We start from the raw sequence: 72,089 nt of genomic DNA on the forward strand, positions 1-72,089 counted from the left end.
GCAAGTCAGCCCAAATAAACAGTTTCTTTAGTGCAATCATCGACCCTTTCAATTGTGTCGTCGACCTCGTCACCACTACGTGACATCTGGTGGAGGTGCTGCCTTTGATCCTTCAAGCGAAGACCCAAGCCGTGTTCCTGTCGCCCCGGAAGACCAGCCTACAGGTCACCGAGCCAGCCGCCGACTTCAAGGCCTACAACCCGAACACGGTCTGCTGCTTGACCCCAGTCGATCTCGGAAGGCATCTACGTTGACAATGGCCCAGCCTACAGCACCGGTTATTTTCGTCCAACCCCGGGAGCCCCCCTGCTTCCATGGACTACCGGATGAAGATGCGGGAGATTGGATGGACCTTTTCGACCGTGTGGCAGAATTCAACGGCTGGAATGACGCCGCGAAACTTAGGCAAGTCTACTTTGTTCTTCAAGGACATGCCCGAGTTTGGTTCGAAAATCATGAGGCAACTGTGAAGGATTGGGAGACTTTCAAGGAAGCCTTTCTGACTGCCTTTTCAAGCATCGTCCGAAAGGAAAGAGCCCAGGCCCTCCTTCAGTCAAGACTGCAACTTCCTAACCAGTCTGTCCTGGCGTACGTTGAGGAGATGAAGCGCCTCTTTCACCGCGCCGACCCTAACATGACTGAAGGTGAGAGAGTCAAACTTTTAATGCGAGGCGTCAAGGAATCGCTTTTTGGAAATCTTGTCCGAAATCCGCCAAAAACAGTGGCGGAATTTGAAACGGAAGCGTCTGCCATCGAGAAGACGTTGTACACCCGGATGCGCCACTACGAGCGGCCACTTCAGCCAGACTACTCAAGCCACTACCCCAGCCCATCTAAAAGTGGAGAGAACCTTCGGGACCTCATCCGGGAGATCGTGCGAGAGGAGCTCCACCAAATGCAGCCATCATCGCAACAACCCCAGGTGGCGACGCTCGCGGACGTCGTCCGTGTTTACTGCACTGTGTTTACAAAAAGTTTTATTACACATTATACATGGACATGCGTTATGACAAATGACCAAAACTGAAAACGTACACTGTTAGGAACAGGATGCACTGCACATAAAATACCTCGTATCGAGGGAAATATTGCCTGCTCGGAATCATGTTCAATTTTGAATGACAATGTAACATAAATTATGCAGAGTGTACAATTATTTCTCAAAGAAAAAGACTACACACATACATGAGCCACGCACGAACCACTGAATCGTTCCATTCTCTCTACTAAGGCATCGCAGTGACATGGCTAAAAACGGACACGGTTATGTTAGGTCTCGAAATAATGCATCTATACCTTGACAACCTCTTTTTGAGATGGAATGACCAGTTTAAACCATTTATACTGCATTTCTCTTTGTCCGTGAAATTGTATTCCAGTCATCCTCATCAGCTAAACAAGTATTTTTCAATCGCGAAGTCTATTTCAATTGATTGAGAACACATGGGTTCTAAGGCTGCTTGCGTCTTGGTACGCCGATTCCTTATCATTACACTGATTACACTATGACTTCAAAAACGCATTATAATGTTCGCGTCCCATAGCACGTATCAGCTCTCTCCTTTCATTATTATGCGAAAATAAAACATACATATCCTTGTCAAGGCTGTGTCATAGCTGAAACCAAATTAATAAAAAATATGGGGACGCTCAGGCATCGACTTAAGGGTAGGCGCAATACCGCCTTCAACAAACAAAAAATTCCGAGTATTGTGGAACCTTCACTTTAGAAATGCGAATGCCTGAGCGTCGTTGGTGCACACGGTGCATCCCGTTTTCTCTCATCATTATCAACTAAATTCCCCGTCATTATCATCACTAATGTCATTGTTGTCATTATCCTTTATACTCGGCGTCATTGTCATCGCTACTATCATCCTCACTTACGGAAAGAAGAAGTATGATGTGCGTTTCATGATCCCGGGCGTGGAGCAGTTGCGCTCGGCTGGGGATAAGAGGGACAGAGGTTCGATTCCCGGTGCTGATAAGATCTTAAAACGAAAGCCTTTAATGCCTCCTACTGTCGGTCACGATTCTGTCACACACTTTCATCACACTACCGCTGTCAATCACCCTGATAGCCACGCCGGGCACGTGAGAAACGTTTTGTTCTTGTCTAGTCATGCCAACCCGGTTGCAATGGAGACCACCACCGCTCTTTACCTTTAAAGCTATCAATGAAGAGCTTTAATTAGTGTTAGATAGTTACCGATAGTGAAAGTGAAAGTTAGTGATAGTGATGACGACAAGACAAAGATGACTATGATGTCATCGGCCATGACGTGACGTCATGACCAGATGTGCCGCCATCATGACGTCCCATTCAGTCGTGTTGTTGTTGTGGCTGTAGGAAGAAGGAAAAGAAAATGCATAGGCCTGCTACTGGCTCTGTAGCTGAGCCACCGCCGCTGCCTCGTGCTGACAGAAGAGAAAATAAAGGAAAAAAGAAGAGGGAGAGAAAGACGCGCGCCGCAACAACCGTCGTCCACAACAGAAGTGGTGGAGAGTGCAATGACGGCCTACAACAGATAAAAATTTGGTGGCAGGATAAGGCTGGGACAGGTATGTCACCGCCGCTTACGGCGGCGGCTAAAATATAAATATATTTTTATTTTATATATTTATATTTTAGCCGCCGCCTTAAGCGGCGCTGACATACCTGTCCCAGCCTTATCAGTGTCAGGATCAGCCACCCTCCTCCGGTCGTGTCTAACAACCAAAACTGACAACATCATGACGTCACATCTGTCGTGACGTCATATCTGGTGATGGGCGATTCAGTCATATACGAAGTTGACCCCACCTGGCCTCCGATTCAAGTGTCCGTGTTGCGTCTTGCATTTCACGCTTCCTCGAACGCCGCACAAAACAGCATACAGAAGATGCAGTAAAGCAGAAATCAGCGGCGTTTCAAGATGGTTCGATCTTGACTGGACTACCGGCGGCAGCGTTTTGATGGATGCGAAACGAAGTGGCGTCCATGTGTAGTGCGATGTCAGTGCACGTTAAACATCACCAGGTGGTCGAAATTACTCCGGAACCCTCCACTATGGCATCCCATTCTCTCCTTTCGTTTTCACTCCCACCTTCCTCCCTTTCCTTACAACGCGGTTCAGGTGTTCACAGAACAAGTGTGACAGATACTGCGCATTTCCTTACCTGCGAACTAACTATAATAAATTGGTTTACAGGAATGAAAAGGCGCTGTATCTGTCACGTTTTTACGCGGACTGATTTATTTATAGGAAGGGAAAGGAGCGCTAACTGTCTCACTTGTTTTCTGTGGACACCGCAACCGCGCCATAAAGGAAGGGAGGAGGTGGGAGTGAATGTGGAAAGAGGAGCCGTACTGGAGGGCTACGGTGTAATTTCGACACCTGAACCGACCCATAAGGAAAGAGAGGAAGGTGGGAGTGAAAGAGAAAGAGGTGCTGTGTTGAAAGGCTGCGGACCACTGCGCAATAAAGGCTTTCGCCAACCGCATTTAATCAATAAAGAAAAAAAAAGCCAACCACATGTAATGGTCCAAAGTTCCCCCTACAATTTTTAATAATGCGAAAGCATTACTTCACTATGTTCACAGATTTGTGTTTGCAGATCATGTCCGCAACAGTTGTAACTGAGAAGTAGTAGAGGTTAATGATTGGTGTCAATCAATAGAGGGTGACGTAATGTTGTCTCCTGAAAATAATTATACCGATAAGTTAATTAGGAAAATAAATAGAATAACTCGTTCACAGGAAAGGCAAGGCACTGTATCTGTCACATTTGTCCTGTGGACACCTGACCCACGCCGTAAGAGAAGGGAGGAAGGTGGGAGTGAAAGCGAAAAGAGAGAAAGGGGTGCCGTAGTGGAGACGTTAAGGATATGACGTCACGCAACCGGAAGTAGAGCCGAAAAAGGGCATAGGAAGGGACTGGAATGCCATTTGAAAATACCAAAGACAGTAATTAAGAAGTGAATTAAGCAACTAGAAGCAACCAGAAGAAAACAACAGCAGCATCCGTGCTTTCGCATTACTCCAAGCAGATTCTTCAGTACTCTTTAATTTTCAATTACCAATTAATTTCTAATTAACGACAAATAATGCTATGATATCATAACTACTAAATTACTGAGTTACATCGGTGACATCACCAATTTGATTGGCCAGACTCCTGCCGACAAAAGTTTCGAAATTACCGCCTAACCAGACGTGACGTCCCATTAGCTATAGTGTGACGGAAGTTTATGGCAGAATCGTGACCGACAGTATGAGCAGTTAAAGGCTTTCGCCTTTTACCTCCTGTTCATTCCGCGGTTTTTCGAGCGAAACTCCACTTTTCGCATGCAGCGCTGAAGGCCAAATCACGCTTGGAAATTACATCCACAGAGAGAGAGACGTTTAATGGTTCAACAAAGTGACTAGCTGTTCTGCGTTATGGGCGTTAGACCTGCAAGGTGGGACTGTCGCCTTAGTTGCAGGCCGGTGGCTCTTGGACCCCGGCAGCGTTTTCGGCCAATCGAACTATTTATCGTTGGGCTCTTGGGTCTGAGCTTTGCAGAAGTGTTTCCCAGGTGTGTTGTTATATTTTTAGCCTTGAGACCTCGTGACTTCGCACATTCTCCTATTCTGTGATATAGTGATGCCCTTTCCTTACATAATGTATATCGGCCTGATCTGATCCTTGCCTGGGGCTGTATTCTTGACAAATGATCTGGCCGCTGCATGTACCTCATGCGTTGTTATTTGGCCGTCTAGCTTCTGGTTGTCCTCTCATGTGTATTGTATCGGGCATGATGATGGGTGTGTTTCCCACGTATCTTTGCCAAAGGTGGTCGATAAGTTGCTCATTTGTTTCTCGGAAATGATGCGTAGCCCTTTCTAGTGTCTTGCTGTGTTCTCTCTTTGTTTTTTTTTTTTGGTTAATAAGATGTCTTAGCAGTGCCCAGCTTTTGGAACTGCTAAGAGTTTCATTTAAACTTTCGCAGATCTGGTTACAATTATTCCACGTAAGTTTAAGGGCATATTCGTTGATTTCTTTATTGATTTGTGCAATTCTCTGTTTGAGTTTTCTGTTATGATTGTGCTTTCCCCATCGTTTGGTCATCCCCCTGCGTGCGTCCCACAGATGGAGTAAGTGTGCTCTACAATTCGCAAGTATTCCGTGGACGTGACTTCCGTTGTGTTCTTCTTATGGGCTTTTTTAATCGCCTCTGCCTATCTTTGTAAGCTGATTATCTCTTGGTGCTCCGTTGTTAGTTCTCTGAACTTGTGTCAGTTGGTGATTTTAGCGTTACGGGGCAGTCTTCTGTACTCCGTTAAGTTTGCCTGTGTTTGGATAGAAGAACGGTTACAACTGGCTGCGCAAGAACTTGAGGATTTCAATCCTTCTAGCGGAATGCAGTGCTCACCGGAGAAATCGCCATACATAACATTACAATCTTCCAGGTACAAACCAATGGACATCGACATAATCATGAACGCACACCCGATTCGTCAGATGGTCAAAATGAGAGTACTAGGGCGGTGGCTACAAGAAGAAAGCAAGCGTGATCACATGATCAAATCTCTTACCACTGTGAGCAACCAAATCTCTAGAATTATAAGCAGGATAACAAACAAAAGAAGGGGATCAAGGAACAAGACGCAATATACGGATAGTGACAGCCCCGTCCTCCGGCGCCTCACCCACAGTCTCTCCTATGGGAGACTGGCTCTGGGATTGGCACCATACGCCTCCAACAGCAAGTTTCACGATCTGGACATGCACTGTACCTTCAAAAAACATAGCGAAGCTATGCTCGACTCCCAGATCAGAAGACTTAAATAGACCGAGACGGGTAGGCCTCTCCTTGGGAAACTCGAATATATCTTTAAAGACGACAATATCGCAAAAAACCACAAATATTGCACTAGACATCAGGGACACTTTCACGGTTCAGGTGGCTGCCCAGAAATACAAACCCTATCAATCATAACGGCAGAAGGAATGTGTCACGAAATCGGCGCACATTTTCATCAAGCCGGTACGGCGCGAGGCCCGCGTGGCGTCGCGTGCAAAAGCATGGAGAGAAAAGCCTCCTTCCCCGCGCGGGAGAGCGCGTAACTTTGTACGCGTTGCCGTCACCTTCTTTCCCATTGCCCGGACTTCCGCTAGGGGGCCAACGGAGGCGCATGTGCTTCGTGTGGGCTCCGCGTTTCGAGCACCTGCTACAAGCGACAACACCCGGATACGTCGACTGCGACACACGGACAAGAACCGTGAGTGTACAAGGCACATTTCAAGACCTTTTTTACGCAAATCGGAGCTCGGGAGACCGAGCTCCGACTGTCTAAATTCAGCGTCGCTCCGGCGCCCTTGCTTACCCGAACGCCAGGCCTAGTGCGGCGCGAACGCCACGGCGGCAGTCATGGAATACGCCGTAGTTGGGACGAACGCTTCTCCAGCCGAATTCGAAACACCAGACTGGAAGACAATTGTTTCTTACCGTACCAAGAACCCCAAATCTGAGTCAATAACACCTCAGAGGAAAAATGAGCAGTCCGAGAAACCGAAGGCGAAACCTCTCCCTCCGCTACATCCGAAGAAACCGCTACCCCGACTCCCGGAAAAGGACTATAAAATCATCTACAGACCAACGGGTGGCGTAGACATCACGCGCTACACCGAGAAATCTATCAGACAAGCGATCGCAACAGCGAGCGGCGTCACCGCGTCCGCGGCCGAAAACGACCAATCTAGAACCAACTCTGCAAAAAATGTGATCACCATATCGACGCCGGTGCAGGCAAACGCACTACGCTACGTCGCAGTCAAGCAAATCAAAATAGAAGGCAAAGACATTGTTATGACGTCGTACATCGCCCCTCCGGACAGGGCCCTGCAAGGCATTATCTATAGGGCTTACGATGGCGAAACGCACCAAGAAATGATGACCGAATTCCGAAAAAGAAACCCGGACATCGTTCAAGCACGCACCATGGGAAGAACATCAAAGTCCCTCCTGCTTCACTTCGACGCGGACGAACTCCCAGATAGCATCGTCTACTTCGGAGTCCTGTACCCAGTTTACCCCTTCATTCCTAAAGTAGAGGCGTGCACAAACTGCAGAAGAGTCGGTCACAGAAGAGACGTATGTCCGGAGCCACCGCAACAACGGTGCCCGTACTGCGGAAATCAACACCTGAAAGAAGAAGTCTGCGACCCGGTCTGCATTATCTGCGGAGGAGGGCACCGCACAGGCGATAACAGCTGCAAGAAGCGATTTCAACGACACCAAAAGAAAATGTCGGAGCACCAATCAAGACCCAAATCACGGACATGTGACGACCCAACATCTACCGAAAGGAAGGACCGCTCGAGCTCCTTCCCGTCCTTGGACAGCGGACGCAGCAGCAGCCGTAGCGGACGGAGCAGCAGCGGCGGACGAAACGGAAGCAGCAGCAATGGAGGAGGCGCCAGCACTAGCAGCCGGACTCAGAGCCCCGGGCCGAAACAGGTGAGCTGGGCAGGAGTGGCCTCTCATGGGAAGGGGATGGAGCTGCAGACATTACAGTCTAAACTAGATCAGGCACTCCATCACATTAAAATTCTCACGGATAGAATCAAACACTTGGAGGAGGAAAATAGTAAACTAAAAGCACCCGCCATATCTAAGGACCCACCTCCGAAACCACTCCCATTGCCGGAAGTCACAGAAATGGAAACTACTGTGACCGCCTCAGTCGAAACCCCAGTAAGCGTAGTTAGCAAGGAAGAAACACCTCGCAAAAAACGAGCAGTAGCAGCTGACGTAAGAAATACCTCAGTGGAGGATAGAGTCCCAAAACTCGAACAAAAAGTGGAGGAGCACAGCCAGAAACTCGATAGTCTAACCCAAAGAGTTGATAATTTAACACAAAGACTCGAACAACACATACAGGATGTAAATCACAAATTCGGAGTAATTGACACCGTTTTACAGGAAATTTTACACCGGCTTCCCCCTTTAGCTCAAGGGGCGCCAATCGATCTATCCCAGCAAAATGGCCAATCCTAAAACCGTAACAATTTGGCAGTGGAACTGCAGGTCTATGCGCAACAAAAAAAAACAGATCTGCAGTTACACATTCAATCGCAATCCGAAAAACCTGACATTATAGCGATTCAAGAACCCAGAATGTCTCGACTAAAACTGCCAGGGTACCGGGTGGTTCTGCCATGTCACATCAAAGAAAAGCCTTTAACCACTATGTTGGTACATAGAAATCTTACCGTGGTTAACCACGAGATTGAAAACGTAGAGATCGATTGTATATTAATTGAAATTCTGCCTAGCAGAAGAAACTCCTCTTCTCTGTTCGTACTAAACGCATACAGCCACCCCAGGGCACCGGCTGGACCAGCGAAAGCCGCTATACTCAAAACCCTCCAAATCGCAGGCCAAAACCCAACCCTAATTGTGGGCGACTTCAACGCTCAACACGTGCAATGGGGACACGCAACCATGTCCAGGAAAGGAACGGCCCTAATGGATTTTATCCAGCAAAGAGGGCTCACCCAATACACGGACCCCATGCAACCTACTAGGATAGGAAACAGCGTGACCAGGGACACGTGCCCGGACCTAACGATAGGCAAAAATCTCCCATACTTAAGCTGGAGCAACACCAGACAAAATCTGGGAAGTGACCATTATATCATAATGTCTAAAATCACCATTGCCAATCTCAAACCCCAACCCAGAAAAAACAAAATCACCGACTGGGACAAACTTAGGACTATCCGCGACCAAAACAACGAACCAATCATAGACTTAGAACACTGGACACAGGCCCTCCTATCGGATGTGGGAAAGGCCACTAAGGAACTGGTACATGACTTAGGCGTAAATACGGTTGACAGCCGACTTACGCACATGTGGGAGGCAAGGCAGAGCCTAGAAAAAAGATGGCTTAAGCAAAAATATAACAAAAAGCTTAGAAACAGGATCGTCACACTCACGAAAGAAATTCAACACCACACCGCAGAACTAGCGAGACAGCAGTGGAGCCATATTTGTGAAAATGTGAATGGCAATCTAGGCACGAGGCAGACGTGGAATCTTCTGCGGCATCTCCTTGATCCGGAATCCAACAAAGCTACCACTCAAAAGGAAATCACCAAAATTTTAAACATAGACCCAGGCACGGATCAAGATTTATAGACACGCTACAGCAGAAATACTTCTGCACAACCCGTGAGACGAAGTCCCTGCCCAATTATAAAGGAGAGCCTAACTCCATCCTGGATGCTGACATAACATTGGCGGAAATAAGAGCAGCCCTCTTTAAGGTACGTACAACATCCGCCCCAGGAGAGGACGGCATTAACAATAAGACACTCAGAAATCTAGACGACGCTTCTATCACAGCCCTCGCGGACTTTGCGAACGAGTGCTGGAGGGAGGGAAAACTCCCAGCGTCTTGGAAACATGCCATCGTTAAATTTATCCCAAAACCTGGCAAAAAGCTCGCGCTCGAAAACCTCAGACCTATTTCGCTTACTTCTTGCATAGGAAAACTGATAGAGCACGTCATACTAGACAGACTCCAGTCCCACATGCAAAAAGAGAATTTATATCCAAACACTATGGTCGGCTTTAGACCACATTTATCAACACAGGATACGATGCTAAGACTAGCAAACGAAGTCCTATCTCATGAGCAAGAAAGGAGTACCAGGGCAATCCTAGCCCTAGATTTAACCAAAGCCTTTGATAACGTTAAACACAAAGCAATCCTAGAATCTCTTTCACTGCTGAATGTAGGCGCAAGAACGTTTAACTACATCAAAGACTTTCTCTCCGATAGGACGGCTAAAATTCAAATTGGCACTATCAAATCCGACACCTTCACTTTAGGAGATAGAGGAACTCCGCAAGGATCGGTCCTCTCCCCCTTTTTATTCAACATAACCCTAATCAAAACGGCACACGAACTCGCAAGAATCCCAGACCTAGAACACTCTTTGTACGCGGACGATATCACCCTTTGGACCACCAAGGGGAGTATTGGCACGATACAAGATACGCTACAACAAGCCGTAGACGTAGTCGTAGAGGAGACGCAAGCCGCGGGACTCGCGTGTTCCCCCCAGAAATCTGAGTTACTCATTCTACACCCAAAGCGTCAAAGAAAGAATAAAGCGCCTGCGATAAAAATCTACGCGGAAGGTGCAGCCATCCAAGAAGTGGAAACACTAAGAATCTTGGGAATGCTCATACAGTCAAACCAAAAAAACGACACACTAATTAAGAAACTGAAAAACACCGTGAACCAAATTTCCCTCCTCCTCAGACGAATCGCGAATAGGCGTGGAGGAGTTAAAGAAGCTGAGACCAGGAAACTAGTAGAAGCCTTCGTTCTTAGCAGAGTTATCTACTCTACACCATACGTCACCCTCACAGTTAGAGAAAGAGACGACCTGGATTCACTAATTAGGCAGTCCTATAAAATTGCGCTAAACCTCCCTCGTCATACCCCAAATGAAACACTACTAAAGTTAGGAATTCATAACACCTTAGCGGAAATGGTGGAAGCACACCTCACCGCACAGTACGAACGACTGTCAAGCACTGAAACGGGACGTTTCATCCTAAAAAAAGCAGGAATACAATATGAAGGGACCCGGGCCCACACTTTGCCGATTCCAAGACACGTGCACGAGCAATTAATAGTCCGTCCTCTGCCTAAAAACATGCATCCAGAATACGATACGGACAGAAGAAGGGCTAGAGCACAAAAATTACACGAAAGATTTTCAGTACAGAAAGACACGGCGCACGTGGACGTGGCAGAACATGCGGACAGAGATGCCTTTTCCCTGGCAGTTGTCGATCATCGAGGTTCTCCCCTCGCATCGGCGACAATCAATAAAACAAAATTTCCGGAGGAGGCCGAAGAGGCTGCCATAGCTTTAGCCATTACCTCCACCACTGCCAAATACATCCTTAGCGACTCTAAAACTGCAATTCGAAATTTTGCAAAAGGAAGGGCCCACTCCGCAGCCATCAAAATCTTACAAAAAATCTCCCATACCCGCCTTATCACATTGATCTGGGTCCCTGCCCATTCGGACCATCCTGGGAACGAGGCAGCGCACCAATTTGCCCGAGGATTCGTAGTTAACCGGGAGGTGCGCTGCCCTGAGCTCAGGTCGGCTAGGGAGCGGATGACAACCTACAAAGAAATTACTACCCACTTCAAGAAAGAAAGACAAATCTTCCCAGAACCACATCGATCACTAAGTAAAACACAACAAGTCACCTGGCGCCAGCTTCAAACAGACACTTTCTTTAATCCGTGCATGTACTCCATATGGTTCCCAGAGCAGTTCAGCCCTGTCTGTTCTCTCTGTGGACATCAAAAGGCACACACACCACACATCCTATACTCATGTAATCAAGACAAGCCATCACAGAGTCTGCAGCTCTCTACCCAATCTCAGTGGGGGGCCCCGCTGCTCAGCTCCGACCCGGAGGTTCAACTCCGAGTCACGGAGCGAGCCGAAGAGGTCGCCGAACGACATCGTCGGTCGGCCACCTGGCGTCCGGCCTAGAAGAGGAGCCCACCGGGGGGAGGGGAACGCCAACCCACCCCGCGCCTACGACCTCTTCTTTAATAAAGTTTACCTCCTCCTCCTCCTCCCATTGCCCGGGGAGGACGGTGGTTCATCGGATTGGAATACGCCAGAAAAAATCCAGAATTTTCTATGGGACCTAGCTAATGACGACGCGCGGCTCGACGGGAGGAGAAGAGAGCGCATAAGCAGCGAAGCTAAGTGTGTGTGCGCGCGCTAGCTTTGACGCGTGCTAACAAACAGACGCGGCGCGCCCTATTTAAAGCGACCGCGCCGCTTGTTGAATCAGTCAGTCAGTCAGTCAGACAGTTCGTCTGTGTTTGCGACGTGTTCGCCTGTGCTTCGGCTGGACTCCCGGGGATCACCCACTGCTGGCGAGCCCACGGACCCATAAGGGAGCGGCGCTCGTCTCGTATGGCGGCCACATCGTGACTCTTGAGGCGTCGGACTGCAACAGTGCCCGGTGAACAATTTGGTGTTTGTTTATGTAACTCTCTCGTGTTTCATCTGCTGTAAAGCCTCTATGTTATTGAATACCTGTGTAATTGTATGCTTAGCGTTTGTTATTCTGTGAACCTCTCGTCTGTGCATTTCAAGTGATCTTGTGTGTTCCTTTGTATCGTCTCTTGCTGTGCATAAATTGTGCTTTGTTTGTTACTTCTGACTCCGATCCTGTCTCTGGTTTGAACCGGCGACCGCTGGGCACCAAACGACCACCCCCTTCTGTCACTACAAGGTAGTTGAATTCCGGCTGAGCTTGCCACGCAGGTCGAGGGCATCTCCTTTGCGACCGGGACAGCTACCCCCACTCACTCAAAGGGTGTCTGGGAGTGTGCGCACCGTTAAGGGCGCATCGTTAATAATACCCCCTAATTATTAACGGGTGACAGAAAGCCAGAACCAAAACCCTTGACAAAACACCTGAACAGAAAACATTTTGTAATGTACGTCGACGCAGCGAGGTACAAAGGCACAGAGGTGACCGCAGCCGCGGTCACTGACTCACGAGGCACGCTCATATACGAAACTATATACGAACCAAATGCATCCGCACAGCGGAACAGGCGGCAATAGCCCCAGAAATCTCGGAAGCAAACCAAAGACAACACAGTTACTGGATAGTCTCGGACTCGCAAGCCGCCTGTCGAGCCTTCCAAAACAAGATTTATCGCATAGCAAACAAGTTTCTAGCCGACCGGCCAGATGAAACAGCCCCAAGTAGGCAACACACGATTGTTTGGGTCCCCGACGCTGGGGTGGAGAGTAGCATTAGAGTAGATGCCATTGTCCAAGGTTTCACTAGACGGGCGGCAGAGCCATTGGTAGAGTCTTTCACAACACCAGAAACATACGGGGAAACAATACGAGCGTGCAGGGAGAGGCGTAAAAAGTACGCACTTCCACATGACACACTAAGCCGAGAACAAGCCACTACACTTAGGCGCCTACAAACAAACACATATCCAAATAGAGCCCAACCAACACAATACAAACCAACACAATACAAAAGCGAATGTGTCTGGTGCAGAGGCACTGCTACACTATACCACACAGCATGGGGATGTAGGGCGAGCCCCATAATGCCTAAATTAGATAGCCCTAGTCCTGAGCAGTGGGAGGACCTTCTAGCAGACTCGGACGCGCAGCATCAGCTCATGCTGGTGCAGCGAGCCAGAACCGCTGCTGAGGCCAACGGACTCCTGTACAGAACACAGCCGACCACTGCTCTTTCCTATCCCACAACCCCTAACCCCCAGTTTTCTCCAATAAAGTTCGTCAATTAATAAAAACTTTTATTACCTGCCATATATGGTTGACCAAAACTGATTTTGGGTATGTATTTGTTTGTATAGCTTTCTCCACGCTATTGCTTCTTTTTTTCCTAGCGTGGGATCTGATGGTGGTTGGACCTTCCTGCTTAGTCTGTAGTGCGTTGTGTTTTCGCTATAGTTTTTCAGATCATCTTGTTTGTCTTGTTCCGATGGCACACCTCCAGCTTGGTGTGTGGGAGCTCGGGCTAGCTTGTGCGCCGCCTTGTTTACGGACACGCCTGCGTGGGCTGGCGTCCAAACAAGGGGGACGTCTCTTTCTATTTACTTTTGATCAAAGATTCTACCCGCGGCCGTCGCAATGACTCCTGTGGTGTATCTCCTGATTCTGCTTTTTCTGTCACTGACTATGTATGTCGCCTTGGTCCGAGTCAGAGCCATTGCTATGGTAGCCTCTTCCGACCTCTGTACCAAGCTTGTTTTTATGGAGATTGCTGTTAGTATTTCTCGCTTCCTATTCACAATGACTGCATTCGTTTTTCCTTTGCAGCAGTATGCAGCGTTTACATATGCAATGCTTTCTGGATTATCTGTCTCGCATCTCCGTATCTGTCTTTCTTCCCTGTTCTCTTGGTTTTGATTATATTTTGGGTGCATATTCTTCGGTATTCGAGGAATATGGAACGTTTCCGGTCTTACCCACTCATTTCCTCTGGATACCTATTTTTATGATTATGTTCCTTCCAACCTCAGTTTTCTCTACCCTTTGTTGTGTAGCTTATGTTGCCTCAATTATTTCGTCTAATGTGTTGTATTCCGAGCATCATTAGCCTGTCCGTGGAAGTACTGGCCAAGGTCTATAGGGTTCTTTTAATGCATTTTCTGATCATATTATCGAACCTATGTTTGCTGCCTTCTTCAGGTCTATGTATGGTATGGCACAGCTGACCCTGCTTATTACTAAAGCTTTTATGAGCCTTAATAGGGTACTTTCCTTAAGGTCTCCTTTTTTGTTGGCTATTTATTCTCCTTGTAAGATTTGAAGTTTGAATGACCTGTCCTATTTCCTTTATTACTTTGCCGTATGTACACGCTTGTTTAGAGAGCCGCTCCTAGCACCCTCATTTGCTCGACTTTCGGGACCGCTTGCCCCCATTTCAATATTTGCGTCCACTTGTTTTTTTTTTTCTTGTTTATTTTTTGCCTTAGACCACTTGGAGAAAATGCAACAAATATTGCGCCTTTCCTTTCATAAATCATTCGGTTAGAAGCCATTTCCGAGCCTTCTTTGATACTGACATGGTCCAATCCTTGTATTCGTACTGCGCTGATCGTGAGCGCGTGCCTCCAGAAGAAGAAATCGAAAATATGATGTTGAGATGGTTGAGATCTAACGAACTTCAGTCTGTGACAATATTCAGCTATGTGCTTAAAATGAACTCTAACAGAGTGTTTTATAGGAAGGAAAGGCGCTATACCTGTCACGCTTTCTGTGTGGACGCATCAATATGGAACATGGTGGTGGTGGTGACAAACGTTTAATGATTTAAAGGGGTAGAGGTATGCATGAGCCGGATCTTTGAAGATCCGGCCCTTACAGTAAATACTAGGTGGGACCCTAGTACGGGACCCCAGTGGCGTTGGCCGCTGCCCGGGCGCGCTCGACCAAGGCCTTTTGTGCCTGCAGGTCATAGCAGCCGAGCAGGGTCGCTTCCCAGTCCTCCCGATTGGGGTTGGGGTGAGGAGGAATAGGTGGATTAGATGGACAAGCCCACACCATATGGTAGATGTCCGAAAACTTCTCCGCACAGTGCGGACAACTGCCCGTGAAGGACGGATTAAAATGTTTAGTGCTGCCGAGCACAGCAGAGTGTTGGTATACATGCGGAGTAGAAGCTGCTCCTCCGTCTTAGATAGACCCGAGCAAAGGCTATGGCAAGATTGATAAGAAAGAACAATGTCTTTAAAAGAATACGCGGGTTCGAATTCGAGATCTTGGTCTAGAGGGTCGAGATAGAAAGCCCGGAAAGAAAGCGCGCGGGCGGCGACGTCGGCTGCCTCATTCCAATATGAGCAGGGGCCCATCAGTGTTGCCAACTCAAAAATAAAAACCCCGCAACAGGAACTCCCAAAACCCGCTAAGAACCGCGAAATGTATTTTTTTTGCCAAAAAGTTCATTTTTATACATTTTATTAAGTTTGTAAATAAATATAACTAATAATATAAAAAAGAAAGAAAGAACTTTTTCGACTAAAAACCGTCGACTATATTATTTACCGACTAGAGACTGCGTACTTTACGCTAAAGTTCAAACAAACTATTTTTTTTTAAGTTTCAGAAATGGAAAGTACTGACTAGACACTGCTGAGTCCTGACTGACTGCAGGCACAATCACAGAAAGATGTCTGCTTCATCTACAAGCGACTGTCCACTCGTACCGCTGGTCCCAGGTCCAGGTGGGCTTCCAGCGCTGTTGGCAGCGTACGCCTCCATTGTGCCGATCTTTTGAACTACATTTGGTGGCAGTTCGTAGTCTGAGCAGCATTTACCCTGCCTCCGGAGTCCGGCTCGAATAGTCAAGATGGCATTCCTCATATCTGTTGACAATCTGTTCCTCTGTTTACATTTGATAACGTTCAGCCGACTGAACACGCGTTCAACTTCTGCGTTGGACCAGGGCAGAACCAGCATGGCAAGAGCAAACTCGGTCAATTCGGAGAAGGGATTTTTGTCGGAAGCGTCCCTGTATTTGTTGACTTCGTCTCAGAATGCAACTGTGCTCGCACGGTTATTCCAACTGACTAGAGTGAGCTTCTCCCATTGCAGTTTAATGGCAGCGATTTTTTCTTGTGGCAGATCCAGGAATTCCATAAGAGGCACCAACGAGTCTTTAACTACACGAAGTGCATTCCCAACTGAGAGCAGGGAAACTTGTCTGAGTATTCGCACGTTGTCAGGTAATATTTGCTGGAGCTGTTTCAGCAGATGAGACAAAAATCCGACACACCGCTGTGTAAATACGAGCTCGGCCTTTCTCGAAAAACCACCCTTTCTCAGCTCTTCCAGCTTTTTTTCAGTCTCGTAGCCGAGGTTCGACGTCATATTAACATAGCCGTCGACGCTTGAACTGAGTGGGTCTGCACGGCACGTAGGCACGACGAGCTTTTTTGGCAGCCCTTCAATTAGTAATGTTAGGTCACTTAGCAGCTTTAGACTGTCAGCCGAGCTGGACTCAAACGCCTTGTTCACACTTTGTACTTCTGCAAGAATCGGCTTTACAAAAACAAGGTAAAGCAAGTTCGTCGTGTCGCACATCATCGAATGCAGGAGTTCTGCTGTGTAACACTTCTCAGTTATCCTTGCAGCTGCAAAGTGTGACAACAATTCCTCCCATTGCTCCAACACTCTACCGACCGCTGTTTCAACCGACAGCCATCTGGTTTGGCAAGACTGCACTATCTTAAGCGAATCGTGTCCGTCGTTGAGTCTTCGAGAGAGTTCCCGGTAAGACAGCTGTCTTGATGGTGACCGAGAAAACCAGTTGTAAATTTCGCTTACCAAATATTCCAGATTTCTCGGAAGTGCTTCCGCCACGGCACTCGAAACCGCCAAGTGCAGCGAATGGCAAACGCACCTGACCAACAAGAGGTGAGGAACATCCATCTTAAGCTTCTGATACACTCCGTTATTGACACCTACCATCACACTGGCGTTGTCTGTCCCTATTCCCATCATTCTACGCAAGTCAATTCCAAAATGAGCCAGGCATTTTTTCACTGCATCAACGACTGACTGAGCTTTCGAGTCGTCGAGCTCGACTAAACTTAGAAAGGTCGACACTACTTTGCCCATCGTTTCGCTGTAGTACACAATGACGACTCCCAATTGCTTGGTCACAGAAATATCCGTTGATTCATCAAGAATCAGGCTGTATCGCCCAGATCCTAAGTCGGGCAGCAAATCTTGAATGAAGTGAGGGTATAAGACATTCTTGATCAAAGCGCTGCACTTTGATCGGTGAAGCTGGAGATGCTTAGCTCCCTCGCTGTCGCGAAACTGGCTACGGCACAGCTCACCAAGGTGATCTGAAGCCATAACTGCGGAGTGCGCGCATACGAATAAAGCAAGGGACCCTGCGGCGGTGCGTGACTTGTCACACTTGCGACTTACAACTTCTAGAGTCATCTGCCTTCCGGACGAGAACGGCGCTGTAGCCGAGAGGTGCTTCTTCGTTGTGGTGTGCGCGACCAAATCCACATGTTTGGCAGAAAGCTCAGTCTTGCAGTAACGGCATCGCGCTCGTCTGGCATCATTTGGAACTTCCAGTAACCAGTCTCTAAGCTTAGGGTCCTGCAGCCACTCTTTCCTGAACTTGTGTGCATACTTTACAGGTCCAATTTCTCCTGGCAGGTTCGAAGATAAGGTTCAAAAGTGCCGCAGAAATCGATTCAAAGCTTGTTTCGATGTTCCCCACGGCATTTCAGCGACGTCATGCGCTCACAGCGACATGGTGACGTTTTCTCGCAGACGAGACTAGAATTTTAAGACACGTTTACTGTTCAGAAATAAAATACATTAACTACCAAAAACCGCCAAAAAAACAGCCAGAAATTCTTAAAAACCGCTAAAAATTCCGCCTCCCGCAATACATTTTTGCCCGCTAAATAGTGTAAAAACCTGCTACATTTAGCCGGAAAACCGCTAAATTGGCAACACTGGGGCCTATTCTATTTTACGGTAAGCGGAGTCCTGGGTATAGGTGCAATTTTGAAGTAGTCGATAGGCTAAGTATGGCGCCCAGCCTTGCTCGACGTTCCGACAGTCCCCTCGCGAGTCGGAGATAATTGTTTTGGAATCAGTTTGGGCAGCTGCCAGCGCAATGGCGACCTCTTCCGCGTGAGTTATGTCACGTGCACGAAATGTAAGCCCGTTAAAAATTTTGGACTGGCGGACCACTGCAGCCGTGTACCATCCCCCATGGTGGAGGCCGGAGGCGTCCAGATAATAAATGCCGATATTTGACCCATAGTGGCGGCCCAGGGCTTCCGCCCGCGCCAGGCGCCGGCCATTGTGGTCTTCACGTGTCATGTTTTTAGGAAGAGGGCGTGCGCGGAGGGCGCATTTCCACTCGAAAGGGAGACTTACACGATCTTCCATAAGGGTGGTATGTTGTATGTGTAGCCGGGCAAGGAGACAGCTACCCGACAGTGTCTTAAAAAGACTTATGTATTGGTTGGTTACGTGAGCCTCTCGGATCTCTCGGAACGTATTCACCATGCCCAGGCCCAGTAGACGCTAATTGGAGGTGTTCACAGGGAGATCGAGGGCTCTCTTAAAACTTTTGCGCAGGATGACTTCGAGTGTATCCTCGTCTTGTTTCCGAAGGTGGAGGTAAGGAGTCGGATACAGAATTCGGCTTGTCACGAATGTACGCGCCAGCCGCAAGGCGTCTTTGCACCGCAACCCCACACGTTTGTTAGAAACCCGGCGGACCATGCGGCCCACCTGGTCCCCCACCTTACGGAGTTTCGCCAAGGTAATGTCCGACCGTCTATGTTGATAAATGAAGAGCCCCAGTACCCGGACTTCTGTGCTTTCAGGAATTGGTCATGTCTCCAAAGAGAGCTCCATTTTGGCCGTACACTTCGGTGAGGGGCATATGTGTACAAATTTAGATTTTTTAGGGGGGTATTGAAGGCCGCAGCGGCGAGCATAACGGTCCACTATGGTTGCCGCTTGCTGCAGGTTGACCTCCATATCTCCAAGGGAACCCTGCGTGGCCCACAGGATGATGTCATCGGCATACAGCGCATGCTGCACACCAGCGACAGCCCTCAACTGGGCCGGCAGGTGCATCATATCCAGATTAAATAAGAGGAGACAGCACTGCCTCCTGTGGTGTTCCTCTGGTTCCAAGTTGGAACGGGCCATGTTCGGCGTCCTGGGTTTTAATGTAAGATTGGCGATCTGAAAAAAATTGCCGAATGTATCTGAACGCGTTGCGTCCGCAGCCAGTTTGTGAAAGATGAGTACTATTACCTCATGAGCAACGTTGTCGAAAGCTCGTTTTAAGTCTAAGGCGAGTATGACCCTGTCGTTGTGGGAGCATTCGACTGGGTCAAGAACGTCCCGATTAAGTTGTAGCAAAACATCCTGTGCGAACCTGTATGGGCGAAAGCCGAACATGGAGTCTGCGAAGATGTGTTGATTTTCCATGAAATCGGAGAGCCTGTAAGGCACTATCGTCTCCATTAGTTTACCCGCACACGAGGTTAGAGAGATGGGGCGAAAGTTGTCCGTGTTGATAGCCGTGCCAACTTTTGGAATGAAAGTGACCAGAGCAGTCTTCCAATCGATGAGGAGTGGTGCGTCCCCAAGCCAAATTGAATTTATGTAATCCAATAAGGACTGGTAGACCGGGTCGGGTAAGTTAGCTAGTAACTTGACTGTAATTGTGTCCCGACCCGGAGCTATGCCCCGTTTCATTCTCGCCAGGGCCGCCCGCAGATCATGGAGCTGGAACGGCTAATCCAGCTCAGTGTTCTCCGAACCTGCATAAGAGTGCGCCGGCCCGCGGGGGTCCTGGGTAGTGCACAAGTATTGGTCCCGCAACTTGTGCGCTAGCTGAGTTGTGTTGCCCTGAAAGCTGTGCATGGCATGTTTTAGATGTTTCTGAGTTTCTGTGTTTGTCTACGTTGGGTCGATAAGAGCGCGGAAGAGCCGCCAGGTATTCCCGCTGGACATCTCCCGCGCCGCCGCGTTGCAATGATCCACCCAGTTGACGTCTGTGAGCTGGGCCGCATACTTCGCCGCCTGCTGGGTGAACTCAGAAATTCGAGCCTTCAGCTTACAGTTATGCTTTTGTCGGCACCCCCGGCGGACAAGGCAATGCCGCGCTTCCCAGAGGTGGAGGAGGTGGTTATCCACTTCTGATACTGCCTCGGAAAGCTGAATTTTGGTTTCGGCGGAGCGAATGCTAGAAACCAATTGTTCGGATCATGACTGGTAGCCTTGCTCGAATATAGATGTAGCTGTGTTGTATTTTTTCCTAAATTTGGACCAGTATGGGAGTCGAGCCTGTGTTGTGGGTTTTGCTAATGGTCTGGTCCGAATTGTAGTGTTTAGTATGCAGTGGTCGCTACCGAGGGTTTCCTCAGTGTTGACCGAGTCAGCATACTGAATGTTGTGGGTAAAGGTTAAATCCGGACACGTATCCCGAGTCACGGAGTTACCTATACGTGTTGGGTGGACGGGGTCTGTGTGAAGAGTGAGGCCCAACGTTGACGCAAGCTCCGCCAACTTGCGTCCCCGTTTCTCTTCATGGCGGTAGCCCCAGACTCGACTGGGGACATTGAAATCACCCACAATAACGAGGGGGTCCCGACCCGCAGCTTTCAGCGCACGGCTGAAAAGGTCTGAGAATTATACATTCGGCAGTTTGGGTGGGCAGCAGACATTTACAATGTGCAGTGGTGGGTCCTGCTTGCGGAGGCGGAAGAGAGCCACCATTACACGGGAATAGCCAAGTTGGGGGTTCAAGTCGACCACATTTGCTGTGTAATTTTTATGAACGTATAGACAAGACGAGGGGTCCTGCTGAAACGGCGTATAGTTTGTTAGGGTGGCGCCTCTTCCTGGCTCCTGAAGGGCCACCATCGCGGGCATATACTCAAAAGTTGAGAGGAAAAGCCGAAGGTCGTCCCGCTTAGTACGAGACCGTAGCCCTCGGCAGTTCCATTGAGATACAGTGATGGGGGAGGTCAATTTAGATAAGGGGGAACACCTACACCGAGGTTTTCCCGCCATGTTCAGATTTTGGGGTTAGATGAGGGAAGGTAGATGCCCCGGAGCCATCAACCCGGGGCTGGAATTCAGCTCCCGGGAGGAGGCAACTATCTTCCTCATCTTCGATGTCTTCTCGACGCGAAATTTCGAGGGCCGACTGGATACGTTTTTAAGAGGAGCGGCCCGGCGAGACATGCGGGGGAGAATTCGTGACATGTTGAGCGATCATGGTAGGAAGGGCCTCCATGACTTTGGTAATGATACGCTCCATTGCCGTCCCGATAAGGGTTTCGAATTTGGCGTTAAGGCGGGCCTCAAGAAATGATGGCCACGGAGGAGTCCGAGGTCACCGGTGCCACCGCATCGCTCTCCATGGCTTCTGCTTGAGGGGCAGATTACGAAGGAAGAGCAGTTTTAACTTCAAGGGCTTCAATTTTAGCAATCGGCATCAGGTTTTGAACCCGGAGAGAAGCTACCAGGTTATGAAGCTCGGCGTCGGCCGCCGAGCGAGCGGGTGGAGAAGGGGGGGGGCGGGAGGAGGAGGCAACCCTACCCGAACCGCTCACCTGTTTTCCTTTTTTGACTGCATTTGCCCAGGCACCGCTTTCGCCTTGCTTGAGTTAGGAGCGGGCTTGCTTCCCCGATCCGCCGTGTGGGGGCGGTGGTGGCGCTTGGTCGCTTTTGATGTCATGCCCGCTTGAAGGCGCTGGCTTGAGATGAGCCTGGTGTCCAGGTGGTCGAGGAGCGGACGTGCCTTTCATGGGCTCCGCCAATTTCGGTTATTTTGGGCAATTCATCGGCTCGGCGTTTTTGAATTTTGTGTCGAATCGACGGAAAGCATCAAGAGGACCACAGGAATACCAGTTTTTCCGAGGTGGGACTTTGTTTCCGATTTTTTCGGACTTTGTTCGGTGGACTACGTGCTGAAGCTAGGCCTAACGTGGCCTAGCGTCTCGCGGCGCCCTGGGATCGCGGCGGCCCCGTCGGGGACCCACCCCTAGCCTCGTGAAGCTTACTAAAGCTTAAAAAAAATGGAAATTGTCGAAGGAACGCCGGTAGATCCGGAGGAATTTCAAGTGCCTGGCCAATGGTATACCACCAAGAAGAAGAAATATGTGCCGCTCGAGAAGACCGTGCAACAAGTTGAGAAGCAGCGAGCTGCTGAGAAGAATGTTGGAAGAAAAATGGCTGCGAAATCGGTGGAAAAGCAGCATGCTCGCCTACCCGATGGCGCCGAGAAAATCATTTTGAGGCCACGTGGCGGCCTCGTGCGTCTGCTCAAGTTTGGCAACGCAATCTTGGCTGACGCAATAATCGTGGCAGCTGGTATCCACCCAGGCGAGGCCGGGGAGGACGTCATTTCGACGAATATTAAGCAGCACTCGATCCTCGTGGCAACTACAAGCGCCGAAAGGAAGAGACGCTACGCGAGCCTAACCCACCTCGTGTTCGAGGGGGAGCAGATTGAATTGACTGCCTACGTGGCGACGCCGGAAGATTGCGGCAAGGGCGTGGTACATGACGTGCCACTTACTTATACTGACGAGATCATCATGGAGAGGCTGAGAATCCACGGCAACCCGCCAGTTTTGGGTGTGCGGAGACTCGGCAAAAATTCCAGAACTGTACTAATTCTCTTTGAAGAGAGAGAAGTACCACGATGGGTTCGCCTGACTCCGATGGCTCAGCGGTGTCAACTTTACCGCAAAAAATATGAGGTTTGCAATGCCTGCGGAAGACTCGGTCACAGGGAGGACGTCTGTCCGGACCCGAGCAACCTCAAGTGCAGAAGCTGCGGAATGGAGAGGCCACCGCAAGGTCACCAATGCGAGACAAAATGCCAGCTATGCGGCAAGGGCCACCTGCTTGGTGACCGAAAATGTAAGGAAATGTTCAGGACTCCGTACGAGGTGAAGAAGAAGCAATGGGAGCGAAAAGTCAAGGATAAGCCAGCGCACGACGACAACAGAGGGCGACCGAAAGTCAAGCAAGAAGGAGGAGGAGACTTCCGTGTTAGAGAAGACTCCTTCCCAAGTTTGGAATCCACCGCTAACGAGACGCCACCGCAGCAGCGAGGGCGTTCCAGTTCTCGGTCTATGGGACGCTCCAGGTCTGGGTCCAGGAGACGGTCGAGTTCGAGGGACGCGGCCAACCCATGGACCAAGCGGAACGCCAGTGGAGACCAGAAAAATGTAAGCTTCAACAGCGGGGCCTCCCAGGCTAAACCTAGGAAAGATAAGAAAGGCGAGGAAGTCGAAATTCTTAAAAAAGAAATTGAGGAGCTTAAGGGGGTGATTAAAAAGCTAACGCAAAATCAAAATTCGAAACAGCATGAGGAAAAGCAAGGGCCTCCCACTCCCGCGAAGCAGCTGCCACCTGCTCAGCCAGTCGCCCCGCCACAAGCGGCGCCACCGGCGAAAGGGGATGAGCAAATGGCGACTGAGGCGTCTCGCCCGCCCCCGGTGAAGCGCAAAATTAATGAAACCGACCCGTTTCAAGCCCTCGAAAATAGGCTTGACGAAAAATTGAATTCATTCATGAGCCAAATGACCCAATTCATGAACCAAATTCAGAGCCAGGTACAGGCACTTGCAGGGGAAGTGCAAAGAGTTCGAACTGAACTCGTAGCCGTCAACACGTGGCAGCAGAATGTCGAGCAAACGCTAACCCAGCTGCAAAATGGCCAGGCGCGTAAATGAAAACCAAATTTGGCAGTGGAACTGTCGCGGCTTCCAGCGCAAGAGAGCGCTACTGCAGCAATACCTTCCACTCATAACTGAGACCCCCCTCGCAATCGCCCTTCAGGAAACAGGGAAGGGAGCCAAACTAATGGGATACCAGGTGTTCAACAGCGATAGAGGCGTGAAATCTACGGTGGCGACCTTTGTCAAGCGCAATGTAGCGGTGATAGAACACGATTTGAATTCGAGAGATATCGAGAACGTATTTCTCGAGATATTAACGGGACGAAAGAAGGATCCCAGTCTATTCCTTCTTAACCTTTATAGCTCACCCAAGCAAAAGAAAATTAGATTTAGGGCCCTTATGCGCAAAGCCATCAAGGCGGCCGGGAATAATCCCTTGCTGATTGTTGGTGACTTTAACGCCAGACATCAAGAATGGGGCTATGCTTTACAGGACACCAAAGGTAGGCAGCTATGGGAGGACACGCACGAGCTAGGTCTCACCCTCCATACGGATCCCGATCACCCAACGAGGACGGGTAACAGCGTATGTGCGGACACATCCCCAGACCTGACATTTTCAAAAAACTTACAGGGTTTAGACTGGCAAAATTCTGAGCAAAATTTTGGCAGTGACCATTTCATTATCGTTTCGGTCCTCAAAGAGGGCGTCAAGACGCGCAGGGCGTGCCAACCGGCCGTTACAGAATGGGATCAATTTAGAGAAATCAGGGCAACCGCGCAATTAGAACGAATTGAGAACATTGAGGAATGGACGGAGGCACTCAAACGCCACGTTGGTGAGGCGACAAAGACGCTGGTAGGAGAGGACGCTCCTGGTATAGCAGATAGCCGACTGCTCCACATGTGGGACGCTAAACAAAGCATGAAACGCAGGCTGAAGAAACAAAAGTGGAACAAGAATCTTAGAAGACGAATCGCGAGGCATAACAAGGAAATTGAAAGCTACGCGATCAAATTGTGCGAACAAAACTGGCTCAGCAGATGCGACGAAATGGAGGGAGGCATGAATCTCTCCAAAACATGGGGCATGCTCCGGCATCTGCTGGACCCAACAAATTCAAAAACTCAATCGGGAATAAGATTGGCAAAAGTCAGGCACGCCTTTGAAGGTGACGATGCGGCGTTTATGAATAAGTTAGTAAAAACGTACGTTGCAGACAACCAGCGTTCCCCACTCCCGAGCTACGGTGGCACGCCCAATGAGGCGCTTGACGCCCCCATCACGGAGGCAGAGGTAAGGGCGGAAATTGTAAGACTAAAAACTAAATCAGCCCCGGGCCCCGATGGGATCACCAATAAAATGCTAAGGAATCTAGACGATGACTCTATTAGTCTACTAACGGAATTCATTGGAAAAGTTTGGGAAACGAGCCAGTTGCCAGATCAGTGGAAAACGGCAAACATAATACTAATACCCAAACCGGGAAAACCCCCTCAATTGGAAAATTTGAGACCGATTTCCCTAACCTCATGCGTAGGGAAGTTGCTGGAGCACGTAATACAGACGAGATTAACGTGCTTCATGGAGCAAAACAACCTGTGGCCGCATGAAATGGTCGGTTTCCGACCACACTTGTGCACGCAGGACGTAATGCTCCGACTAAAGCATGATATCATAGACTCGCGATCGAGAGACGCCAAAGTGATCCTGGGCCTAGACCTCACCAAGGCCTTCGACAATGTCAGGCACGAGGCTATTCTCGAAGGGCTCGAAGTGCTCGGAGTAGGGGAGAGAACGTACAACTACATAAAAGACTTCTTATCGGGCAGAAAAGCCTGCAGGATATTTCAAAATTTAGAATCTCCTACGATAGAGTTAGGAAGCAAAGGCACACCGCAGGGCTCAGTGCTATCACCTTTTCTATTCAACGTGGCAATGAGAGGCCTCCCGGGTAAACTTAACAAAATCAAGGGGCTAAATTTTAGCATGTATGCGGACGATATTAACCTCTGGATTAACCATGGGAGCGATGCGAGTACGGAGGAACGCCTGCAAGCAGCGACCGACATCATTGTCGATTACGCGGCTAAAAGAGGACTTTCGTGCTCCCCGCATAAATCTGAGTTGTTCGTTTATAACCCAAAGTACCTCCGCTGCAAGAATAGCGGGGAGTTTCATATTCAGGTGGAGGGCAAACCGGTGCCAAAAGTAGATCAGATCAGGATTTTGGGGATGGTTATTCAATCCCACGGTCACAACGGAGAGGTCCTGAAAAAATTAGAAAGTTACGCGATGCAAACCCTCGGGCTCTTGAGGAGGGTCGCCACTAAAGGAAGAGGCCTCAAGGAGAGAAATTTGCTAAAGCTAATCCAGGCATATGTAATAAGCAGAATCAGTTACGCCACGCCCTACCTGGACATCAAGGCCGGCGAAAAAGAGAAGTAAGACTGCCTGATTCGAAGATGCGTTAAGAAGGCGCTAGGACTGCCCATGGGTACCTCGAGCGAACGACTGCTTGAACTCGGGGTGCATAACACGTGGGCAGAATTGGCGGAAGCAGTGCGAGTCTCCCAATTAGAGAGACTAAGCATGACCGAGACGGGCAGGGTAATCCTTGCAAAAGTAGGCCTCAACCCAGACAGGGGAGTTCAAAAAAAAGTCACAATTAATAGTGAAATCAGGAATGCCTTGGTAGTCCCCCCCTTCCCTAGGAATATGCATCCAGAATTTAATGTCGAAAGAAGGGCCAAACGAGCTGAAGCTCTAGAGCGACGGTTCAAAAACATGGGAACAAAGGAAGTAGTCTATGTTGATGCGGCAAGTGGCAGAACAGGTGCGGCGGTAGCTTCGGTAGTCGATGGCCGAGGGGCACCGGTATCCGCGGCAGCCATCAGAGGCCGCAACATAGAGACTGCGGAGGAAGTTGCGATAGCGATAGCTTGCGTAGGAACAGAAGCCAAGTTCATAATTAGCGACAGCAAAACTGCCATTCAAAATTTTGGGAAGGGGAGGATATCGCCGGAGGCGGCCAAAATCCTCACCCAAAGAACAATAAATAGGAAAATTCAGTTAGTTTGGACACCCGCTCACGCTGCCGTCCCTGGTAACGAGGCGGCTCACGAGCTAGCCCGAGCTCTCTACTTCCGGGTAGCCGTCGAGCCCCCCGAACACTGGGCATACGACGAGCGTCTGCAAAATTATGGGGAAATCATCGACCATTATAAATTGGGACGTAGACTGGTACCCCCGCCAGATGTTAGACTAAATAATAGAGAAGCTGTCGCGTGGAGGCGGCTACAAACTAATACGTTCATGAACCCGGTCTGGGCGTTCCACGCGCTACCAGACTTTAGGGACAATGATCTCTGCAAACACTGTGGGGCGAGAGGGACCCTCGACCACATAATTTGGGAGTGCCCACAATCTCCAGGGATAGGGCAAAATATTACAAGTAGAGAAGCCTGGGATACCCTGCTGCGAAGCGCGGACCCTGCGATCCAGCACCGCACCGTCCATCTGGCGGAAGAGGCCGCAAGAAGCCAAGGGCTACCTGCCAGCCTCTAATCCGCGGGCGCACGACTCCCCGTTTCCGATGGAAATAAAAGTTGTACAACCAACCAACCAAGGCGCTGGCTTCTTGGAATTGGTGGCGTCACCGCCGGTGACGGGTTCCTGTAGATGTGGCTTCTTGCGCGTTGCGCCAATTTTGACGCCCTTTTGGGCAATCATATTTGTGTCGAGGCGGTACTTGGCGGCACAGTCTCATGGAGTTTGTGGCATGGCCGCCACCACAAACAGCTTACAGTCATGAGGGGCCTGCACTCCCTCGACGAAAGGAGCCTGTAGTCCACACAGGCCGCACTTATCTTGCAATGGATTTGGGCATGTGTCTGCCTAGCTGTGGCCCACGGTGCCACACACACCACAGGCTGATATAGTGCGCAGGTAGGGCTGCGCTTGGACAATTTCAGAGTTGTAGGTCACCATCCGTGGCTTCACTTTTCCGGCAAAAGTCAGACGAGCCTTATTGGAGGTTCCAAATTTATGAATTTCCAAGATAGTGCCATATGCCTCCACTGGACACCATCTCTCAGGGTTTCCGCTGTGTCGTGGTTTGCCACAGTGATGGCGCCGTAGTAAATTTCTTCGCCATTTTGCTTGAGATGGCCTCGCAGTGGCCCATCTCCCTGAGCTGATTTGATCGCGAAATCACCAAGCAGACGGTCCGCCACGTATTCGTTTTTGGTGCTCGCAATGAGTAGATTTTGCTCGAGGGAAACGACGAAGCTGAGTTCGGACGCCATTTTCACGCCGAGATAGGCACGCAAGGCTAAGCCCAGCTCACCACATTGGAAGACAGTCCCGATGGCCACAGCGGTACGAGGCTTGATGATCATGACGAAATCGTCGGGGCGGAATTTGTGAAGTCTGGCCTCCACGATAACTTGGGTTGGCGGTCCTTGGCAGCGTGCGAGACGCGGTCGCGCTGAAGTGGGGTTCCGTTCAGACCTTAGAAGCTACCCCCACACACTCAAAGGGTGCCTGGGAGCGTGCGCACCAACACTGGCGCATCGTTAATAAATTATATTTATTAATGGGTGACAGCGGCAAGGGCAGAGCTCGCTAGCACAATTTTAGACAAGCTTTGCCCAGACCCCTTCCCTTGCTTTAATTTTTTCCATTGATAGCCATATATATAACCACCAGTGCATTTTATGCAGTCGCATAATTTGGTGGCTCCTCAACAATAGTCTAGCACGTGCGCTGTTTCGCACTTGGCATAAACAGGTAATGTATTCTGAATCCATATGGCACGCGTTTGGGGTGCGGCCACTTCTCAGGTAGATGACGGGTCGCAGAAACACCAGGTAAATAGTCTTTATCCGTGCATTTTGAAACTTGTAAAAGCGTGGTCAGAAAACGATAAGTTATTCGCGTAAAATGAAACTTGGATAGGGAGGTTTTGGGACAGAGAGAGAACGCACAGGGTGAGAGAGAAGGCACGTGAGGGGAAGGAAGAGAAAGCGATGGCGATGGTGATGGGGCCGCATCCTTTGGAACGGGCGATCACAGCGTCACTGTCCGAGCTGAATCTGGCACGCCTTTGAAGCGCGTGAAGCGCGTCGAGAGGAGTCCAGTGTTTCCATATGACGGTTGTGCGCGGCGGGAAAATTGAACCAACTCATGTAACAGCACATAATGTGTCAATAAATAAATTCAAAGGTAGGAATTCGACGCGGCAGATCGGTTTAGCCTCTCTAGAAAGGGACTCAAATACAGCATACGCGTGCTTATTAGTTTCGATTAAAATTCTGGAAACCACTGTACCCCTCGCGCGTTTACCCCATGAGCGAGGCATTATCATCATCATCATCAGCCTGATTATACCCACTGCAGGGCGAAGGCCTCTCCCATATTTCTCCACTTAACCCGGTTCTGTGCTAGTTGCATCCACTTGACCCCTGCGAACTTCTTAATCTCATCCGCCCACCTAACTTTCTGCCGCCCCCTGCTACGCTTTCCTTCCCTTGGAATCTAGTTTGTTACCCTCAGCGACCATCGGTTATCCTCTCTTCGCACTACATGTCCTGCCGATGTCCATTTCTTCTTCTTAATTTCTACTAGAATGTCGGTAACTTGAGTTATTTCTCTGACCCACTCTGCACGCTTTCTATCTCTTAATGTTACCCCTACCATTTTTCGTTCCATAGCCCTCTGGGTTGTCCTCAACTTAAATAGAACTCTCTTGGTTAGCCTCCAAGTTTCAGCCCCATAGGTGAGTACAGGCAAGATGCAACTGTTGTATACTTTCCTCTTGAGCGATACCGGTAAGCTGCTAGTCATAATCTGCGAGTGCTTGCCAAATGCGCTCCATCCCAATCGTATTCTTCTTGTTATTTCCTTTTCGTGGTCCGGATCTGCGGTTACTACCTGTCCTAAGTAGACATATTCGCCTACTACTTCCAGTATTTCGCAACCTAATGCAAACTGCTGTTCCGAGGCAAGTGTACCGCATCCTACAACTGTACCATCACTAAGTGAACCAGCACAAAAGGAAAAGGGATGGCGATGACAAGACGCTAAACGCACCGATATGAATTCACACAAAAATGGCTGAGCTTAACTCTGTTCATCATGGTTACGCAAGCGAAACTTTTCTTGTCAATGGTTATGCCGACGGCGAGGCAAAGGCAGCAGCAGCTGTTTTCACAGCTTATATATAGCTGCCGTGTTTTGGCATCCTTCAACCACCTTTAAGAGAGTCAACGCTTCAATTCTTTATTGACCTGTTTTGCCAAATCCCTCATTAGACACAGTTCGCAATTTGAGCATGTGGGGTTATACTCCGTTTGTAATAAACGACAACCTGTGGTGGCTTATAATTGATCGAATTCCGATCTTTATTAACATCATGTACTCTGCTTTTCTAAGGTCTGCGTGCAGAGGAGGATAAATCGGTCTTGTATCTTTGTAGTAGCAAGTTATAGTGCGTCTGTGCTGAGGAGTTGATCTCCCGGTTCGTCGGACCTCGGTTTATATACGATCTGCCTCCTCGTTCTGCAGATTTCCTGAGTGAGCTAGGGTACATAATAATTCGATTAAATGTGGAGTACAGCGCCACAAAATGTGGGCTGCAACCTTTGCCTGCCGCATCATTGCACAAATATGCGTTGGGTCGCTTGGAGTCCGTGTGCGTAGATGCATCCGTCAAGGTTCGCGCCACGGAGGAGGACAAAACTTCATTATTTAGTCAGCGGGGGGGACCCTCAGTCCAGGGTCCCGTTGGCCGTGGCTGCAGTAACAGCGCGGCAAGCCAGCCATGGCTGGCGTTCCGCGGGCAGGGGTCCTGCAGGGCGGCCTCCCAATCTTCCATGCCGGGGTGGGGGAGTGGTCTTATGGCAAATTCGAGTGGGAGAGCAGGCGCACTCGAGAGCACTTCGAAAGTGCTCTCAGACAAGCGGGCGCCCTCCAGTGGGAGAGCAGGAGTAGAATCACTGGCTTCCAATGGCAGAGGAGGAGGGCTTTTCCACCGCTGAGAGCACCCGAGTGCACCCCCAGCTGCTCCCTCGTCTAAAGTATAGTGCTCTCTAAAGCGAGAGTAGAGAAAGTCACATGGCATAAAGGGTCATATCCGCGCCTTTTTTTTCCCCTCTCTCTCTCTTCAGTCGGCGACACGCTCAAAATGGCGGCTTCAAAGCGTCGGCGCTCGGCGAGCGGAAACTTCCTCAGGTGCTGTATGCATGTTTGAGAGTCGCTGCTGGCGTCGAAAGGGCCAAAGGAGGCAGATCGCCGCGCTGAGAATAAACGCATACAGACCAAGCGGTTCTACAAGGAGGCCAACGTTGGCCCATAGCCTGTTGGGCTCTCCTCAGGTTGCAACTGCCGCCTCTGGGGGCAGGCAGAGAATGCTGGGGAGAGAAGTGCGGTCACTATAGTCGTGGCGCGCTGGTCACATGGTCGTGACAAGCAGAGAGCAGGTTTACTCGATTTGGCTGAACTAGCTCAGTGAGTGCAGCAACTTCGTAATCGTTTTTCCAGTACAGCGCGTGAACCCTGCACCTTGCTATTTTTTGCAAAGGTGCAGGCCTAGTTCAGCGCGACTTCATCGAATCTCTGAATTGGCCGGTTGCCAAGTGCAGCAAACGTGCAGCGCCAGCGGCGCTAGTGTCGCGCTGCACTGCTCCTGAACTAGCTGAACTAGCGCTGCACGCTCTCGGCACCCCTTGGATCCTGCCAAAACTGGTGTAGAAAGTGCAGCCAATTCGAGTAGACATAGCGTTACCGTGGGAGGACAGTTACACCCTCGCTCGGCGTGCTCCTGTACTGCTCTGCAATGTTCGGCGATTCTGCTCTCGTCCCCCCAACTGAATGCGCCATTATATGCAGCTAGTGCTTGTTCCCAAACTGCTCCAAAACGCGGTCGGTCAGTTCCAACCCTGCTTACCTTCAAATTATGCCTTCATCTCTTAAAATTAATTATTAATTTCTTTTGTTTTCAGTATAGGATTCAAACCTTTTGTTTGAGTAAAAAGAAGTTCTGAGAAGTGCAACATGAGAATTTATTTACTTAGTTTATACCTTGAGGCATCAAAGGTGTACGGCTGAGGGTAGGCACATAGGGTTGCTCTACATATTTTAACGGGCTTGCAGGGTGAAAGCACATTGTGAAAGAGGCAAGAGAAAAAAACAGAAGGAAAATGCAAAAATTTGCAGCTGGAATTGAAAGAGGTTAATGCACTGTGACACACACACATTAGCTAATAGCACACTGCAACAGTAGTTGCAGCCAGTGCAATATTATGTAAAAATATATAAATAAATAATATAGATGGCATGAAATCTGCTAAAAAAAGAAGGTGAAGCAAACTGTCAGTACATTTCTCAACAGGTTTCAGCTGCAGTGCGCTTTGTGGAGGAAATGATAAGCACATGTGTTAAGGAATGAGGTACATAAGTACCCGGTATAGTAATCGAGAAAAGTAAAAAAACCTGACACAGCTAAACTTGTTTGCAGTCGCAGACAATGCTATGAAGCCTACTGCATAACACCTTATCCTACTGGATGTATATTGTTAAAAGCGCAGTTACATGAAGTGACAAGCTTGTGGACGCACACTGGCCTTTTAAGTGAATGATACTTTATTTGAATGTATTCCCCTAAAACAACAATCGTTGCACAGCATGAAATGCATACCATTGGCGAATTTGCATGCACTGTCTTTATGGAAAACAAATAAATTGCAGTTCAAATGTCAAAATAAAGCTTCCTTCTTCCACTGCAATAATTATAGCTTGACTCTGCAGTATGTGTTCATGTTACAGCTTTTGTGTCCTCTTTATAAAACATACCAACAAAAAAGGTTTGTGCTTAAGATCACTGTCAACCTTTATTGTGTGTTAAAGCGTATGTGGTAAACTTGCAGCAATTCTCACTAGTTTTCTCCTCTCTGGCCACAAAAGCAGCCCGAGAGAACACAAAAGTGGGAGACACTGATGAAAGCATGAGTCTACTAGTGCACATTCGACATCTATGTTTTCTAGAAAGCTATTTAACTTCAATATCACCAACTGATCAAAACATCTCAGATTTTAAAAACTGTTACCAGCCTACCTTAAAACATTGAATTATAAGGTTTTAAGCTAACTTTCAAAATAAACATCTATTAAGTGTTGAAACACGTGAACACCTTTCATGCATTTCATCAAACATTCTTGAAACATGCTTTGGTTTCAGGAACCATACAATTGTCCGTAAAACCCAGTGATAAAATGTGGCTAAACGTATAGTTTGATCAGGCATGATAGTAGAGTCACGTTCGAGAGTACTTGCATCATTGAAGAGACAAGCATCACTGTCAACCGCTACACCATACTTGGTACCTTGTCAGAGATTTTTTAAGTGCACAAGATGTTTGCGAGTTGTCATCATGAGTAAAAGCTTGATGCAGAGCAAAATTGTGGCACATACGGCGCCCTCTACATCTGAAACTACAGCTGGGCTACAAAAAAAAAAATCACACACAATTACACATTCTTGATATATGTACAACAAGCGCGGTTTTCTTTGATCGAATATTTAGCGGAATTCATCAAGGTGGAGGAGATTTGTAATAAGAGAAATAAGGGAATAATTACTCAATGACATCCACCCAAGCGCAAGGTATTTTCCAAGGTTTCCTTTGCCACGCATATCTAGTAAATGATTACTCGTTAAATTAGCAAAAATGAAACACCAAAACTGTTTTAGATAGAGGACAATTGAAGAGCGGAGATCAGTGCGAGAACAAATCGAAGCTTTTCAAAACTATGCCATGAAGCATGGCAGATGGTACTACTACCACAATAAAATGTGGCAACCTGTGAATCGAAAAGCATGGGCTACGCCCATTAAAGAAATTTCATGCCGAATAGCAGATTAACCATATCTCTATAACATCAGGTTGGACTGCATTTTTCCAGCGCTAAGGCTGAAAGCAATAAATCATGGCAAAGCTGATCACCAGTGGTGCACTACATCAGCTCATTTGCAATTGATGCTCACACCACCAAAGCGGCAGTTTTCAATAACAAGCTCGAATTTCACTGCTTTAAATTAACAATTAACTGTACTACACAGTTGTGCCTTGCGATTCAGTAAGTAAAACCTCATTAATGCCCCGTTGGGGTGCCTCGGTAGTTAGGGCACTTGACTATATAGAACCAAAGCACTTGGAGTCAAATGTCGCCACGACGGCCGCTTTAGAATGGAGGGGAAAAGCACGGTGCCCAGTGTACTGATCGATGTCAGTACATATTAAAAAACTCCAAGCTGTCGAAATTTCCGAAGGCCTCTGCTATGGCATCTCTCATACCCCGAGTTGCTTTCGGACGTTAAACCCTACAAACCAACCAACCAACCAAGCGAAAACCTAATTCGAAGTCGCTACAACCATGCTGAATGTTCAAATTAACAGGCGTCTGAATAAACCTAACAGAGCAAACAACTCAAGTCCAACCAACAAATATTTCTTGCAAGAATGTGCTATACACATATGTTCATACTCCCCCCCCCCTCCCCCCCTTCTTTCATCCTGCTTGAAATCTTTGTTCTGCAATTTTCCCGCGAGATGGTATCACAGTGCCTATCCAACTGAAAGCAATAGATTAAAGCATGTTACAATGCCAGTAAAGATCAAAAACAAAAAACAAAACAGCACATCTTAAATCTAATCTGGCCACACCTAAACAAAATGCTAAGAGCATTCACTGCTGCGTTTGCAGTGAAGGAGGTCTTCTCCTCTGCAGCAGCGTAATTTGGCAGTCAGCAAGCGGTCTACAGGGTGGTTTTTGAGTTGAGAATTATGGAGTTTGGTGCTACGGGATAGTGAGCATTGACATCGGTTCACGGTGCCAAGGGCCATCGCTTCAATGGTTGTTGTAAACTAGATCGGGCAAAGCAACCTAAATTTTCGAATTAACCAGATTAGTGCAGGCCACTGCTTCTAACTGGCCAGTCAGATTTATGTTAGATATTAAGGGACCACACAAATTCCTCAAATTATGTAGGATTTGAAATTAACTGAGTTCAAGTTATCATGGTTTTACTGCATATGCAAAAGATGGCAAGGTTTCGCACATGAATGTTCAGCATTTTTAAAAACCGGCGCATATAAAACTTGCTACAGACCAAACATAAACAGGACATCCCTTATGTTGTTCTCACAAAAAAAGAAACTTCTGCAGTTTGGCACAGAAACATACGGGTGCAGTTGTAAGAGGACAGCAGTGAGAGTTCAACATTCGACAGATAAGTGAAACTGATAAGACGTCATTAGGTCCAAACAATGGGAACTTTGGTAACAAGCACTTGGAAATTTCCACTCAAGCTCTTAAAAACACACATTAGGCGAGGAAAACGAGTATGCAGCAGCCATCATCTATAACACACAAAGAGAGAAATAAACCTAGAGTTGCAATGCTGTTAACAAGCTAAATGCATTAACCCTTATATAAACCATTTTAATCATTCTCAAGCAGTCTATCAACTAAATATGGATCACAATGTTTCATTAAGAATAAGTGACTGGCTGAAGTACTATTACAGACCAAATGTAGGCCAAAAACAAATGCAAAAAAAGAAAAATAATTATTCACTGCCATGATACAATATATTAACACAAACTTAGAAGAGCTGCAAAAAGCAGGCATGGGGCATAATATAAAAACCATCGATTTCAAGGACGTTATCCCCTTTGGGAGAAATACATAAGCTAGTTTGCTGCCCTTCATAAGTGAAGTCTTTTATGACACTACATTTTTGCTCGTTGCACTACAGTAACCCTTTCAGACAAATGCGAACAATCTTGACACTGCAAAAGAACTGCTGAAAACACAATCGAAATTAACACAACTTCGAAGGGGACAGAAATATTTGTTCAAATAATGTTGAGTCTGAATTAATGAAAACCTTTTCGATACACCTGGTCGTTAACAGAATCACAGCACCACCACAAAAGAACCAGATGGGAGAAATAAATCGTTAAAATTTAACAAAAAATCAGTAAAAATACTATGGCTCCTCTAGACGTGGGAGAGCATAGAACGGTTATGAGCATGCCATTTTCTTTAAAAGGAGCCCAGCACATGCATAACAGAGTTTCATTGAAAGGTACTCGATTGTTTTACTGTGAAATTATTAAAAAGTTCATTAAGTGTTCTCTACATTCTAGAAAAAAAAATAGGAAGTGTAGTATATATAGCAAGTGAAGAAAATAAGCACCTATCAATAAGTTTGATCCTATCCGTACCTCCAGCCGACCAAAGAGTTGAGCCACATGACGACAGTGCACCTACCTGCTTAACCATGTTGTTCCGACTGTGACAGATGTTTATTTTGTCACTGAATACACTGATACCCTCTACAAGGGATTCCTGTACTGAGGCCTGCCTAGCAAATTTGCACACAGGAAAAAAAAAAAAGAAGGGGGGGTGTAGAGGAGAGGCTTGTGTTTTAACATGGAATGTCGGCAGCTGTGTTAGAAATACGCCTCACAAATAAATATTTACAATACGCCATGCTCTAAAAGAAATCTAGGAATTGTGAACGGAGACTACATTTCATTGCAAAGGAAGGGAAAGCATGTTTCGGCTTTGTGGCTTCTCTTCCGCTGCCAAAAAACGCTGCGGACTATATAGTATGGACAATTTTAGCCCTATCCTCGAGTTACCATTAAAATATAAAAGACTGCCATAAAAATAAAAAGCTAACGCTAATTTACAAGACAGGCATATATCACCGAGATCAATGTCACAAGGGCATCCTTGAATTTGCCCACATAAAAGACCTAAAGATTAGAAAAAAGCTGCACACAAGGCAGTCAGCATAAAACTGGACACTGTGCCAATTTAACTGATCATAAGAAGCTAGCTGGCCTGCCAGTTTAGTAAATCATGCTCAATGGTTTCGTCAAATTAAATATGGCAGATCGGCCACACAACAAAAAAAAAAAGTCGTTAACAGCTTGCTGGAGCTGTGACAAGCTTTTCAGATTTCTTGGCAGGGGCCATTCTTGCATTCTGAAAACTACTGTTAACCATATGCCCAGGACCGAGCTTGCAGGTGGCAGCAAACAACAAAATGCCCTACCACAGCACTGCAAAAAAAAAAAAAAAAGAAAAAAGAAAAAAAAAAGAAGAAGAAAAAAAAACGACAAAAACTATGCAATGAAATTGACACGTTACTAGCCAAGCCTCTCATGTGACGCTAGAGCATAACCAGTGGTCAGACGTGTGCCAGGCGTTAATGTTCACAATAGATAGCATAACATGCCTGTTCAACACACAGGTAAACAGAAACACTAAAATATGACGTTTGTGTTCGCATGTTATAATTGACATCATATTAGCACAATCTGACTGCAAATGCCAACATTCAACGTACTAGCATGAAGAGCTGTGTACAGCCATTTTGTTCATGCATAGTTCATGTACAAAACAGGTCCTATTCACAGCCGACTCTGAGCGACGAACTCCCAACAGCCTCCACACCGACGTCACACTCAAGAACCAACTTTCTAACATGTATTCATGCAGCCGAAGCTACTTGTACCCCAGTACAGCAGCAGATACCTGTACGCATTAATCCAATTCAGTGGCCCGAACCTACGTCTCACAAATCCGACGTCCATCCGGACGCATAAGAGCGCGGTGCTGAAAATCTGGTTGCTGTCCACGAGGAATCGGTTTGCAAATTCAGCTGCCAAAATACGGAGGCACGAAACACAGTCGCGCACATGCACACCCACATTTCCGTGCCCGGCCGTGCACACCCGGCAGCGCATAAGTCCAGCCGCGCTAATCCTGTCCCGCAGGTCCAGTTTGACAAACACCGCTGCAAGCGTTTTTCATCAATGTACACACCACACACAGCACGCGCACTAAAGGTGATCCTGGGTGTTCTTGAAGAACTGTCGGATGAGGTCGTTGACCCGATCGGCCTTCTCCCGGTGGACCCAGTGTCCCGCGTCGACGAGGTACTCGACCCGGCCGAATGCCTGCAGGATGCTGAGCTGGGCCAGCTTGAGTGTGAGGAACTGGTCGCGCTGGCCCCACACGATGAGCGTGGGCGTGTTGAGGTAGCGGAAGCGCAGGTCCCGGAGCTGCTCGTCTCGCCGCCAGAGGGCTCGGTAGTGGTTCAACGCCCCTGTCAACGCTCCTGCGGCAAGGAGAGGCAAAAAAAATATAGCTCCGGCATGAATGGCAATTGGGAAATGCGTCGGCAATGGCCAAATTTGATGCAAGGAAATATGAAACACACAGGTGAGAACACTGCACAATCTAAGAGTTGGTGTTTTGTCTAGTTTGGTTTGGTTTGTAGAATGTCCCAAAACGGCTCGGGCTATGAGAGACGCCATTGGCTAGTTTGAAGCACATTATGTTCGCAGGGCTTTAAGTGTTTACTGCTTGCTTTTTGTGCTCCCAGTTCGTTTGTATATACCAGAAGGCCTGTAGAGCATTATAATTCAAACTCAGTTAACTTGTAGTGATAGAAAAGTTAAAGGATTTCTGCACCCCAATAATTTATGTAAATTTGACTGGAGAATTCCAGCTTGCATCAGCCGTGTACATCCAAAGACTGGGTGCTATGCAAGAATATCTGACCTTAATTTCCCCGCATACATTTTTGAATTTGATATCCATTAGCTTCCAACTGCTGTCCTTGCAATAGTGTCCTCGCAGGTTTATTTTCTTTGCACACCCGATTGCATCCTTGCTCTATCTTGTTTCATCCCGCTGGAACAGATCGAAGTGTGGCATCAATGGTCAGCGAAGACTAATATAGATGAGGTTAATGAAAGGGGGGGGGCAGCTACTTTAATGTGGCAATATATATAGTAATTGCAAACTTCGCCTAGTAAGGGTAACACAATCCAAAGTGAGATGTTTTACATGGGCCCGTTCATTTGGCAGTGTACCAAGGAATGGCGCTGAGGTTTATCACACACCCCACTGCACCAAACTCACTACTTATGTGTTGTGCACTTTATGCGAATGCCTTTGTTGGGGGTCTGGCAGCATCAGTTAGTAAGCCGAGAAAGAGCAAATGAAATTTTGTAATCCACGAAAACTGAGTGCTCTATTTCCTAACCTTGTACACATTTTCTTGCAGAGAACAGAACCACCACTGCCAATAAGGGATGCTGAAAACTTCACAGCACTCAAAAAACGTACCGACGTGCCCCGGTAGGTATGCATTTAGAATGGTAACCATTCGAGCGTCATATATTTCGGGAGGACCTACTCCCTGCGTGGCGTATTTTATTTTTTATTTTTTTCTCCCACAGTTTGGAACATATAATTTGTGCTAGAAGAACAATTGTAGAGTTCATAGAGAACGAAGCGCAATAGGACATATTTCAGACCATGACGCAGGCTTGAATCTATTTGGTGTATACCACACAGCAGTGTTTACTCGCCTTTTGTTTTGTTTTTTTACTAGCAAAAGCACTACACTAACGGAATACTTTAGTTCCATTGTCACCACAGTAACAATTGTGGAAAACTATCAGTGATTCCTGAACTCCAGCATCATTCAGGTAGAACTTCAGTCTCCCAGAAGCATTCACCACGTGGGAACAAAGACTCGGAACCGTACTGCCATGAGCCACTGCAGCAAAAACAGCGGCACCTGCACTTCATCTATGTAAGTAAGGCGGTGTGGGAAGAGAGCCTCCCAAGGGGGTAAGGTTTGACACCCTAACCAGAGAGAGAGTGTTGCCATATTTTCTTGTTTGAAACAGTTTTTATTGCTAGCAGGGCCCAGGTTCAAAGCCCAGTCCAACCCTCGGAGCATTGCCCGTCCAGCATGCCACTGTTTCGAGTGGAGAATTCAGGTGGGGTCCGTCACTGACAATGACCATGCCTAATATTTCTTTGCTGGTTAAATGGGTAAAAACGCACGTGATCAAAGAGAGTCCAGTCTGAGCTGGGGCTCCATGCATAGTCATGTAAGGCAGTTCTACTTAGGCTACTTAGGAAGTAGAGCAAATTTGCTTGTTTTTTTGGTAACTTCATTTCTGTTCCTTCCAGCTTTAGTCTCTTCTGAACCACTCCATTACGGTGTCTCTCAAAGCCTGAGTCGCTTTAGGACATTAACCCCACGCCCCAAACTGACCAACAAACCAACCAAGAAACTGGCCTCCATAGCAACTCTGAAAACAGGAATACCACATTTATTAAGCTGTACCATTTTTCACTGTCAGCAAAAAGAAAAAAAAAAAAAGAAGAAAGTGCTACACCTTTGACTGTGATGTGTACTAGACCTTCATGCTTCAAGAGCGAAAATATTCTTTGTGCTGATAACAACCAACCTTTTGTTGCAACCACTTTAATGTAACACTAGATAAACAACATCAGAGTTTAATTTGCACGTTCCTATCAGATGGCTGTTTGTTGACCTCCGAAGCAAAAATCTAGCTACACTTTACATAAAGTTTGTAAGCCAACACCTATCGGCTTTAAACTTGCCCCAGGTTGGGTCTTTAAGTCTCCCAAGCTGGTAAGCCCTAACTTTCAAGACTTCCGCAGCCACAGGCTCGTGGTCTGACTGCCATTGTTGGCAAGCTCTACTTCTATTGCAGAAACCTGGCTCTTCTTCGATGCATTTGAAGTTTTCAGAGTTGAAATGCCATTGAAAACCCAATCTTTCTGCTTACACAATTTCAGGAACCCTAAACGCATGTGAAGTTGCCCAAAAAGATCGCCCTTTTTGTTTTTGACCAGATGTTGTAGTGAGTGCGGTGCATCTTCACAAACAATGCTCAAGAGCGAGCTCCAACTCTGCTCTGCAACAGCAATTAGAACCAAAATCTGGAATCTAGAAATGCACAGCAGTTAAGGCAATATGCCAAGCAGCTATACCCCTGATGGCCACTCAGACCTCAGGCAGCTGCATCGTTGCCCACTTTGCGATAGAAGCTTTAGAATAGTTAAGTAACCAAACCAGTCGTGAACACGGAGAATGCCGAAGTACCTACCTGGCTGCGAGATGGAATGCTTCACAACCTCGTTGAAGTCTGTTTCACGTGTTCCAATAGCTTTCTCGATGAGCTGAAAGTCGTTGACCTTGAGAATTGCTTCAGGTAGCTTGGGGGTTTGGAATGTGACCATGTACCTGTGAGAAAAAAATAACAAAGTCACGAACGTGGCAGTGCCGACACAAGATGCATGGATTATGACAAACAAGCCAAATAGACATAACGGATTCGGTGCTGCAAAAATTACACAAGCTCCCAATCGGAGGCCGACGATTCGCAGAAATCAAACGCAAGGGGAAGGAAGTGCGGCCTTTCAAGCAGCACTGATAACCACCTGTTCTTAAGGCAAAGTACATGACTTATTTGATACGAGGAATAAAATACTTGTCATGCGCATAAATTTCAGCAACTGCATGATGGATACCCGCCAAGCAGACAGCACAAGTTGGTACGGTGTGCTCCACATGTGGGAAAAGACCATATTTTCCTCAATATGGTTTGTCACCTCATATTACATGTTATGCTAATGGAGTTGTCTTGCGCTTCTGAAAAAAAAAAAGAGTGGGTCGAATCCACACAACGAAAGCGTCACTGAGCCTGTTATAACCCTAGCCCCACTATCTGCTTGTCTGCATGAGCTTGCACTAAACAGCGTAGCTTAGCTCTAGCATAAAAGGGCGCCTTAGAAAAACCTGAACGGCGGTGACTGCAGGCAATGACTGACCATGACTTGAGCATCTGGGCGAAGCTGTTCTCCAGCTGGTAGCGGAAGGCCAGCGGGTGGGGTCCATTGATGACCACCAGCCGGTCAACCAAGTCTTCGTACTTGGTGGCCAGCACCCAGGCCACAATGCCACCCAGGTCATGGCCCACCACCGTCACCGTCTTGCGTCCTACAATCAGTGCACAAAGCAGAGGAGAGAGAGAAAGCGAAAAATGAGGCACAGCTCAAACAGTGGTCCTTACACGTGTATGAGTGCAATGTACCATAGCATTTTGTCTTAACTGCAACGCTGTAGGCTGACCACTTAACGGACAACTCTTCGAGGTTTTTTTTTTTAATAACTATATCGAAACGAAAATGGTCATTTTTTGCTGGCTGAGGCTCCCCATCACCCCTTGTTCATTTTGTTTAGCATTCTCAATGATCTCATCTTTCTGTCCTCCAGGCAAGTTATTTTGACATAACAACAACTTACTCTAAAACTGGGATGAAACTAGCTCAACACTGAAAAGTGTAGAGTGCATCTGAAATGTCAAGCACAAAATGGCACAGTTTTTTGAGCCTCTCTACAGCATGAAAGTTGAAGGCATTTTTTTTTTTTTTGCTTACTTCATGAATACACACTGACAAGATATATCAATGATGATTACTATGAAGTTCAAGCGGCCCCATAACTATCGAATGTTGAATCTATGCAGTTATATACTGTCGAAATATCTAATGCAGCATCAGCAGTCTAACCGTGCAAGATATGAAAAGTCAAGTCAGGCGTAAAATTTTGTTCACAAAGTTTCAAAGGTGCTTTATGCCTGTAAAAAAACGGTGACCACATAAATGCTTATCAGTCCAAGCAATGAACTAACATACAAATAGTACTCATTCTCATGGCATGATTCAGTTCAGTTCAGTCGTTCAGTCGTGTCCGACTCTTCGTGACCCTATTGACCATATCACGCCACGCTTTCCGGTCTCTCACTATCTTCCTAACATCACATAATTTCATCTGCAGTGCCTTGAGGATGCCATCTAACCATCGCGTTCGCTGCCTACCCCTTCTCCGGCGACCCTCAACCTTTCCCAACATCAAATCTTTCTCCAGCGACTCCTCTCTTCTCATCAGATGACCAAAGTAGCCGAGCTTTAACTTTAGAATTTGACCCTCCAATGAGCAGTCAGGGTTTATGGTCGACAATATTGACTGATTTGATCTTCTGGCAGTCCAAGGAACTCTGAAGAGTCTTCGCCAGCACCACAGTTCAAACGCGTCAATTCTTCGGCGGTCAGCCTTTTTCACAGTCCAACTCTCGCATCCATACATCACAACTGGAAAGACCATAGCACGAGTTATACGGATCTTGGTTGGCAGACTAATGTCTCTGCTCTTTACTAGGCGGTCAAGGCTAACCATTGCTCTCTTTCCCAGAAGCAGGCGTCTCCTAATTTCATGGCTGCAGTCTTCTTCCGAGGTAATCTTGGAGCCCAAGAAGAGAAAATCTGTCACAGCTTCCACTTCTTGTCCCTTGATGCTCCAGGACTTGATAGGGCAAGACGCCATGATCTTTGTCTTTTTAATGTTCAGTTTAAGCCCAAACTTCTCACTCTCTTCTTGTACGCACATCAGAAGTCTCTTGAGTTCCGCTTCACTTTCTGCCATTGAAGTGGTATCATCCGCATATCTAAGGTTGTTGATACGTTTTCCAGCAATCTTCACTCCAGCTGAAGACTCGTCCAGACCAGCCTTCCTCATGATGCACTCTGCATATAGGTTAAATAGGCAGGGCGACAGTATGCAGCCTTGCCTCACTCCTTTCTCAATCGGAAACCAATCAGTAAGACCATGCCCAGTTCTGACTGTGGCCTCTTGCCCTTCATACAGGTTCCTGAGGAGACAGATGAGGTGAATTGGAACTCCCATCTCTTGGAGAGCTTGCCACAATCTGCTGTGATCTACGCAGTCAAACGCTTTCGCATAGTCAATAAAGCAGAAGTAGATGGGTTTCTGGAACTCTCTTGCTTTTTCCATGATCCAGCGAAGGTTGGCAACTTGGTCTCTAGTTCCTCTGCCCTTGCGAAACCCAGCTTGCACGTCCGGAAGCTCCCGATCCCATGGCATGATTATTATATGCTTTAAATATGCTTAATGTGCAACAATAAGAAATAAATATTGCAGTGTGTGACATGGCATTTTGAATGAGGCCAGTCCAAACAAGCACAGGAAATGAAAGTGAAGACGATGCCTTAGTTCCGTTTTGCTAACGCTTTAAGCTCGACATTCAGGTACTTTGCCAAGGGAACTTTAACATTAACCTTCCTTAACCCACCAGTGACCGTAAGCACATTATGAAATGCAATATTGCTCGTCTCTCTCAAAACAGTGTATGCTGCAGTAAAGCTGCCCCCTGTGCAAGCAGGGGATGTCGTTCGGCTCTCGTGTTTATCCTTTTCAGTGTTGCCAAAACATCTCTAAGAGAACCTTCAGTCAGATTCCGCAGTTTCTAGCACACGATTCCAGTAAAGCATTGAAGGGAGATTCAGCTACACTCCTCCGGTCACAGAAACTAACAATTGAGAGAGTTTCACCATTTCACAAAACGAAACCTTAACCCCCCCCAGCCAACTTAGATGTACCAGGTCTGTCACCTGTCATTTCTGCTCGCAACAAGCCCAGCTCATCGCGTACTTCCCAGCATTCCGATTACGTTCAAGACGAGTAGGGCTCACCCTAAGCATTGTTTTGAATTGCAGAAAGGTGGCGACAAGGGTACCGAAACATTGTCTTCGTCTTGAAACAGTAGTCTGGGGTAGCTTTTGATGTACACTCATTGAAAGCATTTGGTGTGACAAACATTTTGTGACATTTATATTAATCGCATTGGAAACTTTAGAAACAGCTTTGACACTGAAGCAGCCACATTTCCATCTGAAGCAAATACTCGTAATAATGGTTGCTATATAGAAGAACAACAAAATTTTATGGTGTCTTTTAGGCTCTACTCGAAACCAAATTATCATTTCCTTAAATAAAAGAAGCGAACATTTTGGTACCATTTCATGAAAAAAATGTATGTTAAAATTAAGAAGCAATGCCAAGGCACTATTGGCATTCTCCGTGTCTGCTCAAAACATACAAAGGTTTCTGCTCATCTGTAGCACTCTAATGGTTGGGATGAAGAGAAATATAACCCAGACAAATCGTTATCAACAACAAACCAGAATATAGAATTCCCCGACCCTTTTTTGTTGCTACATCACCTAAACTTAATGCAATGCACCTATGTGAAGAGCAAGTTGGGAAGAGGCCGACAGGACAGCAATGTAGGCAGCTTACCCAAAGAGAGAATGAGGCCCCTGACATCCTCGACCAGGCGTGACATGAGGTAGTCCTCCACATTCTGCGGCTTGGTCGATTGACCGCAGCCTCGCATGTCGACCGCCACCACCCTGCAAAGGAAGCAGGAGACGAACCCCCAAACAATGGAGCTCAAGATAGAAAAACTGATTTTTTTCTCCGGAATGCCCCAAAGGCAGTCCAAATACTCAACTTCTGTGGGACCTCTGTGTTTTCTGCACATATGAGGACATGCATTTCTCCCTTCTGCCTACGCTCCTCATGGCATACCTCTCAGCCTTGTAATGTTACTTCATACTGTCGTCGTTCCTCTTTCAAGCTGATTCCTCCTTTACCCAAGTGATGGTTATGATTTTATGACTGGCAGTCTATGATGCAGTCATTCCATCTTACATCACCGCTGCATCTTCTTTTTCCTAATACTTGATTTTTTTTATTTCTGACCCTCCTGACCCTCTTCATGCTTGTTTGGTAAGCTTGTTACCTTCTAAACAGGCAAGGGATGAAAACGTGTCAATACACTAACAAAAATATGCATGGCTCCCTATCAAATTGCAACTTGTACGGAACGTCCTTCTACATTAGGCCCCTTCAAATAGTTTCAGGCCAATGCATAACCCTTTCGTTAAACCAGACAAAAACAAATCACAATCTCTTATCAAGCCCCTTCTGCGAGTCCACTTAGGAGCACTTTCTCCATCCTTAGGCAACGCAGTTAAGGATGTCGAGGCAAGGACAGCAGTGTATTCCTTCCGAATTCAAAAGCTGAAGTTGTTTCTATAGAGACAGAAAGGTTATTGTCAACAGAAAACCATGGAGTTAAAAACATTGCTACACACGCCACATAAAAATAAAGTGGCAATTCAAGGCACCAATCCCACCCACACTGCACAATGTCATCACCAAATGATTACCTAAATTCAAAACAGACATTTTCATATTCCCTGCTGCTAAATTAATTTACTGCTTACCAATGAACTGAGTTGGCAATACAACCTCCCAGCACACCCCTTGCTAAGCTAAAACTGTTCACTCCAATATAACATGCTCCTCATTTCTTTTTGGTCACATTCAGTTACCGAGTGTACGCCACACCGACTCCACATCTATCAATACCGTGCTACTTTTCCCAAACTGTGCCGAATGCTACCCTCGGTTATACACATACGTGTGCTTTTAAAAGATAAAGGAAAAGACGATTGCTATAGCAACTGACATTGCAGTGCTTGAACAGCAGACAGATGTGAAAAACAGGCAGCAATTATAACTTCATCCAAAGAAGATAAAGCGTCAATGCTCGAGATAAAACAACTGGACAGAGTCCATACATTGTTTCCCCAGAAAAAATGTTCCTGGAGCGTTTTTGTTTGTGCCCCCTAGGAACAATGTTTCCTTTCTTTATTTCTTTATTAGTGAAATTTTCCTGAAGCGTTAGGTAACTGATGCACAATTTTTTCGAAGTATTTTTCTACTTCCTACAGTCCCCAATATTTGCTGTATTTTCAGTTTAAGAGCTTTATTTATTGAATCAAGCATTGAACTCTATGCATTACAACTGGGAAATTAAATCTTCCCAGTAATAGTGAGAAGCTGGTAATATAAGGTCAAATACCATCTACAGCTGCCTGCATGCTGCACTGAGTCACCTGCAGAAGAAGGCCACACAACTTCCCGAATTTCCAGCTGCAAAAAGAGAGCAGATAAATGCTCGAGGGTTGAGGAGACTTTCAAGAGCTTCCAAGCTTTCTTTTTGACCCCTGAAACAGTCAGCCAAATTTTTAACACCATCTTGGAAAGGAGCACCAGGGTTTTCACATCGTTGGAGAAAGAACCAGATTTTACACCCCACTAGACGAAAGGACCAGACTTTTTTAAACCTTCTTATAGGCCAAGGTTTTTACACCTTAGAAGAGAGAACCAGAGTACCCGACCCTCTTCTGGCTACACCAGTGACACCATAAAGAAACAGCATCCCTCATAGTACACTTCTGACTGAATATCTTTTTTTCTCTACTAATGTTATCTGCATACGCTAGGAAATTCATGCCTCGAACAATGATCGTGCCCCTCCTGATGGGACCATACATGTTTTTGCAGTGTTTTAAATAAATAAAAGTTGCTTTGGGATGTTAAATCCCCCTCCCCCAAACCGAACCAAACCAAACCATAGAGAAACAGCCAAAAAAGAAGGTTATCTGTGAACAGAGCATGCTTGTGCATTTATGTCGACGCACCAATCCAAGAAGAAGAAAGCTAGTAATCCACTACAGTGAGTATAACTGAGCTGCAATTTAAATTGCAAACTCTTGCACCGCAGCTTGATCATTCTGCAACACTTCCCAAAGTAGTGCTCCTGCGAAGCGCATGCCCAAGCCCTGCGCCCCCCTCACCAGTGGTCCTTCTGGAAATGGTGGATCTGCTTCTCCCAGGTGTACCACGTGTCTGGAAAGCCATGCAGGAAAAGCAGCAGTGGGTTCTCCTGGCTCCCAGAAGACACATAATGCAGGGACACGTCCTGCATTATGGGTGAAGGTACGAAGAGGAGAGAGAGAGCGAGAGTAATTTAATGGTAGGAAAGGTGGAATAAGTAACCATGGCCTGCCACTCCACAGTGGGGGAAGTGGAAAAGGAATAGAAGGAGAGTTGGGGTGTAAGTGAAGGGTACCAGTGACCGTACTAGTACATCCAGGGCATTAAAAAGGTGACATTTCACAATGGAAAAAAAATATGGTGATTCATCTTTTAAGCTGCATTCTAAATTTCAGTCCTATATACAGGGTCTTGAATATTCGGGGCTGGGATTTTAAAAAATCTTATGCAAAATCTACTGCCCCATTCGAGCTAAAATAACTTTCACAAAGTAGCAAAATATCGTCTACGTTATCTGATAAGTGATTCAACATCGGTACTTGCCTAGATTTTCCGAAATCGAGAAAAAAATCTGCTCTCGGCGGCGTGCACAATTTTTGCAGAAGAGAGTCGAAAAGCTATTTTGACATGATGCGTCATCTGTCGGGCAGCGAGGCAAGCACGCCGACGGCCGGGATGGAGCTTGTCTCACTGCTCGACAGATGACGCATCATGTCAAAATAGCTTTTCGACTCTCTTCTGCAAAAATTGTGCACGCCGCCGAGAGCAGATTTTTTTCTCGATTTCGGAAAATCTAGGCAAGTACCGATGTTGAATCACTTATCAGATAACGTAGACGATATTTTGCTACTTTGTGAAAGTTATTTCAGCTGGAATGGGGTAGTAGATTTTGCATAAGGATTTTTTTAAATCCCAGTCTCCAAATATTCAAGACCCTGTATAATGGTTAAATATTGCAACACAGATATAGCACTAGAGTCTGTTAAATACCTGATGAACTGCAGTATCAATTTTCGCTTCAAAGATGTACATGACGCTCGAAACTCAGAAAAAGGGATCCATTATCCTGACCGCCGCCTACTATGTTTCGATGGAGGAAAACAAAGAGGCGTCCGTGTGCTGTGCGATGTCAGCGCACGTTAAAGATCTCCAGGTGGTCGAAATTACTCTGTAGCTTCCACTATGGCTCCTCTTTCCACTTTCATTTCCACCTTACTTCCTTATGTTAGGGTGCAGTTAAGGTGTCCAGAGAAACAAGTGTGACAGATACTGCAGCTTTCCTTTCCTCTGAACCAATTGTTATTATTATTATTATTACTAAAAGCAAGAGTTTACGGCTTAAAAGCCTGGAAGTGGTAAAGATGCATCGCTTCAGGTGCCTCAACTTGAAAGCAAAACCTTTACAGGGCCTTGTTGTGCTTCTGGCCTGTAGACACGCTCCGTTGAAAAGCACTACGTCTCCTTTATATTCTGGATACTAATTTGTTTTAATGCAACGAGTTGAACAAGTGGAGACTTTCGTGTTGAAAAACAGTGCCTGATGTTATTATCCGGTTCACTTGAAGGTCGTTTCCTCTTGCAACGTTTCAGGACTCCTGCCATGGATGACTGAGCGGCCCATATCTAGCACTTTTGCACATCAACTGTGACATGCCAGGTAAAAGTAAACGTGCTCAAAGCTTTGATTAAACCTGCAGAGCAAAGATGGAATTCCAGCCAGTGCTGTTAGTACAGTGCCTTTGCCACATCCTTTACCGGCTAACTTAAAAACACTCATTAAACTACTCTAGTCTTTTCCTACTAATTTTTATACATCTCAATATCAGTCACCTTCACTTTGCTCAAAAAGCATGACAAGGTCAGAAAGTGTCCTTCCAGCTATTCACAAGAGTTTGCTCTTATCTACACACTGCAAGCAGAATGCGTATGACAAGCTTGTTCCTTATCATTTACCAACACAGGAAAGACTGAACAGATGTGTGTTATGTAATAAATACAATGTCCAGTGCGCAAACAATTTTTAATTTGGATGCAACCATATAGTATAACATAATTACGGAAATGCAATGAAACCTTTAATCCTCTCCAGGTCATAAAACGTACAACTCTATAAAAATGCTACATATGCCAGTAATTCTACAAAAGCGTGGAAGTAGTATGAGTAATTAGAGCAGAAATATTGAAATGAGCCTGAGTGAGCAGAATTCGGATAAATTCAGATAAACATTTTGGAAGTACCACCACCACATGTGTGCAGGCAACTTATTGACTGCTCTACACTTGTCAATTTTTGTCAACTCATCTTTCAATGACACTTAATTTACTTTTACTTTCTTCATACTACCCGTGGTCAACTGCTCTGGCAGCAGAGGTTCTAGAGATCACTCTTAAGTTTTCCTGTATTTGGGGTGTCACCGGAGAGAAAGTATTGCCTGCCGTGAGCCTAAAATTACTGCTTTCTCCAACCAGACAGCAAAACTGTCAAAAAGGTGTGCCTAGAAGTAGGCAGTATACTTCGATTCAGTTATACAGTTGCCACTGTGCCCCCCCCCTTCTCAGAAAAAATACAATTTTCTTTAACATCACACAGAATTAAGGCTGCAGAGATGTGGTTAAATGCACGTGCCAGGAAACGAAGACAAAGAAAACTGGTACAGGATCAGTCATTCGCATCTTAAAGATGGGTTGGCAGCAATAACCAAGGTACACCACTTCTCGCCATAACTAGTACTAACTTTCAGCATCCATGCTCGATGTGGGATCCTAGTTGCGTTATGTTAGTTGACATCCTTGAAGGCATAGAGAATCAACTGATTTACTTCCTTTTTTAACGATTATGATCATACTGATAGCGTTAGTCACACTTCTTTCCCCTCCATACACAGATCATTTTTTAGAGTCCTCACTAATATGTTATAAGAAGCATTAATTAACTGCATGCCCGTAGCTAGACCACACTTCCACACTGTTACTATTTTGCTGCCATTTCTCTTACCTCTTCTCCTTTTTCAAGCTTTCTTTTAATGTTTCTGCCTTCATTTACCTGTATTTGCATTTCTTGCTTTGTGTTTGTATTCTATTCTTTGTGCTTATGCTTAAGTATTTCAGTCCGTCTTCCATGTAGCCCAGTCCCTCCAAGCTGACAAGAAAGAACAGTGAGCAGTGATCCAGTTGGCCGTAGATATATTAGGCATCTATATTAAGAACACCAATAAAGGTGTTTTCCTCTTCCTCTCCTCTACAATGCTTCTCCTAAAGCTCTGAGAGTATCTTATCTGTGAGAGTATCTCTTCCTCCCCTCTACAATGCTTCTCCTAAAGCTCTGAGAGCTTCAATGAATAAATAAATAGATGCATGCAAGCAGTGAAGCATATGCCATCAAGTTAGCAAGCGCAGTTTAAACACCTGAACCACTAAATAACACAAGGTTACGTTATATGTTACTTTCATTCAACAGGACCCGTCCCTTGGAGACTCATACTTCCAAAAGCAAGATTTCAGTTCTGGCTCTTCCATGCTTTTCCTGAAGTGTTATTCTCACATTACATGCCACAGCTGCGATAGACGTTGACAGCTACAACAGAAATGCTATACCTGTTATCCAGTTACCTTTGTGCAATAAGGTATCACGCACAAATCATTCCTCATGGGTGGGAGACCCATCAACCAATGGCATCAACCTATTCTTATAACATCACAGTCAACTGCCCTGCACATAATATAGAATGCACGACAGTGCAATGTCTATCAGCTGGAATTCCGCCTTCGAAGAGCATTAGCCCCCTAACTCCTGAGCTAAATCTGACTACGGCATATTATATGGCAGGTTTACGTATAGCCAAGGGCAGTTGATATTGTAATAAAACAAAAAGTTACGATTAACAGAAAGCAAAGTGAGCTAGAACACTCACATCTAGCCATTCTAAGTTTATATTTGTTCATCCAATGTCCCCTAATCTAAATTGCCTGCTCGTATTTATGTAAGAACAATCAATTTGTTAGTTTCATTATGAAGCTACATCTGCCTTTTTGGCACTGCTCTTGGCATCGACAGTCCTGATATCATAAAGAAAGGAACGAAATGATTGTGGACATCAAATATTTCGCTAATCCATCATGCATAAGTTATATGTAGAAAGCGAATTGTCTCAATTAATTTCTGCTATCTAGGCGCACTCAACGGGTAAGATTTGCTTTGAGAATATCTGCTTTACAGTTCAAACAATATAAAAAAAAACATGCACATTTGCATGAAGCTGCACTTATACATTACGTGCATGTTCATGACTACGATATTTATTAGTGGCATAACATTGGATTCCAAGGGAAGGAAAGCGTAGCAGGGGGCGACAGAAAGTTAGGTGGGCGGATGAGATTAAGAAGTTCGCAGGGGTCAAGTGGATGCAGCTAGCACTGAACCGGGTTAAGTGGAGAAATATGGGAGGGGCGTTCGCCCTGCAGTGGGTATAACCCCTTCAGGCGCTGCGTCCACATATGTGGACGCGACCCAAATGTCGTCGTAGCTTGCTCGCAAGGCGTGTTCCCACCTTTGAATTTGGCGCACAAAACAACTGGCCCCTCCCTGTCAAGTATGTGGCGCCGTCTGTTGCAGGTACATCGAAATGTGTTTGTAAACAAGAAGTCAAGATGGACGTCTCCACGTTTTACGGCGGGGCGAGTAAGTTGATCTTATTTTCGCGTGCTCTCTTTCCAAATGGTCGTGAAAAACGGAATTTGTCATGTGAAACATGCCAGTAAGGTAATGTAGAAGGGGCATGCTGAATTTCATTACCTTAGGCAAAGAAGGAATGCTTTGGTGGGCTCTCAGAATTGCGCGTCCACAAACGTGGACATGGCGCCTTAGTGCTGAAAATATTGTTACGAGACACCGTTCTGTGCGCACGAGAAAAACGAGGACAAGGAACAAGAAAATGAGGCAAGCGCGCTCGCTCGAGTAAGAAACCATTGACGTGGCTCTATGAAAACTGAGGAAGAATTAAAGAAGGAAGGAAGGGGAAGTTCTTTTCAGAAAATGGCGACATTGTTCTTGTGCGCTGGCATGACAACAGTATTGTGAACATGGCTTCAACCGCCGTGGGCTTAGGCGAAGCAGGCACTGTACGAAGGTGGAGCGAGTCTTCTAAATCACACATCGACATTGAATGCCCTCAAGTCATCCTCGCGTACAACAAGTACATGGGAGGCGTCGACAAGATGGATTTTTTCATGTCCCTCTACCCACTGCGCACAAGAACAAGGAAGTGGCCGGTGCGAGTAATATCGCATTTTGTTTCATTTGCTCTTTGCAACAGTTGGTTGGAGTACATCAGAGATGCAAACAATATGCAACTGCTGAAAAAAAGCACATTAGATTTGCTCGCATTTCAGAGTGATGTGGCTAATAGCTTAGTCGCCTGCAACAAAGCACCCCCAAAGAAGCGAGGCCGACCGAGCAACGAAGGTCCACAGGAGATCAAAAAGAAGCCTCACAATGCAGAGCCATTGCCAACAAGCACAACGCGCTATGATGGCACCAACCACTCGCCCCAGGTTATGAGCATACCAAATGCACAATGATGCAGACGCCAGGGCTGCACTTCGAAGAGCCACGTTCGCTGCCGCAAATGCGGAATTTTTCTTTGCCTGTCGTCACAGAATGACTGTTTTTATCTATTTCATAAGCCTTGAACAAGTGGCTACTCTTCTGTACCTTAGGTATTTTCAGAGTAAAACATTTATTCATTCCTCATACTTAGTAGAGAATACAAGAAAATGTTGTAGTGTTTGCACTCATGTAGGAGCTTTGAGGCGCCATGTCCACAAACGTGGACGCAAATAAAATGGGCTCAAATATGAAAATTTTGGCGTAATTTCTTGCACTTGACTTCTGTCTGGTCTACTGATCATGAATAACACAAGGAAAAATTTTTCCTTTCAGAAAATTTAATTCGCGCCTGAAGGGGATAATCAGGCTGATGATGATGATGATATTCAAGCGAGCGCATGCGCAAATTGCTACTTTTCTGGCATGCCAGCAAAACAGTTGCAACTAAAACAGTTGCAACTAAGGATGACTTCAAAAGCCATTAATTCTGCGAGTTCCTGCTAGGCAGGTGCGCGCGCTTACGTGGACGCCACACAAACTTTCTTTTACGACGTCGTCACATCTGCGCATGTGCGAAACATATGCTTGCGCACATGCGCAAATGTATATTTCTAGCATGAGAACAAAGCTGTTGCAAGAGGGCGACTTCGGCCACTATAAAGGCACGAGTTGGTCCGAGGCAGGTGCGCGCGCTTACGTGCACGCCACACAAGCTTCCTTTTACCTCCGCAGCTGAGACAATGGCGAATTAAAGATCAACAGCAAGGAAAAGCTGCACGTCCGAGCCCAGCGCGACACAGTTATTTCTGCTATGAAGCAAAACCTAAAAACGTCTCTACTATAGCAAAAAAAAAAAAAGAAGAAAAAAAATTAGGAAAGAAAGAAAGAAAGAAAAATTATAACGGCTAGCACAACAGCTTGAGAGACCTCGCAAGATGAGGAGCAGCCGACAGTACAATTCTAACCGTGGCCGTGCGCTCATCGCTTTCGCAAACGGACATCTGCCAAGGTCACCAGAGGGGCTTTTTTTCCTTCCCTTTTATTCTTTCCCTTTCCCGCGATGGATCAAAACAAAAAAAAAAAAAAGAAAAAGGGAGAAAGCTGCATAACCTACACATATGTACTCCTCTGTAAGCCGATATAGCCTGGTCTGAAAATTCTACATTGTTCCCAAAATTGTTGCAGAATTTCAGCACGAGTCGGAACTGTCACTTTCGAATTTCGCGCTAGCGGAAGATTATTCCACTATTCAAATACAACGCGTCATCACAAGAGGCGCCGGAGCCGAACGAACGAATGAATGAGCTACGAGTCGCGCGCATACCCAGCCGCCGAGCCTTGGCAAATGACAGGTCGCACTCAACTTATTTGCCTGTCAACAGATGTGCGTACACAACCCACATCGAAGAAGGCACACGTCTCAAGCCTACAAATCAAACCAACACGACCGACACGCCAGACGACGACAGAAAAGGGCGCAGCTAAAAAGGCGCCGGCAAAGACATTCAACCCCACAAAAAGCAGCGAATCCAGTTGGGGGCGCGAGGACGCGTTCGCATTTTTGTACAGGCGCGCCAGGGTGCGGTTTGTGTTTGCTTGAATTCGTTCCCAGCCTGCCAGCGCTTGTCAACCGAGATCGTTTTGGCCGTGTCCCATCGCCAAACAAGCAAACAAGACCCCCGTCATGAGAGGGGCCGCGGACAGGAGGGGGTTCTCCATTCCGGCGCATCAATAACCTCATCGGACATGCCTCGTCAGAGCGCTGACAGGGCTGCTGAGGTTGTGTTACCGGTGCGCTGCTGGTGAAGCTTCACGTGAACAGCCGTGCAGAACCACTTGACACCGGCCTCAGCGGTTCTGCGTCGATACTTGTCACGGAGGCCGTACACTGCAGGGTCAAGGGATCGTAATCACGCGCACTCAACTGCCGTCAGAAAATGCAGAGGAACATTGACACGTCACCCCACTGCTGCTAATCGGCAACTTCTCTTGCGCGACGATTACGAGAATATTCGATAACACATTCACAGTTAACAACAGGGAGCGACCCTTTTGCCGACGTGACGGGCGAAGCGTATTCTCAAAGCGAAATATAATCACAAAGATAATCGCGGAGCAAGCTAATATCAAAGCGATAGAATTTGGCGTCACAGCAAGCTAACAAACAACGCTGAATCAGTTTCTGTTGAGGGGGACAAACGATAACCGACTGAGGACGGTGTCGAACTTCATACCGCTGCCAAGACGTGATCTACATGCGGGTTGTCCTCGCATATAACTCATTCGAGCTAACAATGTAATACGGTCTTGCGAAACGATAATCAATTAACCCTTGACATAGCGTGGGAAAAGTCACACAAACGAACTGGCGCTCCCACAACCATGCGCTGACATCCAAAAAGTTGAAAGCAAAATAAAGTGCGATCAAATTAGATAAGCGACGTATCTGCGGCGTGATATATCGTAAGAGGAAGACGATGATGCGTAAATTTGCGCGTGACAAATAGGTCGATGAGAATAACCGCGTAAAGAAGTGACCGAGGGTATACCCAGCACGAACCTCCAACGTGACGAACTTGTGGGAGCCCAGCGCCGGATCCCGAAGGCAGGCCGGCTCCTCGGGTCGCTGCTTGGGCGTCAGTATAGACTTTCCCTTGAAGAGCACCTGCACGCCGATCTTGAGGCACGTCCAGAGTCCCATACACGTTCCAACTGTCACCAATAAAATGCGGCTCAGCCCACGCCGCAACGTCTTGAACGCCATCGCTGCCGTCTTGGAGCTGTGGTTTGCTGCGACTGGTGCTTGCGCCAGTTGGGCTTCCCTGCAGTGCCTCATCACCACTTTAAACACGCTCGAGCGGCGAGATCGGCGAGATCAAAAGCATCAAAAGTATCAAAATCGGAAAAAATGAACGCGATCGGCGCATGCGCAGTAAATAAAAGTCTGTTCAACAAGCTCTACAATAGTTGCTACTAATAAATATTTTGTTATCAACGACCAATTTTTAAATTTTGTTTGTGTACTTGTAAATGTTTGTTGTTAAAAGAAAAAAGGTTTTAAAGCAAAGTTTATTTAACTACTTCCGCTGCAGCTGGAAAATGGCGGCGCCCAGTGATTATTATGCTGGGTCGGCGCGGCTTTGCATCTTCTTCGGCAGAGACTCAAATGAAAGTGTTTAAAGGAATGGGGATGGAGTTACCCGAAAAAATACAGGCGTGCTAGCCTACAGAAGAGTGGTTTAGTTTTTCTGCTCTTGTGATCAGCAGCTGTGACCATCGCCGGAGAGTTAAAAGCCTGCAAGCTGGTGCCACACCGTTCCTGTCATCGTTTTAAACTTTCGTTGGATAAACTGAAGTTGACTACAGTGCACGTGCTGTGGGGATCACAAAAGCGCCACCAATTTCCTCTAATCGCACCTAGGAGAAATGCGCTCGTGCTTTCTGAAGCCGTTTTCTTGTTGATTGACGCACATCAACTGCCTACACTTGCGCTTGAATGTTGTTAGTTTTGTCATATTTAGTGGATTGCCGATCCGTTGACCTAGGGTGAGTGACCGCTAAGAGTACGGCTTGAACGACGAAAACATTTTATTGCCGTTCAGGGGTTTCTTTAAATGATGCTGGGGTTTGATCGAAACGTAGGATTGACCCTCATTGCCTAGCTTGCAATAATGCGTTGTTGCATAACACAGTGACGTAGTGTGGCATATTGTATAATGAATACAAACTGCACTCTCACGATCACCTCCGGGAAACTGCGCAGAAGGTAGGCATGCCTTTCTGGTGTACAGTTGCAAAGTGATTTCACTGCCCTCTGAATGCTCGTTTTTAGCATTGGTGCCTATCAACGCCTGCTTTAGACTGCTTTCTTATAGGGGTGCAGTTATGGGCTTTATCATATGGAAGGAGGTGCTGAAACACTTCTTTGTCGAGCTGTTTCTGCCACTTCCCATGTGCTAGTATTGTGTGCGCGCACAAATGCCCTACAAGCAGTATGGCAGTGCCCAGGAAATTCTTATCGACTTGTTACGTTTGATTGGTTATGAGGTTAGAGTTATTTTACCTTAACAGCTGCGCGAGTCTTCCTCTGTGGTTAAAGCTGTCTGTCTCAAGCTGTAGCTTTTGTCTTAGTATGTTATTACTGAAAAATCCAACATTGATTTACTAGATGTTGAAAATGTGTGGCCAGTTGGGGCTTGAAATCGGGGCGTTTCCCCAGGAATTGAAATGAGCGGTACAGGAGTCTAAATTTCGAAAAGGGAAGGTATTGGGGGTAAAAAGAAAGAAAAACAGCATACTTCTGACCTTTTACTTATATGTTCAGTACCTTAACCTTTTGAAAAACCTTGTCTATTTCTCTCTCGTGGGTGCCCGGCTGTGAAGTTGCCTGCGCTTCTCATCACCGTAGACATATTTATACCGAATAACCTTTTTATATGAGGCCTACAAAGTTAAATAAGGACTCTGCGGAATCACTCTGTGGGGTAGTGGAAAGAAAAGTAGCTAATCAGGATAATAATTGAAGCAATGCCATTTGCATAGTAAAAGCGTGTGTCAAATTTTCACTCTGGCTTCTCCGATCCCCTAACTGTCATCTGCAGTTAACTGTTTAGTGGAACCATTGTTGAGCAAAGTAATTCTGTATAGTGTCTACAGCCTCTGCAAGTTGGATTCGTGACACTCTGTGATCTTCTCCCTTCTAGCAGGCAGATGGCAAAACGTTGCTCAACAATGATCCACAGATCAGTGGAGCCATTGTCAGTGTATCTCACCGTGTGACCATTTTGAGTTTACAGTGTTGCTTTCGATCAGGGCCACAGGCTGTTTTATTATATTTCCCACACTCTCTAGTGAATCCACTCGATTACAGAATGCTCTGTCCATATCACCTGTGATGTGCTTTTAGGTTTTGTCACTGGATGGCACCCTACCTTACTGTTTTGCATTTCTTAGATGAGGCGGTAACCAGACATCAGTAAAACTCCTTTGCCGACAAGGCAAGTGTCACAGTGCTGTAACAGCTTTGTGCGTGCAAACTGAAGTTGATGCTGCTGTAAACTAAAGATGCGTAATCACTGTCAGACGGGTTAGACTCACATGTGCCAACGTGTGATTTTTGTTGCACTCGCTGATCATGGTTGATACATTAAAAGGGGCACGGATCGAAAAATTCTTGCTAAAAATCTTCTTGACCATTCCTAATAAAACCTTTGTAGAATCAAATGCCCTGAATAGCAAGATTTTGTTGCGCAAAAAAAAAATATTGGATGGTTAAAACATAATGCAAACTGTGAACGCTATGTACAAATGCTTTAGGTAGCTGCTGCTGTCTGGTTTAACTGCCTCAACTTAACTCTTTCTCACCTGCATTCTTTTTATTGAACAAAGGCTTTACTGGAGATTTACTGTCTGAATTCTGCAATAAATCTATGTTGCACATTGTGCACACAACTTACTTGCATGATTTTCACTTTTCAAAATTTGTTTTTTGTTACTAGCTAAGAAATTAATTCAGAACACATTCACAGAATGATAAGAACCCTCTCTGTGTGTGCGCTGTGCAGCGTGTAGGCTGTCTTGTCTGGATGCTTGTCAGCTTTGGCAATATTATAAGACACCAGTTTAGTGCTGTGCGATGTCAATGCACGTTAAAGAACCCCAGGTGGTCAAAATTTCCGGAGTCCTCTACTACGGCGTCTCTCATAGCCTTAGTCGCATTGGGACGTTAAACCCCACTAACCAAACCAAGACACCAGTTTACACAAGAACAGCTGGGTGTGTCACAAAAGCTTAATCACCTGGTGTGTTCCACAAGCTGCATTAGCTCAAACTGAAATTTATTTTCAGCATCCAATGTGCTCTGGACAGCTGTCATGTCGAAAGAGGCGAGCAAAGGGAGTCTAAAAAGGCCTTAACAAGCCCTACACCCTGTACAGATGGCAGAACACCACCGAGATGACGTGGGCAAGTTGCAGAAAGCAAGGACTAAAAAATCAAAAGCCAGCAAAAACAAACTCCTGACAGTTACATGTTCACTTCATGCGCAGAAAAGGAGAACGGTGTATATAAAAAAAACATTTACACTGCCAGAAACAAACAATGACAAAAAGCTCATTACAGGGCAAATTTAGCTATTTATGTATAGAAGAGTATGGCAAAAGTAATAATAAAGTCATAAGAATTGCAAAAAGGCTAGCCAAAATTAGAGAGCGCAAGAAGGTTTGCAGCATAAACAAAATTTATTCCAATGAAACGAAATTGATTGGCCTGCATTTGATTCTCGTGGGTATTGGTGAAGGGGGTATTGAAAGCACATGGCGTGTTTTACCATGTAACCACTGCCTCAGAGGGTGCACAGATGGCAACGATCTCAAGTGGCAGAAGCAATGCAAAGTGCAGAGGCTAGGTTTTGTGTCTAGTTAAAAGTGGATTAGTCACTTTGATGCGCTTGATTAGTACTTGGAATTTTCACAAGCAAATAGTATCGCTGAAGTACTCGCTGCAGTGGTTTCAGCACATTTTAGGTCAAGTTCAGTTTATTACCTTACAAGTCCACTAGAGTGGACAAGTCCCCTGTCGTGGCATTACATAAGAGGCAGCGTTTTATGCAAACGGCATAAGTATCACGGTAAATTAAAAAAATAAGGTCATTTAAGTTGCAAAACTGAATATGATTCACACAGTGCTTTGCGTGTGGAATTTTAAAAATTTTATAAACCCCACAAACCAACCATATATTAAAATGTTGATGTACTCGTTCCTTGTATTATGCAATGGCCTTTTGTATTAGAAATAAACACTTTCAGAAAGGGTGAGTTGTGTCATTCAACCTTTTCTTCTTACTAGAAAACAAAAAAAAAGAACGAATTGCTAACTGCGATGATGCCCTATACGCCTGTCCACTAGCCAACACCAGTCACCTCGGGATCACTCGGTTTGCACCTGTCGTGATTAATTGAGCTGATGAATGGATATATACAATTTAACTGTACCGTGACTTCATGTGCAAACATTATATTATGGAAAGAAATAAGCCTTCCAAAATCTGTCGCTAGGTCATCAACTTGACCCGACCACACTCACTGCAATGAACCTGAGCATGCCGTCACAAGAAAAACTCCAGGTAAAAAGATTTATTTCACAGTATGTACTGAAAAATAAACGCACATAATGTGTACATAGTACCTGCAATAAAAATAATTTTCCGCTCATATTCACATTTGCCAACTTTGTAAACTAAGCTGCACTTTCAAACACCTTTTTTATTTAAAAGTCCTTCCGAGTTCAAAGCAATCAGCAACTGACGCCAGTCTTGTGAAATTCCAGTTCTTTTCTTCAAGCAAGACGTGTGCTTAGCCATTAAACTTGGCTACTGCTAAAGCGATCAGAGTAGCCAAACCAAACTGAAGCAAATGTGGAATATTGAAGTTCTGCAACTGGAAATATGGTGCTGCAAAGTTTTGCAAGCTTTGCAGCTGTGGAATCAAAATTTTTGAAGTTTTGCGGACAAAAATAGCTTCGTGTACGTAAAAATCACAACTCTTACCCAAGGGGAGTATATGTTTGCAATTATCAAAATATTCCCGCAATTGGAATTTGTTCAACTGAAACACAACTGTGCTGGACATAACGGGGTTTCAACAGTAATTATGCTGTGTTGTTTTGATAGGTTTCTGCACCAATTAAAAATAATTTGTCCAGTATCAAGCTCAATTAAACCAAAACCCAAATTGTAACTGATCTTAGGCAAAGCTATAAATGAATTTGCAACAAATAGCCTTACATTATCCCTGGTCAGGGCAGGTAAACCAGTACCACAAATACATATAGTATAAACATATATAAACATGCTCTTAAGCTCAGGACTCCACAGAGTGTTTCCTGTCTTTGTGGCGTTTGAGATGATGTTTGTGACTAAACCCTTCCCCGCACACATCACAGATAAATGACATCACCCGGTCGTGTGACTTCAGGTGCGTCTTCAGGTTACTATTCTGTGAGAAGCTCTTGTCACACAAGTGGCACTGGAACGCATAACCCGACGACAGCAGTTTTCTTTTGTGCGCGAGATTCACGTGTGCCTTCAGAGCATCCCAGTCATCAAACAACTCCTCACAATCTGGGCAGTTGTAACGTGGGAGGTTCCTCTTCACGATGTCGGCTGCAGCCATGCCCGCCACCTCTGTGTCTTCAGCATGCTGATCGGTGCCTTCTTCCAGTGGCTGCGAACCTGAAGCACGAGAGGAGCTAGACTGTCCGTTGTTGTCAGCATCCTTGTCCACGGGCGCTTTAGTGTGCTTCTTGCGGCGGTGTGAGACAGCACGAGAATCCTTCAGTGCCTTAAGGTTCCCTTTGCCACGCGGCCTCATGCGGACACTCCATTGAGATCCATTCGTTGTGGCTGGCTGGCTGTCCAAAACGTCTTGGTCGAACATGTCCTGTTCCGTTTCGTCACTTCCGATTCCACTGCCTTCCCATCCCTGTGATGAAGTCCCTTCTTCGTCTTCCTCAGATGATTCGCATGATGAACCATGCTCGCGAGCCATGTGATCTTTTAGGTCCGCTTCAAGCACAAATCCTTTGCCACAAGAGTGACACCTACGGAAGTCACCACACATTTTCCTGTGGGCCTCCAGGCCCTTTATGTCGCGAAACACCTCGGAGCAGCTGGGACACGATTTGCCCTTTGCCTTTTCTTTCTTGTGATACTCCAGGTGGCGCAGCAGGTTGAACTTCTGAGGAAACGTCCGGCCGCACTCATCGCACCGGTGTGGGCACTCGTCGCTGTGAGTCCGCTCGTGCGCCACCAATGTGGTGCTGCGTGCAAACGCAGCCGAGCAGTGACGGCACTGAAAGGTTCGCCGGTGCAGCGGGAGGTGCATGGGCGCATGGTTGCGGAGCGATGAGTACGTTTTGAACGTCAAAGGACAGTAGCGGCATGGGTACAGCCGTTCCTCAGTGTGGGTGACACTGTGCTGATCCAGCTCAAATATGGTGCAGAAGGTCTTGTCGCAGTCTGAGCAGCGGTACGGCTTTTCGCCTTCATGTCGACGCAAGTGTGTGTTGAGATCCTGGGACCTCTTGAATGACTTGGGACACTTTGGGCACCTGGACAGAGGCAAAGAACCAATTTACGATCAAATGTTTCAAGCAGAATCGGCCCCAAAGGCAGAGTTATGTAGTGTGAACTTCCTTTGACAGCTCTATGTTCAAAAGCGCTCGAACAAATTAACCAGGTAGCCCACTTAACAGTTTGTAGATGAGCGCACAAATACAAAGCAGGTTCCAATTAAAGCGATGTGAAAAAGACAGCTAAATTTTAACTAAAAGATTTCGTAACAATAAAAGAGCTTTTTATTCTGCAACGACAGAGTCGTGTAAGTCCACACTGCCAGATCTTACAAAGGTGACGGAGTCACCCCAAGTGTCCCTTTAATGTCTGTATAAGTATCGAAAAGAATTTAAGCCAATTACAAAACAAAAAGTGTATGGTAGCACGAAAACCTTTCAGTGCTATTAAAATGCAATGCAAGAGTTTAAAAGGCAGCCATGAACACCAGTGCTAGCAGAGGGGCCAGACAGCCTGGTCAGAACTGGTTAAAATGCACCACAGTTAATTACTACTCCAGAATGCAGCTGATGGAGCCCAGTCTCCCATGTGCCTAAAGTTAATATATATACATCTGCCAGCCAGTAACGGCAAGCCCATAAAGTGATGTCGCAAAGTGGCAACGGACATCTTTCAAAATGGTAGTTCATGTTTTTCAGTGTGCCAGCGCCTCTACTACTGCCAAATTTAATTTCTGCTGTTTATCACAGAGTGTTAAATTAGGTTTAATTTCTGCGGTTTGCACTCCCGTAGCTACTTAGGCTAAGAGACACCTTCCCTTTTGTAAAGAGGGCTTTCCCAACGGAGTGCACAATGTGAAGCATTTGACAAAACCTTGAAAAAAATTCGTTCTTACTTCATGGTCAGGTTCGAAGCCAAAGTTCTCGGGTTCGAACCCGACCACGGCGGCTGCGTTTCGATGGAGGAGAAACGAAGTGGCGTCCGTGTGCTGTGCGATGTCAGTGCATGTTAAAGATCCCCAGGTAGTCGAAATTACTCTGTAGCTCTCCACTACGGCTCCCCTTTCTCTCTTTCCACTTTCACTTCCACCTTCCTCCCTTCCCTTATGGCGCAGTTCAGGTGTCCACAAAGCAAGTGTGACAGATACTGTGCCTTTCCCTTCCTGTGAACCAATTATTATTATCATTACTTCGGTTTCTTCTCAAATGCAGACATTCATGGTGCAGGTATTCGTCATATTAAACTGCTGTGATTTAAATGGTTTTTGTCAGTCTTTTTATGCCCATTCGATAATTTGACATTTTGGTTAGCTCCAGCAATTTTTCTGGGCCTTGAGGAGGGCTGAAATAACGAGAGTTTAGTGTACAGTATTCAGCAGCAATATGACAGGACCACCCAGTTTCATGCAGGTTCTTCCTGTACAAAAGCTAGTATGTATATGGAATTCCGTAAAACATTTATACTACAATTTTCAGTACACGCCTGTGCAATTCCAGTTCAATTTCATTTGCAAATACCATGTGAATTCTGATATAAACAAGATGAACAGTGTTTCCTATATATTAATTTCCCCCCCTTTTTTTTTGCTAGTCAGATATTCGATATTTGAAACCATATTTTTTTCCATATTTGTATTCAGTTCGTATTTGAAAATTTCAATATATTTGCGCGCCCCTAGTAAACAGCGATGGGCAGCAGACGAAGTCCATGTTGCTGTGTTCTGAACTTGAACAATGCAAAAACATTTAACATTGATTGATCCAGCACCTGCTCAACAGAGAAGAGTAACACTCCAACTCTGTGCAATAAAAGCAAGGTTATAAGCACAAAAAGCGTTACTGCGTGGCACTGCATACATTCTCACCAAATGCAAGTTTCCCCAAGTCACTCATTGCATATCTTCTCTTGCTGCAGAAAATAGGAATGAAGAGCAATTTGCTGTACATCGTGCAAAGACCACAGCTTGTAGGTGTTTGGTCAGTTGCCTTGTGGTGTGGAGATAAGAGCACACCAATCATGCCGAGCAAGATAGAAATGTATTCTAATGACACTAACACCCGCATTCAGACAGAGAGCAGCGAATATGGTGAAACAAGTGCGAACACCTGCTAAGCCTGCCTCATACTTGGCGTTGCTTTTGTTTCTTCTGATGCTGCGGTTCGAACAGGAGGAAAAGGTTTGGTTTGATTTGTGGGGTTTAACGTCCCAAAGAAACTCTGGCTATGGCGAGACGGCCTAGTGAAGGGCTCCGGAAAAGGCTTATATCCTTTTAGTGTAGTAGATTTCATTTAGGTGGGAGAAAAATGCAAGCGTTCATTTTTGTCAGAACCCAATCACTAAGCTGTCCCACGTTAGGTCTGCTTCTGTGCCATGCCATGTGGCTCATAACGTATTCCAAGTTCCCTGAAGGTCAGATTCTTTATACTACCCTCTCCACGAATGCAAGGACTTGCACGAATGCAAAAGGAGTGGCACTATATGGTTTAAACGGCTCTAAAAGTTTGACAAAGACTGTAACTGACTATAGCCCATGGCAACAGAACCAATGAAACAGACCGAGCAAAAAAAAAGGCATTAAAAAAAATGACTTTTGGCGATAAATGGCAAAAACAGGGGCGGAAGCAGGCTCAAGCATTTTGGAGCAGCTTTGGGAGCAGTAGTAAAGCCATTTTGGAGCAGCTTTGGAGCAACGAAACGAGGGTTTTGGAGCATTTGAATTATGTTTTGGAGCACGTTTCTAAGGTCAAGCACCTTTGATAATTGCAGCTCTCTTGTTCTGAAATACAAAATCTCCAATCTGATTCCTTTTTATGCAAGTTCAATGCCTTTCCAACCTCCCATCTCATCACGGAGAAGACAAACGGCCAATGCATGTAAAGATATATAACACAGGCCAACCTTAGGAATAACTTGGAAAAGACTAGCAGCAAACGTAACGCTTGCTGGTGCGCTTTATAACTGAATATCTATGTCTCACCTAATGCGTTTACCTATTTCGGCTTGACAGATTCAAATGTCGAGTCTACCACTTCAATGCGTTCTAGCAGTGATACTAGTTCAGATTAATGGGCATGACATTTCTGCTCCCTATCTTGCGCATTTCTGCTTTATTTTCCTTATTTAGAATACACCTCAAAGCCCCCAAATATGGGGTATTGTATGATTCCTTTTGATCCTATTCCTTGGCTGATAAATTCCTGAGCACATGGATACTTTGTCTGCAAAAAAAGGTGCCTTCTACCACAATAACGTGCCTAGCCAAGCTTGGCGCCAGTGCCGCTCCCTTGCTTTTTGCCTACCGTGGGATCGCAGAGACTGCAGCACAACCTCGTTAGTCTTGTCCATTTGTAAATATGGTGGAGGTCTACAGGAGTGGAAGCAGGCTCGGGCATTTTGGAGCAGCTGTGGGATATTGAGAGATATGGCTTTGAGGGGTAGCCTTTCCACTCTACAGCTTCTTTACTTCATTCCCTCCTGCATCATTCTTTGCTTGAGCAATGCTGGGGCTCATTTTTATTATTTTTGCGATGAATTCCGCATGCCTTTCCAACAATTCTGAGAAGCTGCCTAGTGATTCACAGCTTTGGCGTACCAACCCATAACGCTTCAAGTATGGTTTCGTCTGCCGTAGGCCTAGCAAGCTTGTCACTGACAAAGAGGTTCAATGGTGAAGTACCTGCTTGTTTTCACAGCAGAACCATTAGAATAACTCGTGCAGTTTTTGCAGTCGGGACAAGTTTTCTTCCTAACCGCTCACAGTAGTTTGCGCTACCTGCTTCACTTGCTGACCTCGCTTCTCTCCACCGACGATTAAAAAGGCTGAGAGGAGGTGCGACGTCACATGCAAAGTGCATTTTTTTTTCACAATTATCACCAATCACCGGTGGCTCATACTGAATTTACTTGCGAACAAATATTTATTATGCTCCATGCTTTCTTCCTTGCAAAAATTTCATTTGTATTTAGCCCAGTGCAAGATGCGCTATATCTTTGCTACAGGTGCAATGATATTGTTCCAATTTTCTGCTAAATTTGATGGCAGAACATCAAAACAGCCAGATTGGAGCAGTTTTAAAGCAATATTGCATTTTGGAGCAGGACGGAGCAGGGAAAGCGGTTTGGAGCAGAATGGAGCAATTGAAGCAGCACTTCCACCCCTGCAAACATGAAAAAGCAATTCATTCTTAAAGGCGGCGGCCGCTTTTCGATGGAGGCGAACAGCAAGGCGCCCGTGTGCAATGCCAGTGCACGTTAAAGAACCCCAGGTGGTCAAAATTTCCGGGGCTCTCCACTACGGCATTTCTGATAGCCTCGGTCGCTTTGGGACATTAAACCACACAAACCAAGCCAAACCAAAACATTTCTAAAGTTGAATGGCAAGTTTTTGTCAACTAGCTCCACATAAAAATGACATAGCGTCTACTTGGGGTGGCCATCCTGCGCATTTCACTTTATAATGTCCCTTCAAGATGCAAATCTATATTTTCATAAAGGAAAAGCCTCTGAATTTGCTTCCTAGTTAATCTAGAGTAACGGTAAAGGAACCGCAGTTGTGCAGTGTAGACTATGTGCAGGATTGACTTTTTCGTGACTTTTTGGGCCTCTCACAAAGAAAAGTTTCTCGACGTGATCCATATGACACTGCAAGCGCCCGCTTGGCGAAACAGTTCGCGATATTGCTCACCCGTGCCATCGGATTAACCGTCTCCGCTTTCGGCGCTTGACCGGAGGTGTTGGTGGGCTCTCTGAATCACTGCTAGAGCTGCTGCTGGTGCTGCTAGAGCTACTCGTGCTGTCGGATGAGCCTAAATTTCAAGCAGAGAGTACAAAACAAAAAATTACACAGCATCAAACAGTTTCAAACAGGTAATTTTTTTCTGTGTACAGAAATCCATAAAGCAGTGATATCCAGAGAAGTAAGAGGAAGGAACAAAGAATATGCGTCACACTCTAAATTTCGAGAGAGAAATGCAATCTAGATAAGGCTACCCTGCTGTGAAAGTAGATATTTTAAGTAAGCAAGTACAAGATGATCAGTGTCAGTAAAAACAGAATTAGTTTACTTAAATTTCATTCCATAGCTCCCGAAAGAATTGATCTCTGGGAACTGCCAGCATTTTATCTATATGAAAAGCTGGCAGCATCGTTGACACACCTGCCGATAAAGTCTCCAATCGCCTCGCAAAAAACAAGCTTCCATGCACTATGTATGGTGGTGCTGCATCATCATCACAATGTGTAGGCATCCTCAAATTCTTGGAATATCAGCTCAACCCTATCTCACCATACCTATTTATACCAAGAGAGTACGCTAACATACAGTTTGCCACAATGACGTAATGCTGTTCATGAAGACACTTTATGCTGCAAACAATCCTTCGAAGAAACTGTCAACCTATTTCAATGATACATAGTTGTCAATTGATATAAATCGCACCTGAATGCTACCGACCACTTGAAACTCTTAAAGAATCCAGGTGATCGAGCAAAGTTACCGATATCCTCAAGGGCTGCTGCTGTCTTTTAGTTTTACATAATTTTCTGCACTATCCTGACCCTACTCTCAGTAAAAATGACACATCAGCAATTTTGAAAGACCTATCTTGCAATCTAGCTAGGTTCAGTATTCCAGCTTAGTGCCTGTAGACATAAATGATTACTTTTGGCAGTGAATGCTACTCATGACATGCTAGTCTGTCCAACCTACTGTTCGAAACACTCTTTTTTAGTTTTATGTCCTGTTAATGCACAAAACTAAGCATTATAATCGCAGTAGCAATTACTAGCAGGGATGGGCAACCTCATGATGTTGCCGACTTTTTTTTAACACAGAATCAGGGTTCCCGACACTATGTAGTTTAGTTATATGTAGTTTTATGGTGGATAAGCAACTATGGTTGTCATGTGCCAAACACAAGGTTAGGTGTCTAAATAATTATAGCTGACATAAAAAATTGCCTTTCTTGGCAAATGTAAAAGCATCTGAAAAATGGACACGTGCAATTCTCCTAAAAGCACTGCTGGATGAAATGGGATGCGCTGCTTGTAAAATAAAGTAAAATATTTTTTCCTTGGGCCTTTGAGTTTCGTACATGTGCTTAAAATGTGATTTACAGTGATGCCATCACCACAGAATACACACAAAAGTTTATTTTTCTTTGTTAGTAAGAAACTGTGCTTAAGATGTGTGTGCCTTATACAAAGATGACACAAGACTACTTCGACGAAACATTCCTGGTTTTGACATGAAGTGGGCTCAATAAAATGTAGCTTGTTTGTTTCATTTCCCCAAGCAGCCTGCCACATGGCTCTTAGTTTGCTGTGCACTAAATTCATACAATCCCTGTGTGGTATGTTCACCTGTTTCATTTCCATGGTTCTGGCTTGTGCAGTGCATGCGTCTGCTCTTTCATTACCCCTAATTTCAATGCAACTGGGGACCCAGCAGAATTCTATAGAATGTTTCTGTGACACGACTTACTGTTATGTATTATGTTTCCTACCTGTGACTCAACAGCGTTTATAGATGTCAATGCATTCAGGACACTTAAAAGATACTATGTAGTTATGTATCTCTATGAATTCTTTCATTATTTGTCATTGAAGGCTACAGTTGCACAGCTAATTGAGGAGTATCCAAACCAATGTCATTCTGTTGCTACAGCACTTTAGATATGGAATGGTTACTTTGATTTGTGGATAACCCATGAGATTATGTTAAAACCTTACGAAGCTGCCCACTCCTGTCAAGCAGCACTGTTCCAACTATATACAACGCTTTTTTTCGCCCTCAATCTAGTTTCTTCTGCAAGCTGTAAAAATAGATAGTGAAAATAAAATAAAAAGAAGCAGCCGATAAATACCAAATCTGAGCTGTGTGAATGCAACAAAAGATGTCAACCTGTGTAACACAAGTTCACTCAGCTAAAGTTCGAAGGCACTTAAGCTCTGCTTTAAGAGTATGAAATGATAGGATTATATATTTGGTCACTTAAAGGAGCATAGGCATGTAAATATTTGTAGCATGTTTTATTTTTTGTAATGATGGGTAATACCCAGCTATACATAGATCACCACATGGTGTTGCAGATTCCCGCCGGAATCAGCAAGCAGAGGACAAGGATGAAGAAGTGGTTTGGGGAGCGCAGGAGAGGGACTGAGCGCCATATTGCCACATTGACAGCCGTGGGAACAGTCGGGTATTAAACGCTACCAGAAGCATCCTGGTGCCTGCCCTCTTTCTTCTATGCATGGCATTTGCCTATGACTGAGAAATTGCTTCCCATCTGTTTTCGTTTCAGTTTCAACAGCCGAACTATGCTTATGATATCGATGTCCCCATAGGCTACATGAGGGATTAAAAAATTTCAGTTTAATTGCTGCTTGTTTACTCGTAGCTCAGGCTCTTGGAGCAGCCATTGCTTGGCCTTGCTATCGAAACAATTGAGAGAAAACAATTCAATTATAAATTATTTAGCAGTCATAGGCAATACCACGAGGTGGTCCATGTAGGGTTGTGGCTTAGGCATCATTAAAAAGAAAACAGAAATACATGAAACCAAAATTTGGTGTCTATTTAAGCATTCCGAGATCCTCTTTGCATACCACTTCATAAGCACTACGGATTGTGCTTGTGAAGTGGCACCAGCACCACAGTGGCAAGTTCTAACATTGCGCCACCATATCCTCGACCACAACACATTTTGTGTCTTTGCCCTCTATTGGTAAAGTCCAGTACTCTTTTTTTTTGCTTTTTGTTACAGTTCAACTACACTGATATTACTGAGAAATGACCAGTTCAAAAGTTACTTTTTTCTTTTTGTCACCACACAATTAAAATTTATGTGCCATAAGCCATGGTACTGCTGGCTGGAAGTGAATGGCCATGTGGTGCTGCTCAGAGACCTGTAAACAAAACGTACCCGATATGAACGTAGTGTTTTGGTCTCTCTTCGGCCCCTCCAAGCCCTGTTTCCAGGAAAATATATACATAACCTTCTTTGCTATGTAATTCATTGGTAGATGGGTTTTAGGTCCCAAGGCTACACCGGCTCTGAGGAAAGCTGTATGGGACGGCTCCGAAGATTTCAACCACGTACGGTGCTGTAGCACTCATCCTACAGCGATTTGTAGTTACGCGGCCTAAAGACTTTTGACGAAGGATGTACGCTACTGAAAAAACACAAACTTTTCTGTCGACTGGTAAAAGGCGCCAAAGATTTACAACCCGCGCACCAGTCATTTTCAACACGAAGTTTTTTAAAAGTCATCGCAACATCCAGGGAATAGCGTCGCCAAATAAAATCCAGTTCCTTTTTTTTTTTTTTTTTTCAGAACAAAGAACAAATTGGGGAATACTGCGCTACTTGATAGACAGTATGATCAACCAACTAGCCCCCGTGTTTGCATTGTTGACAAAGAACAAAGTGCCTTTAATGGAGTTCATGAGATGGAGTCTGAACGCACTCACTTGACTCACTCTCCATGGTAGATTAGCAGGACGCACTGAAATGTCCAACTCGTCCAAAGAGGCCTGAAAAAAATCGTAGCCGAGCGGTAACAAGCGCTGACGTAACGCGTCTTTAAAAGCATCCTTTATCTTCGATCTGCAGGTACCATGTGGCAAGTTGCAAACGTGGTGGCAACAGATAGCAACAACAGCGCCTGCTTTTGAAAAATCGGTGATCCTGATGGCGATTGAGCCAATATTCTAGAGCAGTATAATTGAGCGCCTCCAGCACCTCCAGTTCCAGGTACGCGCATAGTGCATAGTGTACAATAGTGTACGCGTTCCCATGATAATGAGATTCATAATATAAACTAAAAAGTACTGAAACTAACCCTCGTAAGATTTTTGCAAACCAATATAATAGACTTAAAATATAAGTTTATATAACAGTATGTTGATTGCTGCGGCATTGAAACTGAAACCGAAAATGAAGACATCTCGTTTCTGGTTGGTGTCGTTGCTGTTGACGCGGTTGTCGCCGCATGCAAGATGCCACACGCATCATGGGTCAAGTTCAGAGGTCAACGAATGGTCATCGTGCTTGTGTGTGCGAGCGAAATTACATGTGTCGCCTCGCAAGGATAGCTTTCGCCTGATTCATGACAACTGTCTCGCCGCACCGGCTACTGTTCTTACTGAACTTTAGAACGGGTTACCAAGTTTTCCTCTTCGTCTTCTTACTAGCTGCGAAACGCCTTCGCGAAGTGTCGTACGCTTCTTTCCCAAACTGGGTGTCAGTACAACCGGCATCCGCGGGGACAGTAGCGAAGGCATCGGTCGACCTTTTTTCCGTTTTCCTCCTTTTGTTAACGTGAATTCTTTTTCCTCACCAGCTCACGCAGTGTACTGCATTCGGTGTCTGGCTGCCAGAGCCCTAGCGCGGAAAATGTGTTCGTGACGCGCGGATTAGTTTCGTCCGCGGTTCCGTCGTTCCGGTTGGATGTGTGCGTGGTGTGGACAGAAACTCGGAGCGAATAAGCTCGCTGCATTGATCGGAGAACTGTGCAGGAGTGCTGAAATTCACCTGGGAATCTGACTGTCGTGCTCGCCGAAAGTGAAAGCACTCGCTGGTTGCATTTGGACTGTGAGTATGCCTGTGCATCTAAACGTTACTAGCTATGCAAAGTTTCCACGGGAGAGTTTCTTTTGTCAAGAAAGAAAGTGCTAAAAAACCAGAGAAACAAGTCAGCATGGATATACAGTATATAACCTGGCGGCAAACAGAAAAGACATATCAATTTGTCAAAGCTGCCAGCGCTACACATTTTTCATTCACAGCCTTACGCATATTCTGGCGATTGGAAAATTTGTAATGTTCAATTCCGACCCAGTAGTGGCCAATTCTATCCAGTCAGTATATTCACGTGCATGCACAGACTGGCAAAGAAGTCAGGTAAAGCTCCTTTACAAGTCACAATACGCCATGGTGGATGAATTCTGCTAATAAATAGATTGTATTTTATAGCAGAGAGTTATCGCATATTCCTGTTGCACAAATTGTGCAAACTTGCCAGCATCTTGTATACGTTTAATAAAGATAGCTGTGTCACGAATAGTCACTTTAAGCAATTTAAAATTTATTTTCGCAAGGAAGTTGGGAGAGTTTTGCATAACTTTAAAGTCCGACGTGAAAATTGGAAGAATTTCTCTCAGATTGGTA

The 72,089-nt window shown here is 45.9% G+C and overlaps 3 protein-coding genes across 4 annotated transcripts in view; 1 reads left to right on the forward strand and 2 right to left on the reverse strand.

Moving 5' to 3' along the window:
• Nucleotides 1-36,765: 36,765 nt before the first annotated feature.
• Nucleotides 36,766-55,737, reverse strand: LOC146176741 (epoxide hydrolase 4-like). Its single transcript, XM_084582941.1, has 6 exons — nt 55,411-55,737; nt 47,266-47,390; nt 44,855-44,967; nt 41,527-41,695; nt 40,803-40,939; nt 36,766-37,981 (listed from the first exon to the last, which is right to left on the reverse strand). Exons 1-6 carry the CDS (start codon nt 55,684-55,686, stop codon nt 37,704-37,706), a joined length of 1,098 nt encoding a protein of 365 aa, XP_084439067.1. The 5' UTR covers nt 55,687-55,737; the 3' UTR covers nt 36,766-37,703.
• Nucleotides 55,738-58,726: 2,989 nt separating this feature from the next.
• LOC146176742 (uncharacterized) lies at nt 58,727-70,629 on the reverse strand. The gene is made up of 3 exons (XM_084582944.1): nt 70,391-70,629; nt 66,605-66,725; nt 58,727-61,958 (listed from the first exon to the last, which is right to left on the reverse strand). The coding sequence occupies exons 1-3, from the start codon at nt 70,404-70,406 to the stop codon at nt 60,710-60,712; spliced, it is 1,386 nt and encodes a 461-aa protein (XP_084439070.1). The 5' UTR covers nt 70,407-70,629; the 3' UTR covers nt 58,727-60,709.
• Nucleotides 70,630-70,884: 255 nt separating this feature from the next.
• Nucleotides 70,885-72,089, forward strand: part of Adck1 (aarF domain containing kinase 1) — a 34,123-nt gene continuing 32,918 nt past the window's right edge. The window contains exon 1 of one of the 2 annotated variants that reach the window (XM_084582943.1): nt 70,885-71,513. The gene's annotated coding sequence lies outside the window, so the exon portion shown is untranslated. The remainder of the gene's footprint in view (nt 71,514-72,089) is intronic. The other variant, XM_084582942.1, reaches the window with a different exon arrangement.

The sequence above is a fragment of the Amblyomma maculatum genome, chromosome 10 (genome assembly GCF_055883805.1).
Source record: "Amblyomma maculatum isolate TAMU_Amacu chromosome 10, ASM5588380v1, whole genome shotgun sequence".
Lineage (NCBI taxonomy): Eukaryota > Metazoa > Arthropoda > Arachnida > Ixodida > Ixodidae > Amblyomma > Amblyomma maculatum.

What these genes read in the sequence shown, in the direction of transcription:
- LOC146176741 (XM_084582941.1), bottom strand. Translation starts at nt 55,686, where the DNA reads ATGAGGCACTGCAGGGAAGCCCAACTGGCGCAAGCACCAGTCGCAGCA. An exon ending in CATTTCCAGAAGGACCACTG is followed by an intron (nt 44,968 to 47,265) that starts GTGAGGGGGGCG and finishes CTTCCTTTGCAG; the next exon opens with GGTGGTGGCGGTCGACATGC. An exon ending in GCATTCCATCTCGCAGCCAG is followed by an intron (nt 37,982 to 40,802) that starts GTAGGTACTTCG and finishes TCCTTGCCGCAG; the next exon opens with GAGCGTTGACAGGGGCGTTG.
- LOC146176742 (XM_084582944.1), bottom strand. An exon ending in CGGTTAATCCGATGGCACGG is followed by an intron (nt 61,959 to 66,604) that starts GTGAGCAATATC and finishes GCCTCTGTCCAG; the next exon opens with GTGCCCAAAGTGTCCCAAGT.